Consider the following 72,089-nt stretch of genomic DNA (forward strand, 5'->3'; position numbering starts at 1 on the left):
TATCTATACCTGTGTATGTGTATTTATATATTTGAACACCCATCACTTATCTTTGAATAATAGTAGAGAACAAATGATGTACTATATTGAAGAGCAAATATTGTTGGATTTTTAAATGGAAGAGAATTCTGTCTATAACTTGATCCTGATTTCTCACCTAATTCTAGAACATAATAAAAGGATAATTGGTAAACATGGAAATGGAATAAAAATAAGCAGTTGTCACAAAGAAACAGAGTTTTGTCAAAAATGAGTCATGGCAGACTGACCTCAATTCCTTTCCTTTTTTATAAAGTCACTAAAGTGCTGGGGAGGTAAAAGGCTAAAGTGATAGATTAACTGAACTCATGCAAAATCTTATTAATAGTTTGCTATTCTTCTGGAAAAGATGGAAAATGGTGGATTAGTTGATACAATAACTCTTGAGATTTGGAACATGCTCAAAGACTACACTCGAAGGCTATGCTTATTTGTTTGAAGTATACTTAAAAGCTGAACTCTAGAATAATAACTCAAGGAACTATGCTTGACCTAATATCATTTTAACATTTTTATCAATGACTTGGAATACATATTCTTATTAAATTTGCATACAGAGAAGATACCATGAAATGTGGCTAATGGTTTCATACATACATTTCTGAAAATAAATTATTTTTTAGTTAGAGTTTGCAACTGCCAGCCACAGAGGATGCTTTTTAGATCAAATTTTGCATTTATTTGATTTCTATTTAGATTAGGAAACTGGGAGTCAGGAAATATTATTAAGTACCTTGCCTAAGATTATACAGTTAACCTCTCACTATTTCTGACTCTTACTTCAATACTCTTTTGTCTATGTCATGATTCTTATAAGTATCTGCTTTCCAGTTTTTCCTTATCTGATTTAAGCTATAAATTCCTCTTCCTGATTCAATCAATCAACAAGTATCAATTTATCATCTAGTATGCCAAGAAGAAATACAAAGACAAAAATGAAATAATCCATGTCATGAGGGAACCTATCGCCTACAGGGTGGGATTATGAAATATGCACATACTCATTATAAAAAAGTGAGTGATTTGAGGAGGGAAAGTTACTGGTAGCAGATGGTGAAGCAGGGAGGAATCTGCAAAAACTTCATTTAGATTGTGGCAATTGAGCTTTGAAATGAGCAAAGGATTTCAAAAAGCAAAGGCGATGAGGGAGTGCATTTCAGACTAGGCAGACATATTGTACAAAGGTATGAAGATGGGCAGTACAATGTTGTATGTGAGGACTAGGAAGACCAGTTTGACTGTATAATAGAGCAAAGGTGTCAAATACACAACTAAGCACATGCTGTCTGCAACACTTTCAAGTGAAGACAACAAGATTAAAATGCATTTGGAAAATATTTAGCAAACTAAATGGGAATACAAGGAAACATAGATAACATTATATTTTAAAACCAAATCAATATTCTATTAGGGATACTTCTATATGAATTAATGGCCCCTGTTTCCATTTGAGTTTGACCCAACTGCCATTAAGTGTTTGAAGGGGAATAAGAAGACTTAATTGTCCTCATAGACTATGATCTACATTGAAGAGAATGCTTGCATTAATGAGTTCACGTATCCATTGAACAATATGTATTCGATTGATTTTTAGCAATTTTAGGCTTTGGAAAGGAAGGACTCAGTGTGTTTAACATTCATCTTGTTTGTCATAGTTCTAAGCATCATGACATGCCAAATCAAGAATAGTTTAAAAATACCTAAGAAAACAGAAAATTTGGACCAAATATTTGGACCAAAACACATTGCTGAACTAATACTTCATAGTAATTTCTATATGCAGACTTGAACCCTGGGCCTCATTTCTATCCTTCACATCTTATTCTGTCAGAAAGGGAAGTGCAATTCCATTACATAGAAGAGGAAGATACAATGAAAGAATATGAACAATTTTATTTCCATACCATAGGAATCACAGGAGGCAGACATGAGGTTCTCTCATTTCCATTACTCTCTGTCACCTAACATGTTCTAATTCCCCTTCTTTCCTTTCCCGTGCAAAGCCAAATTAAAGTGTTCTGCTGAAAAGTTCCTCTGATTCTATGATATCCCACTCCACAGAAATCTGCATAATTCACTTGTGGCTATTGCAGGATGATGATCATAATTCACTTTTAACCGTGAGTTATCCTCTGTAACACCTAAAATTCAATATGCTGATAGGGGCCAAACTAATAGAAAAAGGAAAATACTAAAAAAAAAAAAAAACAAAAAAAACACCAAACCTGAAACATTAGCAGAATTTGAAAGGATTTCTAATAGCTGAGATCTCATTAAAAGATAGAGTTTGCATGTAAAGCCAGACAATAATAGTGAGCTCGCCCTCACAAGCTAAATGATTGACAGTGTACCTGCACTCTTCATCCACTAAAGACCTGCACATATACGGTTCGGTGATCAAGGACCTGGTGTCACATAATTTTAGTTTATAGTATTAGAATGCATTGCTAACTTTTTGCTTTCCATGGTTCACAATCACACAGTTTCTATACTTATCACTTTATTTCACGTTGGGAAGAGAGAGAACAATAGAAAATCCAGTTGTAGCTGTAAGGGAACAAATGCTTCCCCACTGTAGCTAGATTGCTGTTGGATGTTGTAATGACTACTTTAAAACTACCGCTGAAGTGAAAACATAGTTGACAAAAGCTTATGAGGCAGGAAACTCCTCTTTAACCCCAATGGGATGGTACTGGGTTTTTTTGGGGGGGTTTGGTGTATGTATAACTTGATAGGGGAGAAAAAGGTATCTCAAATAAAATATTCTTTATATGCCAGATTGACCTCCCTAAAACATTTTTTTATTCTGTTATTTTCTGGGTCAAAAACATTTATATTAAAGTTCAATTTCCTTAGCCTAACATGCAAAAAACTCTCCATAATTTGGCTGTAACCTACTTTTTTAAACTTATGTTGTATAATTCTCCAGGCAGACTGATATATTTACTTGTTGCTTCTGGGATATTGTATAAATAATTCTTCTTGCTACAAGACCTTTCTTCATCCTCCCCAAATATCCAAATCTTGTCTATCCTCAAATCTCATGTTTTCCACTCTATCTACTATAACTTCTATTGTCTTTGACCACTTATTACTTAGCATTAATTGTCAAAAAAAAACAATTTGGCCTAAATCATATGTTTTCCTATATACATATTGAATGTATTTTACATAGCAAGCATAGGGATAGGCTTGTCCCCTAACTTTATTTTTTTTTTACTTTTTTTTTATTTTAAACCCTTAGCTTCTGTGTATTGACTTATAGGTGGAAGAGTGGTAAGGGTAGGCAATGGGGGTCAAGTGACTTGCCCAGGGTCACACAGCTGGGAAGTGTCTGAGGTCGGATTTGAACCTAGGACCTCCTGTCTCTAGGCTTGGCTCTCAATTCACTGAGCTACCCAGCTGCCCCTAACTTTATTTTTTTTTTAATTTTTATTTAATTAAGAAAATTTTTCCATGGTTACATGATTCATGCTCTTTCCCTCCCCACCTTGCAACCGTTCCCATAGCCAACGTGCAATTCCACTAGGTTTTACATGTTTCATTGATCAAGATATATTTACATATTATTATTTGCACTAGGGTGATCATTTAGAGCAGTGATGGGCAAACTACTGCCCACAGGCCAGATGTGGCCCCTTGAAATGTTCTATGCGCCCCATGAATGTTATTCCTAATCTGTTGAATACAATGAGTAGGATTGTAGTAGTAGTAGTACAGTGAAACTTATAAAGAGTTGCCTTAGAAACAGACTGACAGATGAGCATTTCCTTTCCTTTGGCCCCCTCTTTAAAAAGTTTGCCCATCACTAATTCAGAGTCTACATCCCTAATCATATCCCCATCAACCCATATGATCAAGCAGTTGTTTTTCTTCTGTGTTTCTACTCCCACAGTTCTTTCTCTGGTTGTGGATAACAGTTCTTTTCCATAAATCCCTCAGAATTGTCCTGGATCATTGCATTGCTGCTAGTAGAGAAGTCCATTACATTCAAATGTGCCACACTGTATCAGTCTCTGTGTATAAGGTTCTCCTGGTTCTTCTCCTTTCACTCTGCATCAATTCCTGGAGGTTGTTCCAGTTCACATGGAATTCCTCTAGTTCATTATTCCTTTTAGCACAATAGTCTTCCATCAGCAACAGATACCACAATTTGGTTAGCCATTCCCCATTTGAAGGGTATACCCTCATTTTTTCCAATTTTTTGCCACAACAAAGTGTAGTTTGTGCCCTAACTTTAGAAAAAGTCATGACATTTTTTTATCAAGAAAACAGAGCCCATGTAAACCCCTGAATGGCTTCTGTGTGGTTCTCATAATATTACATATTTGGTATGCAATAAGATATATATTTTTAAAGGAATGAATACCCTGGTATTAGGTTTTGTCTTTAAAAATGTATTTCCTTCCCTCAGTTACATTTTCTAAGATGTAATAGTGTTCTTTAAATTATAGTTATCTTATATACAAAACAAGTCTATCTAGTTATTAGGTTCATATCCAAGCTATGAAATTTCAAATTCTAAATCCTAATATCTTCTTTTCTAATTTCTGAATCACTGACTTTGACCTTATTAGAATAAGAGGGAGATGAGTCTTCACCTTTTTGACTACTGATGAGATAGCCTTGCCAATTTTATTAGTGAAAAGGCAATGAGGAAAATCATAATAGTCTTTTGAAGAGAATGGACATAAGAGTTTCTGATAATATAATATTTCATTTGTATTCTGTCCAAACATTTTTTTTTATCTTTTGAGATGTTTGAATGTGTATTTCAAAGTCTCTTTTATTTTATAGCTTTAAAGAGGTTTGTAAAATGACTCAGAATCCTGTGTTTATGTCTTAGGATTTCTTGCCCTTTGGAACATAACAAAATAATAATTTCCATCTTGTGAAATGTATATTAAAATGAAATTTTATGTGGATCTCTAATAATTTTTGTATACTTGATATGTAGTTTCAGTACACTAAAATGTACGTTAAAAAGTACACTTTGTCCCATTCTACTATGCTTTGCATCTTTCCATATCCATATTCCATCACTTTAGTGAAGATTCACTACTAAGCAAAGAAGAAAACAAATGTTTATTAGGCACCTATTATGTGCCAGGCTCTGTATTGTGTTTGGCATATGGTAATAAATACCCCAGGCAGAGGAAGGTGTTATATTACATTTTATACTTAATAAAACTGAGAAAGACAGAGGTTAAGTGACTTGCCTATGGTCACATAGCTAATAAATATCTGAGGGTGAATTTAAACTCAGTTTTTCTTGACTCTAAACTAAGAACATTATTCACTTTTCCCACCATCTACCTCTAGAGAATTTCAAAGAATAATTTTCACATGTGTTCAGACAGATCAATAGTTAGTTTCTTAAGCTAACTCCAATGAGGGTAATGGAGGACAGGGCAAGGATAAAAAAGGAGAGGGGTTGAGGAGAAATAGGTAATGAGAGAAGGGAAAAACCACTGATGATTTTCCTAAGAATATCCTTTATTACAGTGGCAAAAATATCTTCCCCAAAATTTCATGTTGTTTAAAATTAATATCCAGAAGCAACTAAACGAAGTAATTTCTGTGGTGATTGAAAGTTGAATGATAAAGAAAAAAAATGATCATAGCTAGAGAGTCTCTATGGGTACTAATGCACTGTTGGTCAATCTATGAAGAAGATCAACAGTTGTGGGAACTAGGCGTGGTTCACATTTGCAAAAATATTTATAGGAACACTTTTGGGCATGGGAAAGAAATGGAAATAAAGGAGATTCTCTTCATTTGAGAAATGGCTAAATGAACTGTAAAAAAGTGATAGATAATGCACATAACCTTGGAAGATTTATATACCATAGGCAGGGGGTGGAGTGAACAGAAAACAACAAAAAAAAAGTATAAATGACTTTAACATTGTAATGGAAAACAATTTTGACAGGCCTCAAATCTCATATCAATACAATGACAAATCATGACCCGAATACTGATGATGAATCATTTTTCCCACTTCTCAAAAAAGAGGTGATGGAGTAAATGTAGAGGAGGAAATAAATGTTCGGATGTGGACAATATGCTGATTTATTTGGCTTTACTATAGTTGTTACAAGAAAAGTCTTCCTATTTCTTACTTGAGGAAGGAATTATGGGAAGATTGGGGAGTAAGAGTGAAGCCATAAAAAGAAGAAAATAAATATAAAACTATCATTATGTTGATAATATAATGATAAAAGAATGATAAAATTATAGTAAGCATTTCAGACAAGAAAAGAGAAGCATCGTTACAAATATGTGAAATAAACTCATCATTTATTCTTTCCCTTAAGGAGGAAAATAGCAAAAATAATTCATTTTGGAGTTTGGGGGGGGGTGGAGATATGATGGTAGAATAGAGAAAACACTCAGCTGAGCTCTCTCAGTATCCCGATCTTCCAAACAAATTTAAAGTAGCACCTAAAGATCAAATTATAAATTTTGTGGGCAGAACTAATAAAAGATCAAAATGAGACATTCTTTCAATCCAAGACAAATTAGGAATTTGGAAAGAGAGATCTCTTACTCAGGGGTAGAGACTGGTCTAGAACCCATGTGGATGAATCTCCAGTGGTAGGAAAAATGTGTTGCCAATAGAAGTAAAAGCAACAGCAATTTTCAGACTTCTCAAACCAGAGATGGTGTAGGAAGATCTGGTATCTGGTCAGAAAGATATTATGAGGCACTGCACTCAGGACTAGATAACATTCAGAAATTCCATTTCCTGTATCCACTTCTAGGTCATAGTTCAAGGGAAGAGAAGAGCACCTTTGGCCAAAAGCCCTGAAGCACAGGAATACAAAGGTCACAAGATTTTGGTCACAAGGCATCAGAGACTTTGAGTAATAGTATTATTTCCAGTCTAAAGGGATAAGGGATCCCAAAAATAAGTATAAATTGCAATTAAAAGGGATCAGAGATCCTTATTAGGAAAGGACCAGAATGAAGACCAGGAAAGCATTGATCACAGTACTGGCCCAGATCATATTACCTTGGAAACACCAAAAACTTCACTAGAACTATCTCTGAAAACAGCAGTAAAAAAATAAAACTTAAAGCAAAAGATACTGCTTTTCCTAACTCTCCACATTGGGAAAAGAACTCAATTAAAATAAATCAAGAAATGGGGTGGAAATAGGGCGGAAAACAGACCAAAAAAAAGAACCTGACCATAAAAACCCCTATATTAGCAAGGAAGATCAAGTCACAAACTTATAAGATAATGAAGTTAAAAAAGGTACAAGCAAAACTTTAAAGAAAAAAAAATGCCCAACAGGAATTCCTGGAAAAGCTAAAAAATGATTTTCAAAATTAGAGTGGTAGGTGAAAAATTAGATTTTAATTGCTCACGGGTAGGCTAGGTTAATATAAAAAAATTACAATTCTACCTAAGTTAATTTATTTATTCAGTGTCATAACAATCAAAATACCAAAGAACTGTTTTATAAAGCTGGAAAAAATAACACATTTCATCTAGGAGAACAAATGTCAAGAATATCAAAGGAATCAATGAAAAAAATATGAAGGAAAGTAGTCTATCACTAACAGAATTCAAAATATAAAGCAAATAAATGACTGAAAAATAGAATGGTGGATCAGTGGAATACCTTAGGTATACAATAAAAGTAGGAAATGACCGCAGTATTCCAAAGTTTTTGGCATAAGACCTCCATATTTGATTAAAAAAATTGGGAAAACTGGAATACAGTTTGGCAAATACTATGCACAGACAAAAAATCTTATTTCAAGATAAGGTAAAAAAATGGATGAATGATTTAAATATAAAGGGTTATAATACAAATAAATGAGATAAATATGGAAAAATGTACCTGTCAGATTTATAGATAAGAGATAAGTTTATGATCAAACAAATGATAGAAAGGCTCACAAGAAATAAAATAGACAACAGACTACATGAAAAAAATACTTTTGAAAAAATAAAATTAATTCAGACAGAATTAGAAGGAAAAGAGGGAAATAAGGAAAAAAGCTGTAGTGTTCCTCTGAAAAAGGATTCATTTCTCAAATATATGGGGAACTAAGCCAAATTTATCAAAATATGAGCTATTCTCAAACTGATAAATGGCCAGAGGATATGAGCAGGCAGCTTTCAGAAGAAGAAATCTAAGCCATCAATTATCATATGAAAAACACTCTAAATCACAAATGATTAAAGAAATGCAAATTAAAACAACTCTAAAATTCTACCTCACAACTATCAGATTGACTATTATGACAGAAAAGGAAGTTGACAAATGCTGGAGGAGGGGGGAATAGAGATACTAATATTGTTAAAGTTGTAAATTGACCCAAGTATTCTAGTGAACAATTAGGAATTGTGCCCAAAAAGCAATGAAGTGTGCCTACACTTTGACCAACAGTACCACTATTAGATACTATCCCAGAAAGATCAAAGACAAAAGGAAAATCATATCTATACAAAAAATTTAAAGCAGGTCTTTTTTTTTTTTTGTGGTAGCAAAGAATTTGAAATTGAGAGGATACCCTTCAACTAGAAAATGGCTGAACAAGCCATTATAGCATATGATTATGATGGAATGCCAATTTGCTATAAGAAATGATCAGCAAAATTGTTTCAGACAAACCTAGAAAGCTTTATGTGCACTCATGTAACATGAAGTAAGGAGAACCAGGAGGATACTCTACATAGTAACAATCATTAAAGTTGATCAACTGTGAATGACTTAGCTAATGTTCAAGACAATGCTCCAAGATAATCCCAGAAGACTCATGAAAAATACTGTCTACCATCAGAAAGAAAAGTGATAAATTCTCGGCAAATAGAAACATACTATTTAAACCTTATTTTGTTTGTTTTATTTTTATCTGTATTTTCTTTAACAACATGGCTAATATAGCAATGTATTTTGCAAGATTTGTTTGCTTTGGGTTGAAGAAAGATGAGAGGAAGGAAGATAATTTGGAACTCAAAATTTTATAAACAATTGTTAAATTGTTTGCATGTATTTTAACAAAATAAATAAAATATATATTTTAAAAGTAGGAAAGTCACTCATTTCATTTACCACCACTACATACATACATACATACATACTATTGTAAGGGGGGAAAAGGGGCTTTTTTGTTGGGTGAATATTAAAAGGTATGGTGGCCAAGAAATTGAATAAATATCAATTCCTAATGAAGAAAACCTCAAGTCAAAATGACATTTATGGTAGTTTATTTACAAATGAGAAGAGAGAGAGGAAGTAAGAAAATTAGAGAGAGGATAAGATAAAATAAGTAACCTAGCACACTAAATAATTTGCTTCAGCGCCTGGCTCAACCCAGGCAGGACTAACAAGTCCTCAGTCAGAGAAGGCTCAGCCTTGAGCCCAGGGCCGAGGGCCAAAGGCCAAAGTCTGGGGATGAATGAAGCAAAAGCTTTGGTCAGGAAGCCTCTCTTAAAAGGAGAGTTCCTTCAAAGAAGTCCAAGAAAAGCCAGTTTTTGCACTCACCATGTGTAGTTGTAAGAAAGAGATTTAAGAGGAGTTTCACCATGTCCAAAGTCCCATCCAGAAAGCCAAAGCTCCTTCAGGTCCAAGACAAGAACAAGAAGAGAGTTACAGGAAGTTGTCACTCCCTTTTAAAGGTGATTTTTTTTGCATCACTTCCTGTGTATTCCTTCTAGTTTACATGTGCAATCACAACAGACCCTTTGCTTAGGACTGCCCAGGGGGCAGTCAGGCAATTCTGATTTGTCACTCACTTTCGCACATGTGGGTTACAGACTTCCCCACTTGTTAATTAAGTGGTGGTGTTTACATCTTTGGTGATTAAATCTAAGAATGAGCAGGGTAGATTTAATTTCATTATCACACTATCTAACTGCTAGATGTGGATTAAAAAGAACAAGTTTTTCTTCACATAATATCTGTTTATAAGGGGGAGATAAGCATAGGGAACATAATCTGAAGAAATTCTCAAAGGCTTTGAGAAAAATCATTAGAGTATAGATTTTAATACCTATAATTTGAAATAAAGTTGATATAGATCACAGAAGAGATATTACTATTAAAACATTGCAGAACTGCAAAATGTCAGGAAAATTATTATTGAAAATTGTTATCAACATGCTCTCTGGAAAAAAAATGAAAACATAAGAAAAAAATCTAGCCTCACACATAGCTGTGTGACCTTAGGTAAGTCTCTTAACCCTGTTTATCATAATTTTCTCATGTATAAAATGAGCTCCAGCAGGAAATGACAAACCACTATAGAATCTTTGCCAAGAAAAACCCAAAATGGGATCAGGAAGAGTAGGACATGACAGAAAACCACTGACCAGCTACAAAGGTCTGATTTTATTCTGTCATCCTATTCAGCCAATTGCTTCCAGACATTTTTGATATATGAAGAAAAAGAAAACCAAGCGAGCTCCCTCTGGTGTTGGTACTTCATTTTGGGTGCTAAAGTCTTTCTGAGACTTCCTAAAGTTGCAGGCCCCACTTCTACTCTGAAATTTGATGAGCTTGAGTGGAAGGCCTAAAAGAGAGACAGATCTAAAGAGAATTCCATATTCTCCCTAGGTTTCCGAGACCTATAATGGTCACAGATAATATTCTTCAATAAAACTCAGTAGGATTTCTAAAAACAATTGTAGAAAAATATATTATAAATATGTTTGCAAATCTATAAAAAGGCAACTGTTTGTCTTAAGCAAAATAAAAGCAGTTCTTTGAGTAACCCTTAAAAGCAAAACCTTATTTTTCCAACAAAATGTTTTAAATAATAATAATAAAAGTATTTTGAGGGTTCTTTTGAATGACAAGAAAGCAAGAGCTTCTGCTGAATCTCATACTGTTATGCAATAAAGATGATAAAACATGCTAGTATACAATGCTTCAGAATTTTAGAGTTGGCTCAAAATTCAAATCCCAGAGAGCTTAAGTGACTTGACCAGAGTCAAGAAGTTATTAGTCCCTGAAGGAACCAGAATTAGAATATCTTCTTGCTGTCACCTAATTCAGTGACATCTTCATCTATGTGTAGTTCTCCTAATGGGTTTATGGAGCCTCAGAAGTCCTCCTTTGTGAAATATAATAGCTATCAATGGCCATACAAAACTAAAGTTATAGGAAATAGGATGTTCAGATACATGACATCCATTCACCGAAAGGTCTGAAAAAATTCAAAACATTATTTCTTGCCTGGCTTTATATGTACCCTCTGCCCCTTTGAATTCATCCTATAATTGGAAGGCATGTCCATAGACGCTAGGGCCTCTTTTTAAAGAGTTTTTATCTCCATTTCCTAGCAATTTCACTGCTTTTGGACTTTTCTTGGGTACCTTCCCCACTCTGTCTGTACATAGACTTCAGCTTCCTCATGTGGTTTGTCTTCCCCCATTAGATTGCAAACTCCTCCTGGATGGGTACAGTCTTTGTTCTTATTTATATCCCTTGCATTTAGCACAGTGCCCTACAGTGCTTAGCAAATGTTTATTGACTCTCTCTCTCTCTAGTTCCTCTCCCTCTTCCTCCACATTTGTTTGTGTTTATATGTGCATATACATATATACCATAACTCTCTATATTATATATGACATAATGTTAACACATATTAACATAAAGGAGATACATCATTAAACACTACTTGTATGTCTATTCAAATGTTTCCTTTGATGTCTGTATCACAATCAATTAGAACCAATTATAAATGCCCACAGGTAGTCACACAAATTAACCACACAGATGCACTGTGACTGAATTGTTAGAATGCAAATGCTGTTAAAAAGTCAATTGGTGTTGCTTCTAATTCAGTCCTAATGTTTTCTGTTATTTTCTCAAATATGTATCATAAACATTATCTTATTTAAGACAAAGGGCTCTAAAAATCACTATGGATAAGTGTAATACTATGGTGCTAGGAAAAATATTTCTAAGCTGATGTCGTAGATCATTGTTGGTGAAGTATTGACACGTGTGCCAGGGCTGCAGGGGTGGAGGTGTGGGGGGGCTGACTTTTCCATACCTCCTCTCCACAGTCCCTGAGGACATTTTTGAATGCCCCACCCCTCTATCCAGCTGCCCAAAGTGAGCACTTCCTCCCTCTGCTCTCTGGAATAAAGTAGGGAGCTCACAGGTAACTTGAAGTTGAAGGTTTTGGAGCACAAAAACTCGAAATGTTTGCCAGTGCTGTCCTAGATCATCCTTGAAAGGAACCTCTCATTAATAGAATGAACATTACAAATACACCTATATATATATATATATTTTAAACCCTTGTACTTCGGTGTATTGTCTCATAGATGGAAGATTGGTAAGGGTGGGCAATGGGGGTCAAGTGACTTGCCCAGGGTCACACAGCTGGGAAGTGGCTAAGGCCGGGTTTGAACCTAGGACCTCCTGTCTCTAGGCCTGACTCTCACTCCACTGAGCTACCCAGCTGCCCCCTCCACCTATATTTTTATTAGTGCTTTGTTTGTTTGTTTTTTAAATTAACAACCATTTATTCACTTTCTTTCCTGTCTCTCCCCTCAACTGAAAAGAGAAAAAAGCTGTACTATATCTACATATCTCTATGTATTGAACCCATCATTTCTTTGTCATTAAATAGGTAGTATGTTGTATCATAAATCCTTTGGAATCATGTTGTTTAGAATTTATAAAGGATATTCTTATATTTACCTCACTCTTCACAACAATGTTGTGAAACAGACAAAATGGTCATTCCATTGCCATTGTATGCATGTAGGCAATATGACAAGATTAGGAGAATTACATTCACGGTAAAAGAACCCAATTTTCTTATTCCTCATCTGTTATATCACCTATTGTTTAGCACTACCTTTAATTATAGAATTTCATAAACACAATCACCACCACTTGAATAAACAATATAATGTATATATGTGTGTATATATGTGTGTATGTGTGTGTATATATATATGTATATATATATATATAAATATATAAACTGTTCATCATTAAGAACCACACAGAGGCTCATAAAGAACAAGCCATGACTAACACCATTTCCTTTTTTTGATAGAGAAGTTAGCTAGATTAAAGAACGCTGTATATTTGCCAAAATATCTCAAATTATTATCATGAACAAGACAGAGACCTGCATGTAAGCTGAATAACAACATGCATATGTGTTTTTTTGAAGTGGTTAAATTATCAGATCTAAAGAAGAGTAATTAATGAGTTGGGTCAACCTGTTGTGCAGTGGATCTCTATACTATCACCTAAAGCTTTGAGATATTAGGTAATTATTTCCCATTACATTTTACCTTGGCTGACCCAAATCAAATTAAATGGAATTAGTGATATGATTTCTAGAAGTCATAATAAGAAGGAGAACACTCAAAATCTCCGATTCTTTTTAGTCCTAACTATAAAAGAAATTGTTTTGTCTTCTCTCCTTTCCTTATTTCCCACTTTTCTCAAGACTTATCAAGCAAAATCTGTCAACATACCACAGAATCCCTCTCCAATAAGCAAAAAGCTCTTGGAAAATGAAACAACTTTGAAAGTGACCCTGAGAGGTTGTTATTTATGTGCAAACTTAAATCTTTCCTGAAGTAAAAAGATAACAGAGGACAACATCCATAACAATTGAGATGCCTTCCTCTTAAACATTTGATGGACAATACCAAATTTACCACCTAACAATTCATTCTGTCTATAAGATAAAAATACCTTGAAGCAAGACAAATGTATTTGATCAAAAGAATGGTTATTTTTTCTGGATGCAGGATTTTCTTGTAGGGGGTTCTCTCTCTCTCTTTCTTTCTCTCTCTCTCTCTCTCTCTCTCTCTCTCTCTCTCTCTCTCTCTCTCTCTCTATTTAAGGAAAAAGTAGTTTAATTCATTTATAGTATCAGTTTCACAATTCTTTTTCACATATTCTGTTCCTGCACCTGTGTCTTTGAACTATAAACTACAGGGACATTTTAATGATCCCCTAAGCTGTTTCTCTATCTTCAGAGAACACTTGTAAACATTCAAAGAATGTTTTTCCTCAGGAACTGCCCAATTAGAGTAACCCCATGAATGAGGTCAGTCTCTACACCTGTGGCCTTCAAAAGCTGCTCCAACAAGATTATCCCAGGAATTCTAAATAATATGACAATCACAGGCTCCTTTGTGAGTTGCCTCTGAGAAGAATCATGTTAACTACCAGCCTCTGGAATCCACTTGGTGACTTCTCACACCTCTGCCTTTGCAAATCAGTCTGTGCCTGGAAACATGTGTGGAGATTATCTCAATGTACATCAGGGGCTAATTAAAATGTTAGCCTCCCTATCAACAACTAGCATAAGAAAATAAATCTCGGGGCTTCATTACGGACTCCTACCTGCTTGTCCCATACATCAGTTCCTAAAACCTCTGTTTATTGCACTTGGTCCTCTGCACTCATCCTTGTCTCACCTAATACAATTTGATTTTCACCAGGCCCTCTTCTGTAGTACTCAAAATCATCTTTTCAGTAACCCATTTTAGTTTATTCCTCACCTCCCTTTTTTTTTCACCCCCCTGGAGACTCCAAGCTAGGTCTTTACAATTTAGGTGATAGTTCTGCTCTCTGAGCCTTGCATTCCATTTATCATCTATAAAATGAAAGGGTTGGACTAGACAATCTCTGAGGACCCTCCTATCTCTAAATGTAGGATTTTACCAAAGGCTGTCTTCTTAATAGTTTCTTAGTTACATCGCCACATTAACCTTCTTGCTTCCCCCTGTATATTGCTGGTAGAGGCACTTACAGAATCATGAAATGTTAGCTCTAGAAAAAGCCGTGAAGAGGATCTGCTCCAGTCCTTTTATTATATGAAAGGAGGCAACAACTTTTATATCTTTGCACTTGCCTTTTGCCACCGCTTCAGTCCTGTTCCTTTGCAGTTCACTTCAGCTCAAAAGTAGAAGTCATCTTACATAATTAACTTATTTGATAATGCGTGTTAACCTGACCATAGAAGACATTCAGTGGCAGGTTCTTCGCAATATGATAGAACAGATTATATAGAAGAGAGATTTACAGGGTTAGAAATGTCTGTTGAAGGATACATGAAATCAATGGGAAATCAGAAGTCAGCCATAGGGTTCACTCCTACTTGCTCTAAAACTCTAGTCAAAATTATCCAAGAAAGCTGGTCAGTGCTTCGAGGTGCGCTGCAGACTTTGTGAATAGTGTCTCCTGTATGCCAGGGTTTGTGGTAGGTGCTGGAGATTGACATACTAAAATGAAGCAGCCCTTGTCTTCAAGAAATTTCTATTCTAATGGTAGGATACCTAAGGGTTTTGTGAGGCTTTACTAAGATCATGGATGTAAAAGTACATTGCAAACCTTAAAGGGCTATACAAATCCTAGTAATTATCATTACTTCTAGTCTTATAGTCACCAGGTCTAAAGCCTATTGATGACTTTATTACCATATCCTTATATTATTCTCCTGAAGAGCTCAGGCAAATTTATTGAGCAATACTGGGGTGTGCTGGAAAATATTTAATAGCTTAGCTAGGGGATGAGGAGGAGGTGAAGGTATGCATACATTCATAAGTTGAATCTACATTAGTTACAAATTCTTAAGTCTAGACAATCAATAAAACAATAAATCAAAACCAGATTTACAATGATAATTAGAGCTGGTTCCTGAACACTACTGAGGATACTGGAAAACATAGAGGATTAGTGGCCAGAGAAGGGAATTTTCTCCAGAAGGGGTATCAAAGATCAAGAGTATAGCCATAGAGTATTTGATTGCCACATTGTCACCAGGAGCAAAGGGAACATTGATATTCCCAGAAGAATAGGAAAAAGAAGTAGAAAATAAAGGGCAATAGAGAGGGTATGCCCAAGCAGCAAGATATTCTCCTGCTTAGTCCAAGTGTCCTAATGGAAACTATATTTTAATAAAATGTAAGCCATTTGAGTACCTCATTGATTTCATTTGTACCTTTATATCTTTAGTGGTACTTAAAATACAATCATTGATCGAAGGAAAAGAAGAATGGATGGATGGAAGAGATGTGAAATATGTTCCAGAACCATCCAGATATAGTAGATTAAGTGCACTCTCACTAATCAAGATAATTCATCCCCAGGGGTCAAGTAGCAAAGTTGAGTGGACATGATGCAGATGCCTCCCACTGAGAAGGTTAAAAAGGACCAAGTTAGAATTTCCTCACTTTTAAGAAAATTCCCAGGACTTCCCTAAGTTAACCCATCCATTTGTACTGTATAAATTTTGTAAGTACATTATTTTCTATGTTTTCTCCCCTATTCAAATGTAAGCTCCCTGAGGGCAAGTGTCATTTTATTTTGCATTTTTAAAAATATATTTCTTTCTATCTTCAGCACTTAGTACAGTGCCTGGCACATGGTAAGTACTTAATAAATGCTTATTGATTGATTGACAGCCCAATAAAACAAAAATGAACTCCACATTATGCCCACATCTTCACTTAACACCCTCTCATCATTTATTCATTCAGTGGAGATAACTTAAATATGCACTCATGAATACTTTCCTTCCTGAAAGCATTATTTCCATCTGCAGTGATATTTCCTTGATCAAGCTAGTCCTTGGTAACATACCAGAAAAAGTTACTAAAATTATTATAAAGCACTCTGCAAATAGAAGAGATGATGAAAATGTACAATAAAGGCCAAATATATTAAAGGTAAAATTAATTTTTTCCCTAAACATATTAGATATGAAATTTGATTTGATTTATTCAGAATGACAGGCAAGAATATGTGGAAATATGGCATTGCTTTATTAATGTCTCTTGGAAAGGCCCCTGCTAGTAATACTTACTCATTAACTTTCCTTTCCCTTTGCTTGATCAGATTATATGAAGTTTCTTGCAGAACTGGTAGGATGCTTAAGTCATTTTAAAAAGTCAATATAGGGGAATGAGATGGGAGGAGGCAAAAACTGCAATCAGCAGAGCGGGAATGGGTTCTGCCCACCAATATGATTATCTACTTTTAGGAAGGAAACAAAATAGCAAGTTCATGAAAGAGCTAGAATTGGGGCATTGCTGAGGAATGCTCTCATCCAACCAAAGTCATGTTTCAGACAGAGGATTGTATATGGCCAGAATTTCAATAGGCCTTTACTTCATTGCTTTATGTTTGAAGAACTGTAATATTCCTGAACATTAGATAGAAAAATCTATTTTGCTCTCTACCTTAAACAAATGAGTGAGAGAAAAGGAACCAAATCTGAACTTAAAGGAATCCTGAATATCATGGTTCTAAGGGGAAATGGTCATTGGTACCTTCAATCATAAGTCATTTTTATGATAATTTATTAGACTGAAAATGACGGAAAACTGTATATGACCAAGAAGAAATTATGCCAAAACCAGATAAGAAAGTCGATAAACCACTTCACTTTACACATAACATCCTATATGGACAACAAGGCTTGTGAGCTGCTCCCTGCTTTTTAATACATAGAATTTCACCATGTTTTCTTTGTGAACTGATTCATAGCCTTTAGTATTAGTAATGACTAAACACTCTCATTTTTGGTATTTCACTGCAAGCAGGACCTCTGTTCTCTCAATGGAAATAAAATATTCACACAGATTTTGCTTCTAAAGTTGTTTGAAAACCTTTTAAGTTAGGAAAAAAAAGTGGAGAAAATAAAACATTAGCATACATATTACTGGTCCAAAAGAAATTATCTTGTTACCCTCACAATTCAAACATATTCAATTATAAAAAATGCTTCTTGCTTCTCAATACAGCAGGTCTCATTAATAGCAGGATGGACAGTAGATGCTGAAATTTTGTCTCTTCAAACACCATTCCTCAATATATGATGGTCAAAGTATAGAAACAATTCATGGCAGAATTAATATTAGTTATGATATTAAATAATTATATAAATCATTAATTAAAAAAGAGAAATGCAGATCAAAAAAAAAAAACTGAGTCTTTACCCAACCACCTATTCAAATTAGCAAAGATGAAAAAAGTTAGGGATAATATTGTTGTAACAGTTGTTGGAAGATAGGTATACTAGTGGAACTATGAATTTGCATAACCATTTTTTAGAGCAATTTGGAATTAAAGTGCCTAAAATGTCTATATTTTTGACCTGGAGGTTTCACTTCATAGCTTGTATACCTTCAGAGAAGTCATGGATAAAAAGACAATTCTCATATATTGCCCTCTAGGAGCAAACGTAAAATGCTCTATTTGGCATCCAAAGTCCTTCAAAACTTAGTCCCCTCCCACCTTTCCAATTTTCTTACACATTATTCCCCAATACATATTCTTCCACGCAGGGACATTGGCCTCCTGGCTGTTTCACAAACAAGACACTCTAACTCTTGACTCCAGGAATTTTCTCTGGTTGTCCCCCATGTCTGGTGCATTCCCCTTCATCTGCTCTGACTTTTGACTGAACTCCCTGACTTCTTTTAAGTCCCAATTAAAATCCACTTTCTAGGGAAAGTCTTCCCTAATCCCTCTTAAGAGTGTTTTCCTTTTTTAAATCATTTCCTATTTTTCCTGTATATATTTCTTTGCATGCTGTGTCTCATTAAATTGATAGTTCCTTGAGGAAAAGGACTATCTTTTACCTCTTTTTTTTTTATCTCCAGTGCTTAGTCCCATGCGTAGCACACAACAGACGTTTAATATTTTTAACTGAGTTGATTTAAATATATACCTCAGTAAAGCAGCGCTTTTAAAAATAATATCAAAGAACTGAAAACAAAGTAGATACCAACTGAGTTGGGAAAATCAATAAATGAACTATGGTACATTCAAAACAATTCAATTCAATAAATATTTTATTAAGTCCCTAAAATGTGTCCATTTTAAGTGCTAGGTGCTAGAGATACAAATAAGAAGAAAAAAGGCATTGTCAGCCCTTACAGAATTTATAATCTAATTGAAGACAACACACAAAAGGAAGCTAGAAAGGGATGGGAAGTTTTTGTTTCAATCAATTGAAAAGCATCCAGATGTAGAGTGGAGAGAGCTGCCCTACTGTATAAAGAAAAGCTTTGGGGGAAATTTAGTATTCTACACTCTAGGCCTCCAATCAGAAAGGAAAAGAGGCTGAGTGATGTGGGATCCAAAGCTTGAGTTAGCTGCATGGTAATGAGATTAGAAGTGATGAGCTTATCCTGGGAGGGGTATCTTGAAACCAGGAAGAGTTGCAGATGGAAAGTGGAATAAATAAATATAATGCAATATTTCTGTGTCATAAGAAATGACAAGCATGAAGAATAAAGAGAACCATGGAAAGATGTGTAGGAAATGCTGTAGAGTGAAACAAGCAAAGCCAAGAAAACAATATACATATGGACTGTAATGATTTGAATGGAAAGTACAAGAACCACAAAACAATGGAAAGTAAATATTGCAGATTACAAAGAGCAAGCATGGCTCCCAAAGGAGTGTTAGGAGGAGGTATCTTCCTGAACTTCTTTGCAATGGTAAGATGTCTTCAAGTGTGGAACTCTACCTACCTATATTTTCACATTTTCATTGTACTCTTTCTTTCTTTTTTTTTTTTCTGCATACATATGGGAGGGCTCACTGGAAAGAGGAATGGGTCGGAATGCTGGGGAAAATATGTGACAAAGACAATTATAAAAGAGAGTTGTTATAAAAAGAACAAAATAAATATTTCACAATAGAAATTCATGAACTAAAGAAAAATATAAAATAGCTATCAGTAACCTTAGTTACTGTGTTCAAGCAGCAGTGATGTGGTCGGTCACAAAGTTGTTACATAATTAATGATAGTTTAAATGTGAGATAATTTTCCAATGAATGAATTGACCAGTAGGGAGACTTACAATTGAGGGAACTGAAGCACATCACTGATGATTTCTCACAACAAATAAAACCAGCAGACCCAGCAGACAGTAGAAGTTGCAGTAAATGGAAGAACAGTTTTTAAAACCTCCTTAATTTGAAAGAATACCTTCATTAATAGGATAATAGACTGAATCAAAGAGGTTATAGTCCAATTGCACTCTCCTCTGAATAGACCACATCTAAAGTATAACATTCAATTTTAAATACTATCATTTAGAAAGTAGAAGTTCTACCAAATTCAGGAGAGGATGATTTCTATTCTAATGGGACTAAAAGTCACACTATATGAGAATACATTAAAGAAGCTGTAAGTTACTGGGAGCGGGGTATAGCTAGAAAGAGCGCTGGATTTGTAGTCATACAACCTGAGTTTGAATCCCAACTCTGTGGTTTACCAGATGTTTGTGCGAACCAGTCACTTTATCTCTCTTTGCTTTAGTTCATCTGCAAAAGGCTAGAGGGTTGGGAGGAGCACTCTAATATATAACTTTTATATTCCTATAAAATTGTAAATCTATAATCATCTGATCCTATGTATGCTTTAGAAAGAAAATTCTAAGATGCATCGATTAAAAATGAAAGAAGTTAATCATAAAAGTTTTAGTCCAAGTTCTGACTCTATCACATACCAACTTTGTGACCATGGACAAGTCATATAACCACCAATACTTAAGGCTCAATTATTAATAACAAATACATCTCTGTAATAGTGGAATGAGTGAAGATAGAGTTTTCAGAAAAATAAGAGACATTGGGAATTAAAATTCCAGGGGATTAAAATTAGGAATGGATAAGTGAGTATAAAAGATAAATGAATAGTTGCAAGTCCTGCAGAAGTATTACTGTGAATTTATCGTATAATTAATATGATTTTTTGATTTGTCTTTTAAAAAAACCTATAGTCACATAGTTTACTTGCTTAAATTTATTTATTAAAAACATGTGCTTTTCCATTCATTGAATTTTCTCATATACCCCTCTCCCTCATGAAACAAAATAATTATCCTTTATTACAAATATATTTTTTTAATTTAAGTAGGGAAAATAGTTTGACTAGGCAAATCAGCATACTGAAAAAATATTTAATATTATATACAATGTGCAATGTCTGTAGAAGTCTATCTCTTCAAAGGAGCAAAGAAAGTTTCTTCTCATAATTCTTTTTGGGGGATCAGCTCATTCTTTACAATGCCACAATATTTATATCTTGTGGTTGTTCTTTCAAATTATATTGTTACAGTTATGGCGTTTTTAATGCTTCTGTTTTCTTCACTTTGCATCCGTTCTGATAAGTTTGGCCATGTTTCTCTTTATTTTTACAGTTATCATTGCTTATATTAGAGTAATATTTCATTCATTTATGCCTCACAATTACTTTAGTAATTTCCCTATTGATGAGCACCCCCTTTCTTATAATTTCTTTACTACTGCTACTACTACTATTGCTACCACTACTATAACTACTACCTGTACTACTACTACTTCTACTGCTTTTACTATTACAGAGAATTAGTGATATACAGAGAGAGACAGAGAGAGACAGAGAGAGACAAAGAGAGACAGAGACAGAGACAGAGAGAGACAAAGAGAGAGAAACTGATGGAACCTTTCCTTTTACCAATTAACTCCTAGGAGTATATATTTGGAGTAGTAGGATTCCTCACTTTCCACAACAAACTTTTACAGTCTGATGTCCTGAGCAGAGAAAGCAGAAGGGTAAAATAAATCTAATACTGTGTTGGGTTGAGGGATTATAAATTACATTGGCATTGTTTCAAAAGCTAACAATGGAGTAGCTGCTGCTTTGGGAGGACAAAGGGAGAAAGGAAGGAAAGGAAAGGGAAAAGGAAAGGAAAAAGGAAAAGGAAAAGAAAAAGAAAAGGAAAGGAGAGGAGAGGAGAGGAGAGGATGGAGGGAGGAACCTCAGAGTTGGAAGGAAACTTAGAGGTCAACTAATTCAAGATATACATGACCAGCTATTAGAAGATTTTAGTAAAACAGAATCCATTGCCTCTTAAAGCAACCCATTCCGCATTTAGCCAGTTTTATTAGGGAGGTTTGTGGAGTTTTGTTGGTTTGTTGGTTTGTTTGTTTTTCTTATGTTAAGCTTAATGAATTAATAGAATAGATGAATAGAAAGACAACAGTTCTAGCAGTAATCTTTAAAAATATGTTGAGTATTAGTAAGGAAGTGGTATGGTTATAAGGATTGAATCTTGTGAGCTACCTGAATAAAGTACAAGGTTAAAAATGTACACAAGCAAAGGAGATTGGAGGAAGAGGTCAGATATGTTTTGAAAAATAATGAAGAATCTATATTCTCTTACTACAATGACATACTAAAAAGAATTAATTCTCTGTGTCAAAGCAGGCACTTTGTACTTTCACGGTTCAGGAGCAAGTCTCAGGGCATAGCTAACTCTCTCCCCCTACTGATTTCCTTATAACGTTACCAGTTTTATTCCACAGCATTTCTCAAAGTCTAGAAGATGTATCTGCAAACTGGTATGCAGGCTACCCTTCTTTCTCTGCCTTTCTTCCCTGAAGAGAGCACACACTTCACTGGCTTAGCTTTGTTGTTTTTCTTCTTCTTGTGGGACTTCAAAGGGACAGTGTAGTACTGTGGAAACACCAGATTTGGAATCTGACATTATGGATTCAAATTACATCTCTGTTACTTACTACTCATGTGACTATGGGAAAGTAAGTCATTTTTTTCCCTCCTCCATGCCTCAGTTTCCTCATCTCTAAAACAGTTGTACTAGAAAATTGCTAAAGCAATTTCCAGCTCTAGATCTTCAGTCCTATAATCTTGTTAAATACTACAAGGAAGTTAGTGGAGAGAGTAGAAAAGGAGGGAAAATGTATATGAAAATGAAAATGATTGTAAAGACAAAAATTGGGGATAGACATAAGGCTCAGGGAGGGATATGTGATTATACTGACACAGGGAACTCCTGGATTAAAAAAAAAATTATCAAAAGGAGTGTAGGTCAGTATCTTCTCTGCAGCTCAGTTTTACAGAGCTCTCAAGGGTGCTGAGTTTATGAGAATTAATAGTATTGTCATTTTCAAATATATGCCTCCATTTGTATGCCCTTCCCCAATAAGCCACCCGTTGTAAAAATAATAAAAATGAGGAAACAAAATGAATGTATGAGGCCAAGGAAGTCATTTAACTTCTCATTCTAGGCAAATTTCTAAATGAATTGCAATGTGCATTGGTAGAAGGAGTTTCATCCCCTAGGAATACTCTTTACTAATGAAATTACATAATCACTCTCCTATTCTTATGAAATGATACTCAGTGACTTCAACACAGAGATAAGAATAGATGAACCAGTGAAAAATATTTTGGAAGACATGGATTAACAAGGAAAAGTGATTTTAAAGTCTTTATAAGTTTCTCTACTTCCTCAACTACTGCGACAGATAATAACTTTTAAGTTACAAATAACTTAATGATTTATTTTTATCATGAGCATCACAATTCTAAAAGAGTGAGCAACCAAGAAGTAATCTTTCACTCTGCCAACTTCTTTATTTACCTCTTTGCACATGGCCGTGTCATTATGTGACACAAGTATGTTGTAAGACACAAAAGGGTTGTGCGATACAAGCTTGTTGGGTGTTGCTATATAACACAGGTTCCCACTGCATGCCATTGTGTGGCACAGTTGTGCTATTGTGTGTCACTGAATGATGCAGGTGTATCATTTTGTGTCATGTGGTGGAGGCGTAGCATTGTGTGTCATGTGAAACAAGTATGACCTTGAGTGCCACAAATGTGTCATTGTATGATACAAGAATGTCATTTTCTGGCATTCATAGTAAGGCACGTCATTCAATATTTTGGTGTGCATGTGTTATTGTGCAACACAAGAATATCATTATGTGACACAGGTGTGACACTGTATAACCCAAACATGGCATGTCATGGTACGGATCGTCTTTTATTACAGCATGTGTGGCATTCCATGATATTAACATGTCCATGCATGATACATTGCGACACAAATGTTCCATTGTGTGATGTGGGTATGGTATATGATCATTTGCCATCCTATGACTTTGTATGATATAGACATGTTGTTATTGTAAGTAGGTGTGCCATTACATGATTCAAGAATGATACAGCTGCCTTTTCATGATGCAATTGTGTCATTGCAAGCCATTATGTGATTAAAGTGTGCCATTTTGTGTTGTTGCATGATACAGATTTGTCATTTCTCTTGCAGCCTTCAGGGTATTTGCTCACAGGAGAGTAGGGAGCTTGATCATAATTCCAAGTCAAAGCAGAGCCCTCACACTTGAGGTTGTAGGAGAATGGGATGTTTGGTCACAGTTTTGGACTAAAGAAATCACCATTTGACAAAAATTGCTGGGAAAACTGGAAAGCAGCACTGCAGAAATGGGCATAGGCTAATATCTCATGCTATTATATACAAAGATGAGGTAAAATTTAAAAATGGTTTAGACATAGACAATGCTATCATAAGCAAATTAGAAGAGCATAGAGTATTTTACTTGTCAGATTTATGCATAAGGAAAGAATTTATGACCAAACAGGAGGTAATGAGCATTATAGGAAGTAAAATATACAATTTTGATTACATGAAATTAAAACATTTTTGCATAAACAAAACCAATGCAGCCAAGATTAGAAGGAAACTAGAAGAAAAATTATAAGAAGTTTCTTTGATAAGGCCTCATTTCTCAAATATACAAAGAACAGAGTCAAATTTATAGGATTACAAGTCATTCTCCAATGAAGAAATGGTTAAAGGATATTTATTTTTTTAAAAAATTTATAGAGTAGCAATGGAATAGGCCAAAAATGCTACAAAGGAGAGGGGACATGAATATATGAAGATATGTCACTTCTTAAGACCTCCAACTTTGCAAAAAAGGAATTAATAGCTATAAAGAGTATTATGACAGCAGAACTTCTCAAACATTTGGCACATTATTTGTCCAAAACCACAAAATGATGTGTAAGCAGCTCAAGAAGATCTCAGGAGAAATAATTGGTTTCTACTTGCTGGAAAAGAATCTCACAATTTGTCATATTGGAAAGCTTCCATTCCTTTTTTACTGAAATTCATTTTACAAGTGTGAAATGTGGAAAGCTCCCTGCTATTCTGCAATGTTATATATAAACTGTGTATTCCTTAGACACAAGATAATTCAGAAAATGAAGGAAGTGTTGCATACTATGTATTATTTTCCCAAATATCTTATACATATTACATACTGAATAATTTCAAAGTGATTTGTATTTATTTCTTTCCTGCAATAGTGAGTGATGCTAAATTTATATTTATATAACACCTTTCATCTATCTAATAAGAGAGAAAAATAAAAATATTAAAAATACTCCTTTTCTTTTTATTAGTTAAAAATAGTAGCAGTTATCTCAAAGTGATACCAATTTCCTGATACTTGGAAATATCTAGGTAATTGACTATTCTTCCCTTCTGTGAACTCATATTTCTGCCTATATACTACATATTTTAACATTTGATTAAATATTTTATTAGTATTTAATTATTTCAAATGTGTCAGTCTTTCTCCCTAAATAGATAAGAAAATTCATTAAGAGTTATAGTCAGGCCTTATCCATATTTTGCATCAGTATTTGGAACAAAGTATTTATTTAAGAAACACTTGGAGGGGGCAGCTGGGTAGCTCAGTGGATTGAGAGCCAGGCCTAGAGACTGGAGGTCCTAGGTTCAAATCAGGCCTCAGACACTTTCCAGCTGTGTGACCCTGGGCAAGTCACTTGACCCCTATTGCCTACTCTTACCACTCTTCCAACCTATAAGTCAATACACAGAAGTTAAGGGTTTAAAAAAAAAAGAAACACTTGGGGATTCAATTAATTTTTTTCTTTTAATATTTGAATTGTATAGAAACATCCATACCATGAAGCTGTGAAAATTAACATGATCTAGTTGAAGGATTTTTGGATCTTAGTGTTTCAGTCCCCAAACTGCCACCAAATAAGTTACCTTGACAAGTCATTTTGTATGTATCTAATTTCTTAATACTTCTATCTCTGCCCAGCCCTTAATATTTGTTAAATGAAATCAGGTAGCCTTTCTAAACTTAGATTTTCTTCGACATAAAATAAATTAGTGCTACCTTTATTTTAGAGTTTCTGGGATTCAAATTTATTTGTGTAAAATGCTTTACAACCCTAAGAATGTCATATATAATCTTTCATCAGTGGAGAAAAAATGATTCTACTTCCTTGAGTTTGGAGCAAAATTGCTAGTTGCTATTTATTGTTGTTATTGTGAATATCTGATAGTCTTTCTTCTATGTGTTTCATTGTTCTAGCCTCCAAAATTACTAATAGAAGTTTAAGTACCCCTTTCCCTTTTGGTACTGAAAGGAATATATATACATCATGTTTGCATATATATATATATGTGTATATATATATATATATATATATATATATATCTCACACTCTCACACTCTAAATCATAGTAAAATTCTCATTGCTTTCCATCTTTGTTTTAACAAGTCCCCTTATCTAATCATTGTAACTAACTGCTATGATAAACTGTGTGCTTGCACTGCGTTTTCACTTTCCATTGCTTTTGTTCAGTTGTTTCAGCCATGCCCAGCTCTTCATGACCCATTTGGGGCTTCTCTGGGCAAAGATAATGGACTGGTTTGTCATTTCCTTCTACAACACATTTTGCAGTTGAGGGTTACACAGACAGGATCTGCAACTGGATTTGAACTCATAGAAATGAGCCTTCCTGATTTCTCCATCCACTGTGTCACTTTGCTGCCCCTTTTTCACTGTACTGAAAATTTAGTGGATATTTTATCAGTCAATACACATTTGTTAAGCTTCTATTATATGCCAGGTATTGTGCTAAACACTGAGAATGCAAAGAAAGGTAAAGGACATGCCCTGTTCTCATGGAGCTCACTCAAATGAATGGTTGGATTTAGACTGAATTTAAATTCTGACTCTGCCATTTATGTGACCTGGGGCAAGGAATTTGATCTTTCTTTTCCTTCATTTTCCATAGCTATAAAAAAGAGGATGAAGCTAGATGTCCTCTATGGCCTCATTTAGATCTAAATCTATGGGCTAGCAATCTGAATCTGTTTTTATGATTTCTTGAGATGTTTTCTAAAGAGACTTTTAAACAAAATAATGTAGTTTTCATACTTGTTTTGTTCTTTTTTCCCCCTTTCATTCCAGATAACTGAAATTATCTAATCCTGTACACTGCCATCATCCCACTCCATTGTTGCTAAAGCTTAAGATATCATTGATAAGATTCTTCCCAATAGAAACTTCCAATAACACTGACAGAAAGATATGATGAAGACACTAAAATTTCACTTAGAAACTATTTCATTTTCATTTAATTTTTGGAATGTTAAAAAAAATTGAGCTCTTTAAAAAATCCTGACAAACATGTTAACAAAAATGCTGCTAGGATTTAAAGATTATTTTTGGTTTTATCAAATATTTTATCAAAATATTGCTTGCACCAAAGCCCAGTAAATGAGTCAGGGAAGGGAAGAGAATTATCTGATTATCAAGAGAACTCCTTTAAATTTAAGAGGGATATAAGTACTCACAGAGTTTAGAGCAGAACAAAATTACATAACTCATTTTTGGTTTATATATAAGAAAAGGGAGATAATGTCTCCTACCCAATTGCCTTAGCAAAATCCTAAAGAAAATCTAAAGTAGTTTATTCAAATATGCTTAGATAAAAGAGCCATTCTTATGCCACAAAGTTGACTCTTCATATGAGAGGAGTCAGAACCTGTAAGACAGACTTAATTGATTGGTTTGCTCACTGTTCAAAGAATGCAGAAGAAACCAACTCAGTTTTAGATTATTTAGCTGTGTATGAGGGTGAGTATTGATGGTAGGGGGGTGTATCTAGACTCCCCCCTTGTTAGCTTTCAGTGGATCAGATCAACTGTCTCTCACCCCCACCCTAGGGAAGACCTATGAGGGAATAAACTCAAAGAGGTTCCCAAACTGGCCAAACTATAGTGGAGATGTTGAAGGAAGGTGTTGGGGTTCAATTGTGACCCTAATGGGTTGGATCCCACCCTCAGAGCCAGCCCTGTTGAGACAAGCCTCCCCACTCCTAAGTTCAAGTTAGCTTTTGCCCATCAAGATGGAGTCAGGTAATGGTCTGCCCCCTCAGCCCCAAGATCAGTTACCTCCCCAACATCAGTGTAACTGCTCCAGACTCTAAGTATCAAACTCTCAGGGGTTATTAAATAGTGAATTAAATTCAGGGTACAGGGGAAAAAGGTATAGAGGGATCAAGGAAGGAGGGAAAGGATGAACTTCACTGTCAGAGATATGTCTTCCCCATAAGAGAGCAGCTCTGGACTTCTTCTGAGGCTTGGCCACAGTAGCTAACTCTCTCTTCCCCCACAGTCTCCTATCAAATATTTCTAAACTAATATAAGAGGGCAATAACAAGATAAACTGATTCAAGCAGGATCTGGGAAGGGACTCCCCTCATTCAAGCCCACTCTCCCAGGAGTTCGAGCTCTCGGGCCAAATTGGAGAATTGCTGTTCAATGTCTTCTTTGTTGGTAATTGAAGATAGTAGTTGTCATCTCCCAATAATCACTAATAAAAGAACAGAGGAGCCCAATTTACTCAGCATCCACCCCAAAATCAAAACCTCCCAAGCAAAGAACCAACCCCCCAGGGTCCCAGTCCCTTCAGGAGTGAAGTGACAGTTGAGAAAACTCCTCCTCCTCTGTGGCCCCTCCTTTACGGAATTCTCTCAGGGTTCCATTGGGTGGGCTTCCAGTTCCCTTCCAAGATGAGTGGTTAGTGATCCTTCATTTACCCAAATTCCACACTTACAGCAGTCAGAAAAAGAACTATGGCTACGGTAAAATAAGTTCATAGATACTCTTAAGTAGATCATCCTTAAAGTGACAAACTCTAGGTAGCAACACTCACCTTATGATTGACACCAAAATCACAGAAATATCCCCCAAGAGAAAATCATTTGCCCTTTGGCAGCTAGTCACAAAAACTCTAAACCTGTGAAGTTACAACAGAAATAACTGATATCCTTTTCCAACTATCCTTAAGTTATCCTTCCTTAACAAAATAGTTTGAGGTGTACAGTTGGTCCTGGACTTCCTACTCAAATGCCAAAGAAGGGCAAAGTTTCTTAATATGCATAAAGAACTAATTTACTCATTCAATAGACATTAAAAGCCTACTGAGAGTAAGGAGGAGCACTAGACACTGGGGATAAAAAGGAAAAAATGAAATAGTCTCTGCCCTCAGGAAGTTTAAAATCTACAGATATGCCAAAAACCAATCTAAGAACCCTTTAATAATCTACCTTCTCTATAAATAGGGTGGTGAAGAGGAGGTAGCATCTCACTCAGGACATACTGTACTATAGATTCACTGTATGCAGTCAGTGTTATTCATAGCATTCTGCTTGTAGGTTGTGAATGCCAATAATAGCTCCCACAACTCAGCTCTGTTTTGTGCTTCAGGGATTTTTATTAAGTTTTATAATTACTGTCATGGTGTAAAAACTATTCAAAAATGCAGATTGTAAGGAATCCATTAGCATGATAACAGCTCAAGGCATACACAAAACTCTAACCTGTCACTGAGAACTTTTCTCTTAATACATTTTTTCCATTTTTAGTCTTATACTCCTCCATAATATACTCAAAAATCTAGGTTCAAGAATTATAAAACGCCTGATCAAAATGTAAAGAAGTCACAGAACAGAACTGAATCTCCCTTGTTGAAGTTATCCTGCATATTTAAATTGTGAGTGTATAGACACAACGGAAACAGTTCTATGATCCTTTATTTAACTGATAAATTACATTAACAAGGAATTTATTTAATGTATATGAGACATATTTCTAATCATTGAGAAACATACAAGAAAAAGATAAGACGGGGCCTCAAATTTCTTTTGGTTTAAACTCTTTCCTTCTGCCTTAGTATCAATGCTACTTATCAGTTCCAAGATGAAAGAAGTGCAATAAAGGCTAGGCAATTGGAATGAAGTGACTTTCCCAGAATCACACAACTAGGAAGTATCTGAGGCCAAATTTGAACCCAGAATCTCCAGCCTCCAGGCCTGGCTTTCTATTCACGGAGCTATCTAGCTGCCCCAGGCCCCTACTTTCATGGAATTCACTATCTGGAAGAAGTGATGTCTTATTAAAAAAAAGTATATATATCTATATTTGAGAAAAAATATATTTGGGAATGTAGACAACATGCTAGGGAGCAAAAGGGAAGAGGTGCTTTCTAGGAGATGAGAAAAAAGCTCCCAACTGAATGAATGAAGACGGCTTCCTGAAGGAGATAATACTTGAGCTGGCTTCCCAATCTATCTTTCATACAGTTACCAAAGGAATTTTAGTAAAGTGAAGCATAGGTCCGGCCATGTCAATTCCCTACTAAATAAAATGCAATGATTCCCTCTCTAATATATAATGTTTGACACTTAACCTCCTCATATCCAGGCTCCACCCTGATTACATATTATTTCCTGCCTTTCACCCATATTACAGTTTTGCCAAACAAGGCTTCTTATTGTTCTCTATGTTCCACGCTCCATTTCTCCATTTCTGGCTCCCCCTTAATCCTGAGGCCTTCACTTCAGCAGCAAAATCCTCCCTTTCCTTTGAGTCTCAGCTTAAGAACTGTCTTCATCCCCACACCTTGGTGTCTTCCTCTGCCCCCATAAAATGCTGCTTATTATTTCATTTTCTATATCGATATCAGTATCTACATCAAGATTACATTCACACATCTATACACTATGAGCTCAGTCAAAAAAGAATCTGTGACATTATTATTATTTACATCCTCAGAAGAAGTAGTGACAATATGTAAGAACATGCAGTAACATTCAAGGGATATGATCCTTTTAATTTTCCAAAAAGCTCTCTGCCTAGCTGTGTTACACACAGAATCTATCTTTCCTGTTCTTTTATACCCCAGTATGGTCTGAGTAAAATGAAACATTAAAGATTCTTTAAGAGAGAAAGGCAAAATCTTGGGATTAAAGTCTTTAAAAATCACAGTTTTAAAGTTAGATCAGGTCCAAAAATAAGTAGAGGGAGATCATGATTATGAGCTTCTTGAAGGGAAGAATTTGCCTTTATTTTTCTGAATTTGTATCCCCACTGAGTAGCACAGCGCTTAATGATAATAAAAGCTAATGTTTATATACACTTACCTTGTGCCAGGCATTATACTAAATACTCTATAATATTATATACTAAGCGCTCTATAATATTATTTCATTCACTTCTCCTAATAACCATGGGAGGGATAGAACGCTATTATCCCCAAATTACAGATGAGACGGAGGCAAACAGAAGTTAAGTGACTAGCCCGGGCTCACAGTGTCAGATTTGTGCTCAAGTCTTCCTGACTCCAGTCCTAGTGCTCCATGCATTGTGCCACCAGGTATCCTAAGCCCCTAAATACCTGCCACTTATTAAGTGCTTAATAAATGTTCACTAACTATTGAGAAGCAACCTACTGGGATTGGAGGAAGCATCTGTAATTCCTTACACAAACACACACTCCAGGGAACAAAGTAGCCCAGGACTTGATGCTACACTAAAACTGAGGTGGGAGGAATGAAACAGAATAGGTGATCCAGAAAAGATCTGCTGATCCCCACTCCCACGGACCCAGACCCTCACCCTATCCCTACATATTTATTTCAATACTGGGATTAGAATATTTTTCAACCTGGTTTTATGACTTTCATCAAGTAATCAAGTAAATTCTCACTACCTTTGCAACACTGTAGTGAGTTCCCATACTTACCTCTAACTCCCTATTATAGTCTTTCTCAACAATTATTGTCGTTTACATTTTTATGTCTCATAATCAATGAAAATTCAATTTTACCAAATTAGAATTTATTATTTTATTCCCACATCCTCCAAATCTATCCCTCCTTAAAAGTCTATCTCTGCCAAAGATTCTTCCAAGAACCCAAGTTTGCAATGTTGGAGTTATCTTTGTCCCTTTCCTTTGCCCATTCTTCTATGTCTAATAAGTTGTTAGGTCTTTCTTAAATCTACCTGTACGTGTCCATTAGTCCCTCTATATCAAGTCCCTGTTATCTCTTACTACTTGAGGCTTTCTCTTTTTTTATCTCACTGCTTTCTAACCAATATTCTCCACAGCTGCTAAACTAATCTTCTTCAGATATGTTGCTGAACATGATGACAAAGGAAGTGATTCTTGGGAGTAGGCATACACCTCACCCTAGCCTAGTACTTTTTGGGTTATATGAGTGTGGCCATTAACAAGTAATTAGTTTTGTATCCTCTTCTCATGACTTGGAGTCCTGTGGATTTCTTGAGATTTGGTATTATGAATTATTTTTAATTGAATCATAATAAATGCATTTATTATTGTAATTCTGCTATCTTCCCCACCTACTACCATCACTTTATATGCTTTTTAATATTTATTTATTCATCACGTGGAAATAGAATATAAACTCCTTGAAGGCAGGTGAAGTTTCATTTTTATCTTTATATTCCTAGGGCCTAGTACAGTGTTTTGTATATAGTAAGTGATTAATAAAAATGTATTGAGTCAACTAATTGTTATCAAATTCATATTCATAATTTATGACAGCATTCTATTATAATGATATTTTAATAGTATTTTATTGGGATTTTATTTAGTAATTCTCTTATTATTTGAATTAAAGTGTTTTTAAACCAGTTTTACTATTTCAAATAAAAAATTATGAACAATTTTGTAAAAATAAATAAATAAAATAATCTTCTTAAAACTTATCAGTTTTAATTCCCTGCTTAGGAAATTGCAGTGGCTCCCTATTACCTATAGAATAAAAAGAAATACTGCAGCTTGACATGGAAAGCCCTTTATTGTTTGGTTCCAGTCTACATTTTCAGGCTTCACACAGTCTGTCTCAGATAAATTGACCCATTTGCTATTTCCCAAACATGACATTCCATCTCCCATCTCCATGCTTTGGAAAAGTTATTTACTATTTCTCTTCTGAATTTCTTCCTTATCTTTCTCTCCCTTGGAATTACTAATTTACTTCAGTTAGTCTGCCAGTGAATAAACAGTAAGTACAATACTGGCTCCTTGAGGGCAGGGATTATTTTTCATTTTGTTTTTGTATCTCCAGTACCTAGAATCTGTGATTCATAATGTGGGTCCTTAATTGGTACATATTGGATTATATTTGATCATATTGTGTTGAATTAGATTTGAGTGCATCAGTTTACAATGGATTGGGAAATAATAGGTGATGTGCAGAAATGAGCCCCTCACTCCCAACTCCATGATAGTTTTTCAGTGTCTTTCTTTTTAGTGCATTTATTTCACCCAAAACTGAGGTCCCACTACCTACAGTTTGCAAAAAGAAAAACATGGTTGCAGCTTTGCTACAACTTAACAATTTAGAGTTTTTCAAGCGACCCAAAGGGTTTATTCCAGTATGCCATACTGCTGTATTTGCCTTCACCTCCAATATGTAAAGCAAAATTATTTTAACAACATTAAATTATTATTCATACTTCAAGAGCAAATAGTTATTTGCTCTTAGATTTTCTTTGAACAGAACAATTGCCTGAACAATGTATGTGCACATACTTATATGCTCAGGAAATCTAGTAAAAAGAAATTTACTACTGACAATTCAGCTATTTTAAGAAATAATGAAATATAAGAAATCTTTAATCCTCAGAGTTTGCCAAGTTCAAATAACACTATCCATTATGACAAAGTATAACACTTAAAAAAAGAGAAAACAAAAAGTAATCATTCAATTTGCTGTCTGGTGTGGTCTGTAAAAATTTTCCTATGAAGTACAAATGTATTCTAATTCTGTATTCCATATATTCTTTTGCATAGTTCCAGGTCTCTTTAAATTAACCTGAAGAAGATAAAACAATAAGCCTAATTTTCTCTTGTGATTTACTGGTAATGCATGCAGGGTATATTACCCACTCCTCAAAAACAAAATAGTTCCAGAGACATTTCCAGCATTAAAAATATCTTTGGAATAAGTGTATTATTTCTTAAAATGAGTACTTTGAATGGATCAACACTTATTCAGAGATAGATATTCTGACATATTTATTTTAAATCACATATAACTTTTCTGTAATATATATCTCATATACATGCATATATAGTTCTAGTATTACATAATGTAAAATAATTTTAATAGAATTACACATTGAAAAGGTAGTATTCCAATGAATATTTCAGTTCACCATTCAGAAAACAAATGGCAGAACTGGGGCTGATATGGAATGATTTCAGGATTTATGCATTCAGGATCAAATCCAAATCTAAAGGCTTTGTTTTTGGGATACTAGTCCAATCAATCTTGGGTGTGTATTTTTGGCTTTCTGTTTTTGTTTTGTTTTGACACTGTGAGACACAGGGAGAGATCCCAAAATAAAATGTTGAGTGCAAATAAGGGTTGATTCATGTAACTTAATGAAAGATATGCCTTGCATACCACTGATATAGAGACAAAAGTTCTAGTGCTGATGAAATGGCTGCTCAGGAAAGCAGAAAATCTTTTTTCTTTGGAAAGTAGAAGACTCCATAAGGACTTGATTTCCATAGCCTATGCTTGCTATAGGGAAATTTTCAAAGAAGACAGCAAAATGGACATCCTTGAGTTAGCTTCTCAAAAAGCGAGTCTAACAACACTGAGCATGCAGCCAAAGTTTCCTCAAAGATAACTATTAAATATCTCCCCAAAGAAGTTACTCAGACTAATATAATCTTAATGAAAGTGTCTCCTTACCTTCTAAGGTGACACAGTAAACATAAGGTAGGGACTATGGAGAGCTTGAATTGAAATGAAATATAATTTTATATAATAGTTTACTTTGTTATCCCTCTGAATCAGTGTACATACTCTTTAAAAAACCTTATGATATACAAGCATATCACCCACAGCTAGTTAAATATCATTATGATTATTTTTATAAAATACTGGACAATCAGGTTGTTGGTTAGATAGTTAACCCTCTATTTATTATAACATGTTTTCAATGAGAGAATCAAATGAGACTTAAATCAAGTCTAAAATGCTTCTCAGAGGGAATGAAACCAGTCATAAGAAAGCAGCCTGCCATGTACCAATTTTTTCAGATGTATTAAAGTGGACCAGACATTATGTGGCCTTGGCCAAAAATAACAATCATCAGCAAAGGATGAAAATGATGAGTTGCTGAAAAATAAAGAGCAGGGTGCCCTGGAAGATTATTTCCCAGCTCCTAATCTTTTTTGTGTTCTAAGAGAAGGAATTGGGCCTCACTAGGAGCATTCAGCAGTGCCACAACTGGTTACATAAATCTCCAAGGGCAAGATGTCTTAAAAGGAGCCTGTCACTGCCATATACTCCTTATAAGCAGTTCAACCACTTTCAACCCTTTTTTACCCCTAAGTGAAGAGCTCACTAAGTAGACTTTTTTTTGTGTGTCATACATCTTCCTTGTTAACCTTTCTCTGAAAAGACATGTCAGACATTATTTTCAGACAATTGTTCTGTTCAGAAAAACACTAAGAGCAAATAAACATTTGCACTTGAAGCGCGAGGAACGTTTTAATGGTGTTAGAAATACTTTTGCTTGGCATACAGCAGTGGTGACAAAAATAGCTTTAAAAAAAGCAGCAGCCTCAAAGTCTGGTGGAAAGATATTTAGGTTTATCACTAAACTTCATCTGCCACTTCTCAGACCTTTCTTTTTTGCCGGCAGATAATAAATGTCATGTATCCTTCATATTCATGTCAAAAATGAAAAAAAAATGTATCTCTGCAGTGAGATTTAAGATTTTTCATCTTTTCAAAAATGATAGACATACCCTGTAGAAGATTATAAGACTAAGATGCTAATCCTTCTGACAAATAAAAATCTCTCAACACTTGGGTAATTTCTCATGAATGACAAAGTCTATGAAAGTCCCCAAATGGATAAGCTATATCTTAGTATCTTTACTAAAGAATCAAGGTCTCTGGGATAAACTTTTGAGTCATTTGATTTAGGGAAGGAGATGCATTCAGTGCAATTCATCCATCATTTATGAAATGAAATATTAGCACCAGATGAGGCACTATAAGGAATATAGATGGAGTGTGAGATTTAGCTTTATACCATCAGGGGGCATAAATGTAGACAAAAAGGTTATAGGAGGTCAAAGGTATAAGTACCCAAATCAATGATATATGCATTAAATACTATTGGAATTCTGAGTATATAACACTGCTTGGACAGATGTAAGAATTTTAAATGGCTTAATCTCCCAGACATGCAATATTCAGTGTATATATTTTGGTTTTGTGAGAGCAGCAACCTCCCAATATCCTTTCAAACCAAATATGTCAGTGAGAGGAGATTATTTGTTCATGGCATTCAGCCTATGGAGATAGTCGCTTGCCATCTTTTATCTCCTAAGAGCATGGGAATTCATTTTCAGACATGAAAGGTGGAGAAAACGAGAAAAAATATCTGGTTTTCCTTAATAACTTCTGGCCTGATTCAAGATGGCAGTCAACTTCCTATAGTACTCTAATTGCATATAAGTAATCAAAATAGTAAATACAAGACCTTAGAAATAAAAAGCAAAAGTCCAAGTTATAATCATAGTAAAAAAATAAAGTCTTGGGATGAAATAGAAATAGTTTTTTAATGCTCCCACTATACACTAAATATTTACCAACCTGCAAACTGTATGTACATATTTTCAGTTCAAAACTAGATTGACAAATCCTTGAGGTGGTGTTGACCCTAAAAAATCTCCAAGTTGTCATTTTTGTTTTTAATCTTTCTAGTCATTCATTTTGGTTTCATATCCCCTTTTTTCTTATAATACTAATTACTGACTTTCATATAACTCTTTAAGTCTTGTGAAATACTTTATATATGTTGTTTTCTTTGATGCACACAAGGTATTTTTTGATGTTCAGGCATTTTTGGTCATGTTCAACTCTTTGTGACTCCATTTGGGGCTTTCTTGGAAATTTCTTGGAATTAGTCACTGTTTTCTTTTTCCAGTTCATTTTACACATGAGGAAACTGAGGCAATCAAGCTTATGTGACTTGCCCTAGGTCATAGAACATAGTAAGTGTTTGAGGCCAGATTTTGACTTGGGTCTTCCTGACTTCAGGACAAGTGCTCTATCCACTAGATCACCTAGTTGTCCTAGATAGTATGATATAGGTTATCAATATTCCCATTTTACACATGTGGAAACTAGGGGTTAGAGGTTAAATGCCTTGCCTAGTTTCTCATAATTATTATTTTGAACCAAGCCCTTTCCAATCTCAAATCTAGAAATTTATCCTCTATGACACTTTCTTTCCTTGATGACAGCTGCTCTTATACTATCATGGCTATTTTGGAGTTTATTACGGCACTCCTACTGCATTTGGGGGAGTGGTTTTGCTCTTGTTCATTCACTACTGCCTCCTTTTATGCATCATTCCTCATCCCTCAAAGTGCTTGCTCTTTGTCCAATTTTCTCGGGGTCCACTGTTAACTCTTCTGGATGCATATTCTATTTAAATTAATCTATTCTGCTGTATTTTTTAACAAAGTCCACAGAATTGTAGATTTAGAGCTAGTAGGAACCTCAGAGGCTATCTTGTCCAACTGTTTCATGTTATGGATGATAAAACTGAGGCCTGAATAGATTAAATGATTGCCCAACATCATACAGATAATAAGTGACAGATCTGGGACTTTAATGCAGGTCCTCTCACTCCAGATCAAATGCTTTCTCTACCATACCACATTAAGGTAGTGTCTTAATTCAGTGACATTTAAATGCCACCAGAGAAATTTAAGATGTCCTACTGATCATGAGGATTTCAAGAACCATGGCAAGACATCAGGAAAAGGGGTTTGAGTCCGCCAGTTCTTAATGCACCTTACAGATTCATTTTATCTAAAGAAGTATTTAAAACCTACACTCACTCAAGCCAACTTTGCCTTTGAGGTTAGAGCTATATCTTTCTTTTTTATTTGCTATCGTGGGACTTCCTAAGTGTTTTGCAGACAGTTGCTATCAATAAATATTACTTGAAAGACTCCCCAGGTGGTACCCAGGTATCCAAAAGAGATATAGCTTTTGATTCACTAGTACAAACCATTACTATTAGGGAAGTGTGGACAAAGGACTAAAAACTACAAAATTGTACAAGATTTTATCAGAATAAAAAAGTCAGGAAAAAATGGGGGAATTGGTGTTATTTTAATAATTGAGGGAACAAATATTTTTTAAATAAACATATAAAATAAATATTGCAAGTATATAACTATGCTAACCATCTCCCAATTGGTCCTCCCCACTCTACTCTCTACTTACTTCAAGTTATCTTCACCTAGATGCTAGAATAATTTTCTTCCAACACCATTTATGTAGTGATTCTCTGATGTAATAGGTGAATTTGGGGATGTAATAAGGGGATTAGGTAGGATGTAATAGGGAAATCTTCAGGATGTAATATGAGGCTGAAGCTAGGGGTAATAACTGGTAATATCAGGGAATAAGACAAGGCAGGGGACCCAAGGATGGAGGTAATCAAGGGAATAGACTAGGTAGTAGGGAAGTTAAGGCAATATAATGGATGAGGAAGGTTCAATGATGAAGGATGGTAGTTGAGGTGGTAGGAGAAATAAGGGAATGTCTGAGTTTAGGGAGTACTGAGTTTAGGGTGTACACTGAGGTAACAAGGGTTGCCAGGGAGAGGATGAATTAGGCAAACAGCAGCAGGGAAATACAGATTGGGACTTAGGTTAAAGACAAAACACTGAAGGGAAATAGACTGATCCTTTCAAGTAAAAAACACTTTACAGAGCCAAGTTAGAGTCAGCCATGACAGCTTGAAATTGACTTCAGGCTTTAGTCAGTTTCACAGGAAGGGACTAGTATTGAAGTTACACTTCCTTCAAAATGGATACCCTCAGCTTCTCTCAATCTGCCGAGAGTATGTTTTTCCTCTCTCTCTTCCTCCCTCTCTTACAAATTAACTAATGAAGTAGCCAAAAGGTCTTATTTAAACACAAAAGGGTTCATTGTCTTCTAGGATAGATTGGCAGGGTAGAGGATTGAGGAATCCCTAACAGCCGCTTAGAGAAGCCTCAGGTGGGGGAAGGGAAGCAGGAATGTGAGACCTCTCAAGGTGATTTGAAATCAAAAGGGATTAGGAAGTTGGATATAAAGACTCAATAGACAATTTGTTGCAAGACTAAAACTATCACAGATTTGAACTAACTATTCACTCTTCTCAGACATTCAGGTAGGGGAAATGAAGGTAGTAATGTGGTAGGGTAGGGAGATTCAAAGGATTTAGCTAAATTAACAAATCTCAAAAGAAACTGCAAATCTAGGCCAGGTTTCAATCTCCAGAAGGAGCTCAGCTGGACCCTGGTTCCCTGCATGAGTTCCCAGGACCAACTGAAACTTTTCCCAAGAATCTAAAACCTCTTAACTGACATAAGAACTCTGCAAAAGCCTGAAAAACTGTTATGCTCTCCTCTCTATATCACTCTTCTTCCATGATATTTAGTTTTCTGTATGGCATAGGTATCAGGCCCTGCATTAATTACCTCGATCTCTTCAAAAACAGTTTTCGTACTGATCTGAAGTAAACTTTACCTCTTTTCAATCTTTTTTAAAATCAGTTTAGAAATCAAGCTACTCCACAAAATTAGGTTTAATGCTTTCAAATCCTAAATGAAAAAAATGTATTTGAAAGTATTTTATCAATTTTAAGGAACCATAACAATTTTAGTTAAAGCTACCTTTTTAAGCATACCATTCTTCTTACTTCTTCCATGAATTTTTCTGTAGTGTAAGAAATATGTGTCTTGTTTCACAATATGATGAACATGGTAATATGTATTGTATGATAGCATACAACCTATACCATATTACCTGTCTTTTTGGGGAATGGATTGGGAGGGAGAAAACATGGATTGCAGCGTCAGAAAATAATTATTAAAATGTGTATTGACAAGTAATCTAGAAATAAATGATTAAATTATCAAGTATTAAAAAATAAAACTAACTTTGTTAGTATTCAGAGCAGTAATATATGGTAATACCAGAAATGCTGAAAGTAATGGAGTCAGGATGGTATAAGATTTAGAATCAGAAAGAAGTGAGTTCTAATCCTCCTCAGATATTCTCTCATTACATTACCCTAAACAAGAAACTTAACTTCTCTGTACCTCAATTTCTTTATCTTTAAAATGAGGGAAATACCAGCACTTAACTCAACAAGAATGATTTAATATAAATAAAGTGCTTTGCCAGTTTTAAGGTAGTAGAGTAATGCTGCTGCTGCTGCTGCTAATGCTGCCACTTGATGGATTCTTCTTCATCCTTTCTTCTTTTTATGAAAACACATCTGTAGTGCTTAAATTTAAAACTATCAAAATAAGAGAAAAGCAAGTACATAAAGGGGTGTTTTAGATACAGGTGACTTTAAAATTACATTCTTAGAAGCAGGAAAAACCATCTCTCTGGAGAAAGCCTCCTTATGTTTATGCTACTGAGTTTCTTCAACTTTCACGTTATCTATTTGTGTAGTTGTGATCTATAGGGACATGCCATGATCAAAGGGTATGTCTTAAAGGGTAAAAATACCTGCCTAGAGGTGACAGTGATGTGTAGGAAAATGGAGTGTGGCAAATTCCTCTGAAAAGTAAATGAAAACACCCTGATCTCTGCCAATTTTGATGTAGATACAAAATATGTAGAGTAAAAGGATTTGGGCATACTTTTAAGCTTTATATCTGACTTAAGTGCAGCCTTGAATATCTTCACTGTGTACCATAGCCTAGATCTCCTTCAGGATTCAAGAAGCATAAATTCTCCATCTGGATTATATTGTAGATGTGAAAGTTGGTAGTTGAAAGACATGTACTTGGCAAAAACTTAAAATTACAGGAAGCTTTTTGAGTAAGTGAAAGGTGAGAAATTACTATAGTCAGAAAATCTGAATATCTGATTTCTTCATTTTGATTTTTACAGTTTTCTTTACAGCAGTTGGGAACTTAAATGAGCCTAAAGTTACCATCATTTGATGTTTTCTTTGCAGGAAAAAATACTCCTTTAGAAATATTTTACCCAGAAATGCTAACGATTATTTCTTTTTTGAAATCTTTATTTATTTTCAATCTGCTGAGACTCATTTTGCTACCTGTAATACACTGAATTCCATTGAAAGATCAAGAAAAAAGAGAAGAGGGCATGACAAAGATAAGCATGTCAGGCTGTAGTCTTTAGAAGGTTAAGTTCCAAGTGAATATAAATTGGACAGAGATATCTTTGACTTAAATTGTTTTTTGTTTGTTTGTTTTAATTCTCCATAGGTACTACACTGAGGCTATATATGATTAAAATGCCTTGGTGAAAGATTTTTCTTTCTCCAAAGTCTTTTTGATCAAGAATTTCATTAGCAATCATTTTTTAATCTTCTACTATGCCTGGACATTGTTCTAAAGCACATGGAATAAAAAGACAGAAATGAAACCATTCCTTCTGTGAAGGAGCATACAATATACAATATACAATGATGGTGGAAAAGAGGAAAGAACATGAATAAAGACAAAATCAATATAGGGTTATTAGGAGGGGATAAACTGGAGACATTGCAATAAGTGGTAGCTTTGGAGATGAGATTTTGTTCTTGTTGTTCTTGTTCTTTTTTTTAAAACCCTTACCTTTTGTCTTTGAATTGAAACAAATTTCAGTTCCAATATAAAAGAATGGCAAGGGTTAGGCAATTGAAATTAAGGGACTTGTCCAAGGTCATACAACTGGATCGTGTCTGAAGCCAAATTTGAACCCAAGTCCTCCTGATTCCAGACCTGGCATTTTTTCCATCTAGCTGCCCCCTTGGAGCTGAGTTTTGAAGGATACAAGTCATACTGAGAGGAGAAATGCATATCCCTATTGCATTCCAGGCATAGGTGACAACCATTGCAAATGGAAGGTATTAAAAGATGACGTGTCATGTGTGAAAAACATCAAGAAGGCATGTAGGAAGCAAAGCAATGTATATCAAAGTTAGAAAGGTAAGTCAGGACCAGGTTGTTAAAGACTTAAAAAAGAGCTTCTATTTGACATAAACATAAGATCTATTGAGTTTATAACAGGCATTAATAGGACTAATAAGACATAAAGGAGAGTGGACTTAATAGAGTGATGAAATTATTACCTCATGTTCATTACATAGTATCATTATTATCATTAATATTATTATCAAGCTATAATTTTACATGGTCAGATCTGGCCTTTAGAGGGAAAAAAACACTTTATGAGCTATATGGAGAGAATTTGATTTAGAAACAGATAACCCAAGTCTGTACTCTTTCCCTGTTTTGCTGTGCTCTTGGTCACCACCAATCTAGCAGATACTACAATAGCTAAAGAAATTCCAAGAGAAACCAAGAAATCTAAGATCTTCTCTAAGGCAATTTTGAGTTGTATCATTTTACCAGGTCAAAATCATTACTGGTTTCTTTAATTTGGACCTGCCTCAACTCAAGGACATATCAGTCTCTAAGATACTATTTTATTTGTGACAAAATTAGAAAAGAATTACTATGTCCTACCTACTTTGGTGCTCTCACCTTATACCAGGTAAGCTAGGGTCATTTTTTTCCCATAATGCTGTACAGAACCCCTAAAAATGGGAAATTTTTCTCACACTCATACTCTGAAAATGACTTCCTTGTGAGTTATTTCCACTATTGCTCTCACACATGTGCTTTTTGATAAAGGACTAAAATCTGCTGTAAGGAAGGATAATGGAGGGATATATCCTCTTTATGGCTAAGGGGGTAAAAGTTTTGCATGAAATTTGGGTTAAAAGAATAACCTTGCATTTGCCCTGTCTAATCCCAAAGTCACTTTCTGGAAGTACTGTTTCTCAATTCCGTCATAACTCAACCTTCGGCAGTCAGGTTATTTGAAACTTACTATTTTGTAAAACAATTTCCTCATGCATTTCTGGCTTCTGATAAAAGGGGTTTTGTTTGCTTATTTTGTTTTGTTTTTGTTATGATATTATGACCCTAATTATAGAAAAAGAACCAATAAATGATAGAATGTTAGAGTTAGAAAGATACCTTACAGATCATCTTTTAAATCCAACATCAATACAGGCCTGGTTTATATACCCTTAATATTGATCTGAGTAATTGGAATTAACTCCTTACTTGACATCCTCTTCCCCGTCCTTGTCATTATATACACAACCTTATGAATTAATTTGGTGAAAACAGGGGAATTTTAGAGAACTACATATTTAGAGAAACTTATGAAATACTTCAAGAAAAAATATAAACCTTAATAATTCCTTTTCTTAGAATTTAGCTTTTAAGTACAATCTAATTATAATATTAATGAAGTTCATAATTTCCATGTCACTCTCCTTCCAGAATTGTATTTTAATAAAAGAAGCTTAAAATCTTTATTCATAGAGTCAACAAATATTTATTCAATACTGCCTTCATGCTAGGCCTCAGAAATATACTAAGATAAGGTATGACCTCTGCTCTCACAGAGCTTATAGTTCAGAAGGGAAGATAAGACCTGCTTACAGATATCTATAACACAGGAGATAAGTGCTTGAGATCTAAGAACAAGGTGTTCTAAGAGAACAGAGGTGGAAATTTCTTTTTGAAAAGTTAACATCATACAGACAAAAGCTATAGACTTAGCTGTGATAGCTATTTAGGGACAATGTTTTTGACCAAAAGAAATAAATGTTCTTTTGTTTTCATTGAGATGTGTAACTCTAGATGACTCTCTGTGATAACAGTCTTGCACAATTATACTATAACCATCTTAATTTGACAATCGATTAAAATAGCCAAAAATTAGATCTTGTATTTCAAATAGATTAAATGAATGTTCATACATCAGTATTCGCATACATCCTAACCTGAAACATCCCCATTGGATAGGTTAAAAACATTCATTTGAGTTGCCAGGAGAGTTCAATGTTAAGACTTCTAAAAATATTCAAAATGAACTTCTTAATATAGCAAACACTTAGAACTGGGAGAATTAAACATGGAAAAATATTTAAAAAAACAGATCTCATTAGAAATTTCTAGCTGAGGGTCTAGATTTGTTTCTTTTTTATTTTACCTTGAGGTCTTTAAAGAATGAGAAAGTTAATATATGAATGACAGAATAATAATGCTCATATTTTTATATCTTCTATCTCCCAGGAACTCAATGATATCATTAAACCTCACAGCATTCCTGCAAGGTAGGTAGGTGGCAAGGATTAGAATAGCCTTTTTATAAATGAGATAAATGAATCTACTGAGAAATACAACAGTATCACAGAAGAAAGGGATGGAGCCAAGAACAGGGTTTAGGATTTCTGATTTTAACTATAATGACTGTCATTATTCCACTTTTTAATATATTTTGAATTTAGTTTCTTTTTCCTTAAAATGAGAAGTTTTAGATGAAATAATACAGACCTGTGAAACATGGGGCCCAATGGCCATATGCTACCTACAACATGCCCACCTGTGACCCAGGCCAGATTTAAGTGTAATTGGGAAATATCTAACAAAAATAAAACAGAAAATATTGATATGTGGTTTTCCAAGTCTTACATTCAGTTTATTGGCCTCTTTTCTATTTGAGTTTGACTCTACTGATATAGTATATAACTACTCTTAGCTGGCCTTAAAGGTAGAGAAATATGAGTTCAACCCTCCCTTCTGACTCATACAGGCTTGTGTGACCCCAGGCAAATCATTTAATTGCTCAATACTCTTGCAAACTCTCTAAGACTATTAGCGGAGAAGATGCTGACTTTTATGGCTGGAGGGATTTTCCTTCTATGTGATTTCTCTACACCAAAGACATTTCAAGTCTATCCCCTATACCTATTCATTTTTTAAAAAGAATTAATCTCTATCAGGGTCCTATGTATTAAAAATGAATTACATAGAAGGACAAATAACATAATTTGTATAAAGTACTTTGTACATGTTAAATGACTATTAAAATGTCTGTTTATATCAGTGGTAATTTTTCTACAGCTTAGATTCTTAGAGAGTTGAATGGATTACTAAAAGGTTAGTAATGAACACAGAAATAAAATGTCAGAATCAAGAGCTTTGAACCAAGGACTTTTTGATTCTAAATGTAACCATACATTGTTGTTTTGTTTTGCTTTTTTCTGTGGTTGTGGTTGTTGTCATTGTTTTGTCTCTTTGTTTCTCTTTGTTTTTCATTTTTTTTCCCAATAGAACTGAGCTGGAAACAGTCCTGGGCAAGATGAAATGAAATTCAGATAAATCTAAAGTCTTAATATTGGGGTTGAGGCGGGGAAGAAAATCAACTTTGCAATTGTAAGCTGGATATGGATGGCTAGACAGCAATTTATATGAAAGAGTTCTTAGTGGAATGTAAGTGTCTTATGAGTTAATACTGAAATATGGCTGCCAAGAAAGTGAATGAGATCTAAAGCTATGTAAAAAGAGGTACATAGATGTCTAAGAAGGTGATAATCTTTCTGCATTCTGCCCTGATTAAATCATATTTTAGTGAGTTCTAAACCCTTAATTTTAAGAATAAAAAGTTAAACTGGAGAATGTCCAAATGTCAGTGACTGTGATAGTGAATTTCCTGAAATACATGCCATGTGATGAATGGCCTAAGTGAACAGAGATAGTCTGAAGAAGTCAGACTAAGCTTGATAGCAGTCATCAAGTATTTGAAAGGCTTTTAAATACTAAGAAGAGGGATTAGACTTTTTTTATTTCTGGCCTCAAAGAACAGAACTAAAAAGAATGGATAAAGTTTTAAAGAGGATAATTTAGGCCCATTATTAGGATAAAAATTCTAACAATTATGCTACTTTAAATTTAACAATTCTACTACATGGATTGCTTCATAATGGAAGGCTACCTAATACTTGTTTGGTAAAATATGGCTAGAATTCTTATTCACATATTTGGTTGTACTGAGTTATATGCTGTTCAACATCTCTTCCAACTCTGAATCTATGATTCTCTTATTTTGCATTAATTTAAGTATATACTTTTTAACAATATTAGAGTTTTTCAACAATGGAATAGGCTGCCTTGAGAGGTAGTGAGCATATTATTACTAAAAATGTACAAGCAAAGAATTACTTTTTAAGTATGGTAGGATAATGGATTAACTAACTTCTAAAGCCTCTTTGGATTCTAATGCTCTGTACAATAAATTGTATATGATTCAGAAGATACAGGTTCACAGGTTTTTTATTTTTTTTATTTGCTAAATTTTCTAGAATGTTGCCTAATATTTAGCCTGAGTAGAAAAGAGACTTTAACACTCTTTTAGTGAAGAAGAAAAATAATGGTTGGAAGAGATTTCTTTGAAGAAAATGAGCATTTTTCAAACATCTTTTCAAAAATCTATGATTGGATTTGTATTAAAGTTAAAGGAATGGTCACCCAAGTCATAGTTGATGCATTTATGATGAATTAAAATAAAGAAATTTCCTCAATGGGTGGTAAGATCTTCAAGGTCCTGTCAGTACATCAAACCATAAAATGCCAGAGAATTAAGAATCACTGACATCTTAAAAAACCCTGGCCTGAGAATTCATATAGGAAAAACTAAAAGTATTTTTAAATGCCTATTTCCCATAATATAAAATATAGTCAGACAAAGTCTATTGAATTTGTCTATCAATCCTTATATCATTTTAAGTTTTGAAAACAAAGAACTGGGTATAGTTGTTGTAAAAAACAACCCTTGTGATGGTAAAAAACAATTAATCATAAAACACCACTCAGAAGAACTAAAGTTGTGGATGACCCAAAGAGTGATAGAGAGACAAATAGGGTGGGGGGGTTAAGTAGGCTGAAATAGATTAAGGATTATGACTTGCATGAAAAAGTAGTAAAAAAAAACACAACATATCGATCCAGGAAGGTATGGTCAGAACCAGATGGATAAGTAACCCATGCTGTTCGTATATAAAATAAAATCTTCAGGTTGTTGGATATTCTGTGGAACATGTAGGAGAAGATGTGGATGGAAATTATACAAGAGGAAATGATATGAATAGAATAAAGTCTATAGAAATATCTCCTTAGAGAATATCCCAGTAGTTGAGACCAGAAATTTATTGAAGAATTAAAGCAAAGTGATAGAAAATATTGCCACAAAAAGGATAGAAATAGGGATTTAAAGAAAAATATTAGAATAAGAATATCCATGTGTGCAGACTTGTAGTTTTTGTTTTGTATTTAATGAAATCACCCTCTGAATTTTCATAGCCATTCCTTCCAAATCATTCTTTCTAAATAAATTAAATAAGTTAATCCTTTAATGATTCAAAATCTCCATTTTCCAAACCATAAGATGAGAGAATGTTTTTACTACCTACATTCTTTCTTCTAGGAAGTATATGTTAAAGATATGTTATGTGAAGAATGGGGAGGAAAGCAAAGAAGTTACCAAAAGCCAAATTTAGGTCTGATATCAAAAAGTTTTTGCTAACAATTATAGCTATTTTAAAAGTGAATGGGCTTTGGCAAGAGGTAGTGATTTTCCCCTCCTTGGAGGTCTTCAAGCAGAACCTGAACCAAAACTTGTTGGATATGTTATTGAGGCAATTCATTTTTTATATACAACACACTGGATAGGCATTGACCTCTCTCTCTATTTCGAAGAGTCTGTGAACTACAAAAGCTTGATCAAATCTGTTTTCCTTTGATAAATCTTGACCATGGGGTCCTGAATATTTCATCTTGACATAGCTTTCTATTTACACTTAATTCCTTTGCACATGAAAGTTTGAAAGAGGGATTTCAGTTAATTAAATAACTCCCCATTGCCTACTCATTTAAGAATCAGCTCAATATTCAAGGCCCCCACAATCTGATTCCAGCTTGATCTCAAACTCCCCTTTACATATTCCTGCCAAACAATGGTACTCTTTGTCTGCTATTCTGTTTTCTTTTGTTTCTGCCATCTACTGTCTCTATACTTTTGTTTTAGCCACCTCCTAACCTTGACTGGTACAGACTGTCTCCTCATCTACCATCAATCTACAGTCCTTGCTTCTTTCAAGACCCATCTCATGTGTGGTACTTCTGCTCTTCTAACACTTACCTAATTGTTTCAACTAAAATAGACCTAACGGTCCTCAAAATTCACTTGAGACCTTAGCACTTTTCACAATTTCTCATATATTTATTTTAAATCATTCAATGTTTCAATGCCTCCATTTTCCAAACCATGAGATGAATAGAATGTTTTTACAGCCTACATCACAAGATGAGGAAAGTACACTGGACAACTTAACAAGCAATATAATTGGGAATTATTACTAACTGGATCATAATGTCATATATTACATATATTTAAATATAAAAAAACAAAAGGAGTAAATTGAAAAGCAGAGAATTGATCCCAGATACTCCGATTCCAAATTCTCAGCTCTTGCATCTACACCATATTACCCTATAAAGAAATGTCAATTGTGAGCTCTACTTTAAGTGCTACAGAATAAAAAGTAGCATTGTATATTGAGTAGAAAATTGCCTTCGTGTATCATAAAGACCTTGGTTCTAGTCCTGCCTCAGAAACATCCTACCTGGGTGACCTTGATTAAGTCCATTGACTTCCCAATGCCCAACTGATTCTCTAAGACTAAGGTATAAAGGTGTTGATAGCCATTGCCAAAGGAAATTTATCCCTGGTGTACCTTTATGTGTAAAGATGCATCACAGGGCTATTTTTTAAAAAAAAAATCATCTATGAAGAGAGTTGAAAACAAGTTAATAGATCTTGAGTTGGAAGGCAGCTCAGAATCCAATATCTTCATTTTTCAAATGAAGAAACTCAGAACAAGAGAAGTTAAATGACTTGCCCATGGTCATATACAGATTTGATGTTAGAAGTAGTATTTGAAACAAAGTTGTCTGAATTCATGCCATGTGCCCCCTTCATTTCGCTACTTAGTCAGAAGAGTTTAAGTTGGAAAGGACAAATCTAGCCTAAATTTTCTACCTCCTCCAATTTCAGAATATGTTGGCAGTTTCAGATCCAGAATTTTCACTCTTACATTCTGTCTCCAAAGCTAATGCAATCCTACTATAACTATACTGCCTTTATTGTTTGTTATCTTCGCTGTTGTTATTATCATTCATAATAATTGCATTTCAATCTGTATCTTCAGTGGCTAATGCGGTACTTCACACATTAGAACATTAGAAAACAAAATGTTTATTGAAATGAATTTTATTATCACTCAGTCATTAGCCTCAGGGAAAAATGAAACGGTGCCATCTTCCATTCTGTGAACTCTATCACACCCAAATTTAGCCAAAGACTTTATGTTATCATGAATTATGGAATGGCAATTGCTCCAGATGTACATCGTATCTAATATTTAGCCAGATGTCCTTGCATGCCCCTGCCATTGCCTATGCAGACTACAGCTCAGTCCAAACCTGGCTTCTCCAGGTAGTCCATGGCTGCCATCCAAGAACGATCTCATGTGTCTAATGCTGCCCTCTGGGGAGAGGAGGAACCTTGCTCTAGGGAAACATTAATGATTTCATTAAAGAATGAATCACTGGAAGACAATAGGTGCCTGCTAATTGGCATCCTAAGTAATAACTTCATTTTAACTGCCACTGAATTCTATTTTCCTATTCCTTAAGCATCTGAAGAAGTTATATATGTCCTTGTAACTTTCAGATTAAACCTGAGCCTATAAAGTTCTTTTGTGTCAATTGGACTTTCAATTTATCAAAGAAATATTGTTCTACCCTAGATTTTCTTAAACTAGTTTTAAACAATGATCATATCTCATTGGAGCTTTATTTCATTTTGTGTGGCTTCTTTTAAAACTGCACCCATCATAATAATGCCTTTATTATCATTATACTGTCACTTGAAGGTTCTAGAATTACGAGCATTTCACAAAGATGCGAGAGCCAATTTGCACATTACAACTCCAAATTACCCAAAGAAATCACTCTGGTCTTTTTTTTTTCCTAATGGGGGTTGGGGAAAGGAGTGGAACTTAAAACAAAACATTATTTAAATAGTGCTTTAGAGTTTACAAGAGATTTTATATATGTTATTCCATTCACTCCACTAAATAGCCCTATTCTGCAGCTATAAGAATTATTATTCTAATTTTAAAAATGAAGAAACTGAAGTCAGGAAGTTTAAGTGATCTTTCCAAAGTTACATCCTAATAGTAGAGATAAGATTTGAATCCAAGTCTAATGCTCTTTCTACTATTAGTGTTCTTTGTACTTAAAATAGGTTATATTTACATATAATATATAACATGATATAATAATGATTCCATTGGACTAAATTTCTTTTCAAAATATACATAATTTATACAAAATCAATTATTACTACTATTTAAGAAAATATATTAAAAGTCTCCTTTCACTTTCTTAATTGTACTTTTCAGTCTCTAATGATAATTCTACTTCCTATTTAGACAAAGCTCAGAAAACATATTGCTCTAACTTATCTTCCTTTCCTACATTATAAAACCTTCTATTTCCAAACATTCAACCTATCTATTGGCTAATTAGGATTCCCTAACACTGGAAATTTTTCATACTTGATTAAAATTCCTAAAGTCAAACCTCTTCTTACCATGTTAATAGATAGCATCTAATGGTTGTAAAAATTATCACAAGGAAGGAGTTGGGACCCCTGAAAATAATGTGCTGAAGTATTTATGTTATTGTATCATCACACTTATCCCTATGTATTAAGTGGGAATTTAGAGATCAAACATTTTTTCTATGAATGCTTCTAATTATTCTGTGAATTAACAAGCATAATAAGACTTTTATCAGTATAAAATGATGTTCTTAATCTTTTTTAAGTTCATGAGGAATAACCAAACTTTAAGTTATTAAAGTAGCAAAAAAAAAACCCACATAATGCATGCATAACAAACTAGGCATAAAATCTCTCAAAGAATGATTCAGGAAGGATGAAATTAAATCAACATGGTATATACTTCATTAAATGGCAGACCAGGATACTTCCAAGGCAAGGTTCCAAATTACCAACCCTACAGGCTAAAACTTCCTAAGTAATGAAGATAGATGATCATTTTTCAGGCTAAATGTCATGATTTTTTCCTCCAAAATTTAATTGATTCATGAAATTAAGCTGTCACATACTGGATAAATATTAGGAAAAGTAGACTTTGAACTTCCATGATTGCAATTTATTGTTCCTTTTTTTTCATTCTCCATAGACTAGAGGTATTGACTTTTGGACTTGTTCCATTTTGTTAAAAGTGATGATTTCTCAGTTAACTCTCATGGTTCATTGAATTTAGCCCTTAATTTTACTATTATTGTTCAGCATGTTTTTTCTATTTAGTCCATTTGGGCAGAATATTTAGAGAATACAAGGTTCTATTTAATTAGAATCAGAGTTTCATAGAATTCTTCCTTCTCCAAGGAAAATGTGAGTTAGTGATTAATGCCAATTAACATAACCCAAAAAGAAAGAACCATAATGATGTGTGTGGGAGACAACAATTGGGCCTATAATTGAGTTCATAACTAGGTAAAAATACTGTTCCAAAGATGAAATCAAGCTATTGGCTTAGGTCAGATTTGGATAAACAAATTGAACAAATTAGGTCAGAGATCTAGAAGATGTTGTAATGGTCCAATACCAAAGATAGGGGAAAAGATCAGCATCTTAGTTATTATAAGTATATATGAGCTTAGATTAATGTCTATGTGCTTATATATGTGTGTATGAATACCTTTATAAAATGCATGTGTATTATTTATATGTGTATATAAAATATATGTTATACATGAAAAGATTATATAAGTAATGCATATAAGTGGCTTTGTATACTTAAATATTTACAAATATCTTTTTGTTGTAAATGGATTATTATATTTAAAGTAATTAAAATATAATGAAATGCAAAAAACAGAAAGTACTCTTAATGGTATGTTTCTTTTATGATTCTGAAATTACATTATACCTTAAAACCATACTTTTTTATTATTAAGTGCAAAGATAGGATTTTATTGACTTCATGAACAAACATTAGAAAATTATTTTACAAGTGAATCTTATTGATATATTTTGTTTTACATCACCTATATTTGTCCTATTATGAATCCTTTTTTATCATTGCTCCTAAACAGCACGTTAAAGAAACAGAAAAGGGAAAAATCAACACAAAATGACAAGTACATCTGAAAAGTAGGAAAATATATGAAACATTCTGATCTGTGAAACTCCTATTATTTGTAGTTCTTTGTCTAAAATCTTCCACTGAACTGCTTCTCTGTTTTTAAATTAATACAAAATCATTTTGATGACTTTTGCTTAATACAATATTTTGAGATCTGGAAGCATTACTCCCCCTTTAACTTCATGCTTATCATTATGTCCCATGATATTCTTGGCCTTTTGTTTCTCCCAATGACATTTGTTACTATTTTGTCTAGTTATATGAAGTGTCACTTTGACAGTTTATGGACGAATTAAAATTTAAAATTAATGTTGGTAGTGCCATTTTTCTTGTTTGGTACAGCCCAGCCATGAGCACTGAATACACACACAGATGTATATAAATGTATATGTATTTATGTATATTATATAAGTATGATTACAAATAGGTCTAACTATTAAAGTTATTCTATATTTCCTTAAGTAGTATTTCATAATGATATCAGTACAAGGATTTTTTCATTTTTTTAGAGAGATCCCAAAAACGCTATACAATTTTGTAGTTATTTTGAATAAAATTTCCCTTTCTATTATGACTAACATTCTAGTCTCATGTAAAAATGTTGTTGGTTTTGTGGGTATATTTTTTAGACTACAATTTTGTTGAAATTATTGACTCAATCTCTTTGCTGATTTCTATAGGATTTCTAAGCACATCATCATATCAAAAACCCATAGGAGTAGTTTTATTTCCTATTTATCTTTACACCTTTAATTTAATTCTCTCCACTTATTTATATTGTGAGCATTTCTAGAAATTTATCAAGTGGCAGCAGGGAGAATGAGATTTCTTACATTATCCCCTATAAATCTCTGGAGATAGTTGATAAGCTTTTTTATACTGAGCTCAAGTTGGAATTTTGGAATATTGGAATATTGAAGAGGTACAGCTCTGTAGACATGTTCCTACGTTGTCCTTTCTATGCAAATAGTAAAAATAAACATAAACAAGATATTACAAACATTTATTTTACAATCTCCTAACATATGATTATAAGTTTAACCCATCTAATCCTTTAAACCGAACATTCAAATGTGATCAGGCACAGTAAGATAAGAATCAACTTATGAATCATTAACGAAATATAATAGTAAGAACATTTAGGTGCATTTTTGCATTTAATTACATTAAATTGAATAACCCATAAATAGTTTTCATATGCATATATATGTGTGTATAGGTATTGATACATTTACATGTATTAATATATATGTATACACATATGCAAATATTGCAAGAGAGAAAGAAAAATAACTACCATTTTCCATCTGTGGATTTTTACATTTAAAGCAACTAAGATGACATAGAGGTCTACATAAAGAACCCCTGAATGTTAATTAAAAAGTAATTAAAATAATTGATAACTTGTTAAATATAATATGGGATAAAATATCATCATCTTTTCTACATAGTATCTACAAATGCTAACATAGAATGAAATAAATAGAAATTTCATTCAAAATAATATTTAAGAGTCTACCTAGGAGCAGCTGGGTAACTCAGTGGATTGAGAGTCAGGCCTAGAAATGGGAGGTCCTAGGTTCAAATCTGGCCTCAGACACTTCCCAGCTGTGTGACCCTGGGCAAGTCACTTGACCCCCATTGCCCACCCTTACCACTCTTCCACCCATGAGCCAATACACCGAAGTTAAGGGTTTAAAAAAAAAAGAAGAGTCTACCTATCAAGGGATACACAGGAACTCTATGAATACAACAACAAAACACTGCTTACACAAATAAAGACAAATAAGAATAAGTGGAGAAGCATCAGTCACTAGAAACTGAGTCATGTTAACATAATAAAAATAACAATACTTCTTAAATCAACTTGCTCAGTCCTATATCAATCAAACTTGCAAAGAATTACTTTAGGAAACACTATAGTTTAATCACAAAATTCTATTGTAGAAACAAACATTCAAGATTATCAAGGTAAATAATGAAAGAGAATGTGAAAAATGAGAAATGAGTATAAGGTTAGATCGCCAAACTATACTAGAAAGCAGAAATCATCAAAAATGTTTTCTGATTAAGTCTTTAAATAAAATTTTGAGTAATTTTTACTAATTTTTTTTAATATAACATTTAGTAAAATAATTAAGCAATTTAAAAAATTAAATAATCAGTAGAACAGATTAGGAACCTAGTGTAGAGGAGTAAATGACATAGTAACAAAGCATTTGTTAAAAAAAAAAAGACTTCTATTTCTATTATAAGGACCATCATTCAACAAAAATGTATGGGAAAATTGGAAATAGTTTAATAGAACATAGAATTAGATCAAGAACTCCACCAAATTAGATACATTTTATATCTATACATAAATAATTATATGTATCCAACTGGACACAAACTCAATCCTCATTCTCTCTTTCTGAAGACTTTGACACTATTTATGACCTCTCTCTGATACTCTCTTGTTTCTACTGTCTTGGGATACCACTCTTTCCAGTTCTCCTTCTACCTAGCAGTCCACTCTCTCTACATCTCCTTTACTAGAATCTTCTCTGGCTGTAACCAAAGAAGTCTCAATCGCTTCTGTTTTGGGCCCTCTTCTCTTTTCCTATACTATTTATCATGGTGATTTCAGCAGATCTAATGGATTTATTTACTATCTTTATTCTGCCAATTTTCAAATATACCTATATTGCCTAAATCTGTCTGCTTACTTCTAATCTCACATTTCCATCTTACTTTCAGACATCTCCAAATGAATATCAGCCAATATAGGAAACTCAAAATACCCAAAATCAAACTTTTTTATTTCCTGTTAAACCCCTCACACCTACGTTCCCTATTTCTCTACAGGAAAGCACTATTATTGTAGTCCCTCAGGTTCAAAATCTTAAATGATATCCTCAGCTTCCAAGATCTATTTATTTCACCTTCTTGAAGTCTCTCAAATATGCCCCTTTATCTCCTCTAACTGCTACCTTAAGCTTAGGCTGTTGCAATCTCCTGGTGGGTCTCTCTGCTTCAAATTTCTAGGAATTCCAATCTAGCCTCCATTCAGGTGCCAAAGTGATTTTCCTAAAATGTAGGTCTGAATACATCTATTCCCTACTCAATAAACTCCACTGATTCTTAATGGAAATCAAATACAACCCTACATAACCTAGTCCAGCAATGGTAAACCTTTTAGAGACCAAGTTCCCAAACTGTACTGTCACATGGCATACAAGCCACCCCATTACCCCAAACAGGAGAAGGAGAAAATGCTCCCACTGGGCTGTTGGGCAGAGAAATGTCCTCAGGCACCATGGAGAGAGGAAAGCAAGCAGCCCCCTCCAGTACATATGCTATAGGTCTGCCAACACAGAACTAGTCACTTTCTATTTTTTCCAGTGTTCTTACCTTATTCTCTGCTATGTATTTGTTTTAAACTCTTAACTTCTGTCTTAGTATCAAATCTAAGACGGAAAAGCAGCAAGCACTGGGCAATTAGTATAAACTGATTTGCCTCTGGTCATACAAATAGGAAATGTCCAAGGCCAGATTTGAACCCATATCTTCCCAACTCCAGATCTGGTTATCTATCCATCAAGCTACCTAGCTGTCCCCTGATATATATTCTTCAATCCAGTGGTGCTGGCCTCCTTGCAGTTACACAAGCAAGATATTCTCATTCCTAAATACTAGGCATTTTCTCTGGCTATCCCTTTTACCAGGAATGTTCTACTTTCTTATTCCTACCTCCTGGCTTCCGTAACTCCCTTTAAGTATCAACTAAAATTCCATATTCTATAAGAAACCTTTACTAGGCACATTTAATTCAATTACCTTCTCTCTGTTAATCGTTTCCTCTTTAGTCTGTATACAGCTGAAATTAATATAAAAATGTAACCCATTATCCACACATGTGCATTAAGTAAGGACACCAACAAGTCATTTGAATAAAATACTACATGGCCACCCGGAGTCCTGAGTTCTGGAAAGGGTTGGCAGAAGTCCCTAAGTGGCAGGTCATATATCTGGGAGTCAGGATTCATGACCCAGATGGTACAGTTAGAAAACCTTAGTAGGAATGATGTCACTAGCCTTATAAAGAGAGGGGTCCTGGCAGTGGGGTCTTGGGCTAAGAATTCTTTCTGAACACAGGCTCTCTCCCTTCTCTGGAGGGTTTAATATTCTGCTTGAACCTCAGCTGGGTATTGGATCTGTAGCATGTGATTTTCTTTCCATATTTCTTTCTCTCACTTTTACTAATAATTATAATTTAATATATAATCTCCAATATTCATTTTAATCATTATAAGCTTATTGTTACAAATTTGTTTGCTTATTGTCTCTCCCATTGGATTGTAAGCTTCTTGAGGGCAGAGATAGTATTTTGTCTTTTTTTATACCCCAAGTATTTAGCACAATATCTGGCATATAGTGGATGTTTAATGTGGTTTTTGTGGTTATTGTTGTTCCTTCTTCATTTTCAAAGAGGTTCAACGACATCCCAAGGTGATGTCTTGACTTGCACCTAAATTGGATTTAAGTGAAGCACAAAGTCATTAGACTTGCTCTCTCCTCCAGAGACACAAAGTTTAGTGATAGGACAAAAGTCCAGATGACCGGGAACAGGGTTGATGGCAATGGATGACATTGGTGTTTTCGAGGCTGACCAAGGTCTAAGGATTCCACCTCACCTGCTTCAGCTCCTTTCATGACTGCTGGGACAAATTATTCTCATCAGCCTTATCTATTGGGGAAAGTTTTCACATGCTTGGGGAAGATATGCCCTTAATTCACCAACAGGTTTGTGGCCTGTTCATTATACTCAAATTGGATTAGCCCATCTGCCAAGACTATTTTAGCAAGGTATAGCTTCTTGGTAATATCTGGGGTTTCTCAGAAGTACTAACAGCTTGGTTTGAGTGCTTGCCAAGCTCTTTTCAGGGCTACTCATTCATCTTTGGTGTCCAGCTTTCACCAAACTCCCACCCATGGCTCCAAGATGCTTAATGAATAATTATTGCCTAACTGATATAACCAAAAATTAAAAGGTCACTTAAAAAGAAAAGTTAAGGGCAGAAGAAAATACTTGATGTAACTTTGGAAGATCAGACAAGAGACAGAGGAAAATAGAAGAGAAGATTCATAATTTTGACTATAAAGTTTTTATTCAAGCAAAATCAGTATTTACATTTAATGAAAAAACAGTTCATTGGTAAAATATTTACACTCTGGCAAACTGTGATTCTCGTAGATTATATAGGCATGTACATTTATACATATGTGTATGCATGTGCTTATACACATAGAGTACACTGACTCAAATACATAAGAAATTTAGTCATCTTTCAATATATAAATGGTCAAATTATGAGTAAGCAGTTCTTAAAGGAAGAAAGCCAAATTATCAACAGCTTCGTGAAAAACACTACAAATTATTAATAACTAAAGAAATACAAATTAAACCTCTCATATTCTACCAAAAACCTATGGCATTGGAAAATATGAGGATAAAAAAATGTCAATGAATTGTTGGAAGGTCAGCACAAAGATAGGCACGCATACTGGTGAAGTGTTGGTTGAGATATGAAATGCTTCGACCATTGTGGACAGTAATTTGAATCTGTGCCCAGAAAGCAACTAAACTGTTGCTTAATATTAGTGATCTAGTAATATCACTACTAAGGCTATAACACAAAGAGATCAAAGAAAGAGGACAAATACTCACATGCACAAAAATGTTTACAAAGTCCTTTTTATTGTAGCAAAGTATTGGAAACAAAAATGGTAATGACTGATCTTTATTAACATAATGGAATTTTGTTGCACTGCAAGGAATGAGAAAAGCAATGACTTCAGGGAAACCGGAAAAGACTTGTACCAATTAAGGAAGAAAAAAGTGAGCACAACAAAGAGAACAATTTATACAGTAACAACAAAATTATAAAGAATAATAATTTTAGGAGGCAGCTAGGTGGCTCAGTGGATTGAGAGTCAGGCCCAGAGACAGAAGATCCTAGGTTCAAATCTGACCTCAGACACTAGCTGTGTGACCCTGGAAAAAGTCACTTAACCCTGATTGCCTAGCTCTTACTTCTCTTCTGTCTTAGAACCAATATACAGTATTCATTCTAAGACGGAAAGTAAGAGTTTTTTTTTTAAAGAGTAATTTTTAAAGAATTAAGACCTCTAGTCAAATAAACATCAAATCATGGTTCCAAAGGACAAATGATAAACATGGTTAATTCATACATGTCTTCCTATAGGTTTTCCCCAAATCATCATTTTTGTCATTTCTTAAATAGGTTTTTGAACATGAAAGTCTGACAGACAAGATTGCCATTTGTTAAAATGGGGAAGTTAGAGAAAAGACCAATCTGGCAACAAAGACTCAGTGTTAATTTTAAATCTCTTCCCATTTATTTGTTCCTTCCCCAATTGTCTAGAAACATACTAAAGTATCTCTCACCTTATAAAACCTAGATCTTTTCATCCCCTCTGTCTATTAATCTGTATATCACCCCTTTTCCAGCCAGATTTCTAGAACAAGTCTACTATGACAGACATATATAGACTATATAGGCACTTATATACCTCCATATGTATATGATATATGACGTATATGTATATTTACAAAAGAATATAGTGACAAGTAAAAGAGATATTATAAAATCAAATAGGTCTTTTAAGTAAAAGCTGACTTACATGCACATTCATTAGATATGATCTTATTGAGGTTTCCATGTTGCCCAGAACCTAATAGAATCTCCCAGGAACAGTGTTCAGGAAGGACTAGCACCTCTGCTGTGATGACTTGCAGAGCCTTTTTCAGGGCTTCTCATCTACTTTTGGGGCCATCTTTCACCTAACTCTCACGTATGGCTGCAAAAAGCTATAGCACACACAGTGGCCATACCATAGTAAAACCATCTTAGCAGATGAACTAAAACAGGATGAGGGTGAATGACAGGTCTCAAACCTATAAATGACTCAGGATGATGTTTACCCCAAGCATGTGAAGTATTCCCTCAGAAGAATGGGCAGGTGAGAACAATAAAGGTGGCTAAAGCAAGCACTGTAGAATAATTAGAGCTTGGTCAGGCATCAGACACAGAGGTCATCCACTGTATCCCAGGCCAGTTGTCTTGCCACTGGACTTTGATGATTCTTGAAGAAAGAATGAGGCTGATAATAGAGTGAAACCATGCCTCACTTAAATTCAATTCAAATGAAAATCAAGACCTAATTCTGTGATGTCATTTAACTTCTTCAAAAAACAAAGAATAAACAATGATAATAAAATCTCACTTCCCCTGCTCCCTGGAAATAAGACATCATCTTTATATTGGGTATTCAAATAGCTTATTATTAGGTATCATAGAGATGAATACAGAGTACAATCACTAATAAAGTGGATATTGCAAATTTATAGAAGTGTTTTGATGTCGATTTTAATTGGTCTCCATCCACACAAGGAAATGTCTTATTGATCTTCGCATCTCCCCTAGAACCTAACCATGTCAAAGTAGCCACTTAGTAATTTTTTTTTTGATAAATGAATCAATGAATGAATTAGGAATGACATGATAATTTAAATTTGAAAAAGTTATCATGTAGAAATGCCACTAGGTTTGCTAAGTGAGACACCACCCTCCCACCCCAGGGATGGAATTGGCAAAGAAACAGATTTAGTTTTCATGTAAGAAAAACTTAACAAACAACTAAAATTGTCAAAAAGTGGAATGAGTTGCCTTGTGAAGTAGTGTTTTTCCTATCACAGGATAAAATCAAGTGGAGGCTGGGAAACTTATCAAGAATGCTTCAAAAGCCATTCATATCCAGATATGGGTAGAACTAAAAGTGTTCAAGCTTCCTTAAAACTTAGATTTTCTGTGATTCTGTGAATGAACTAAACTTAAATGTTGTACGGACTTTCTATTTTCTTAGTTCCCCAGGTTTTGCATTGTCTTTCTTTGAGTTTCAGAGTCAGAAAACTCACTAGCAGATCTTATCTTAGGGAAGGGGATGCATGACAACATTATAGTTTCTAGACTCAAAACCAGAGGTCCAGGAAGTAGATTCCAAAAGGACTATGACATTTACAATTTTGCTAAATGTAATCTAGTGGGTAGAGACTGAGAACCGAAGTAATATATAACCCAGGGAACTGAGTTTTGGCATTAAGTCCTTCCCTGGGGAAAATAAATGGGGAAAAATGTTTTGTATTTTTCCTAGGTGACAATTTCACAATATGCAACTTAGAAAGTTTTAAAGTCCCTTTCAACTCTTTAGCTATAATCCTGAATTGGGCTAGTAGAAGAGGGAGCTTTGGCATAATCCCTGAACATGAAGATACATTAGGAATTATTTTTAAAAAGAATGTAGATAGGTACAGTAGGACTTAACTAGAGTAAGCTATTTTTAATTATTCTCCAGAATTAGTCATTAGGAGTGTTTAAGGCAACAACAAATCTAGACTTGATGCTAATGCTTATTAGGCTGATTCATTGATTCCTTAAATAAGTCAGAGCAATCAAACATGTCTCAGAAGATTGGGAGACTTTGGTGGTAGCTTTGAAGTTGCATTCACTCACAAGCCCACTCCCTACTTTGTAACTCTAATAGCCATATGTAAGGTACAAAAGGACAATATTGTCTTTGCCAAGATTAGGAAGACTCATTGGGAGAACAAAGACTCCATTTCTAATAGGATTACATATATCTATGACGGAAACTGAATGTGTTGGGCAACTAGAGGAGAGATGACAAGAAGAGTAGTAATAAAGGTCTTCTGGGTTTTAGGACTATAAGGAGGGAGAGATGACCTAAGACCATATCACAGATGACCACAAAATAAATGATATGTCAGAGACACGACAAACTCTAATCTGCATCAAATACTGGAATCATCTGAGGAATAATGAAAAATAGAGAGCTGATTCCAGCAAGAGCAATGTTATTATTTCTTTTAGGCAGAGGCACCATGTCTGTTTTCACCAAAGGTCATCATAGCCTCCTTTTTATTTTCAGAGGGAGAAGTGAGCCTCTTACACATCTGAGCTTGTAGTTGGTGCTGGTAAGAGTGGATAGAGGAATGAAATTGCACTTATTCAGAAATTTGGCTGAGATTGTTTTTTATTACTTGGCAATCCACTTTTGTCCTGATTAAATGTTTTCCTATTTCAATGCTATGCATTATCTAGGTTTATTATCATGCTAGGTCACTAAATTCCAAAAGGTTCCAGAATTGGTAGGATCACAAAGCCTAAATAAATCTCTGGGATTTCTATTCACATGGTTCAGAGACAAGTGAGCTGTACTTTGTAAGTGTGTAATGAAAATACTTTAAGAGTTCCTATTCTCTATCTGCCTGAGAGCTTGGTAGTAAGATGGACCATCTGGGAAAATAAAAGGAATCAAGCCATGGCATGACAAATAGATACATGTTCTACTGATTAGGGTTTGCTCAGAAATACCAAGATGTTATATACCCTGCTGTTATGGAAGAAAGAAATATTGTCCCATAAATTCAGGCTGTGGCAGAGATCATTAAGAAAAAGAATAAAAAAATAAATAGAAACTATCCAGGAATCCTAAGGAAACTATATTAAAGGATTAAATGGAGAAAAAGAAGTTAGAGCGAGACAAAAAATGGGGAGGGAATAGTAGAAAAACAAAAGAATATGGTAATATGGAAGTCAATTATGAATAAATTAATAAAAAACAGGGAATAGCCCGAATGCTGCAACTAGTTCAAGGACAACTTAGATAAAGAAAACATCATTTTATTCAACTAGGAAGAGGTCACTGTTGAGCTTTGAGAACTTTAGAGGTAGGAAAACAGAAGCGAAATTATAAGGCATTATGATGATGTCACTCCTGGAATAATTCAATCAAGATATGTATAATCTTAAATTCTTGAAGTTTTGTAGTGTAATGGCAGGATGGGGGAGAGACAAACATACAGATGAATGGAAATGGGATAAAAGAATAAGAATTTAAGAGGAACAAAAATTATATTTTTAAATAGAGGATACCTGATCATTTATAGTGAGAAGGAAAAAACTCAGGAAAGGAGACATTGAAAGATAAAGAGATTGAAAAAATAATTTATGATCAAGTTCACAGATATAATGTGGAGAGCAGGAGTAAAAGGTAAATTACTTCCTCTTCTTATGAAAAACAAGAGGAGACAATGGGAGAATAGAGAAGAAAGTCTAAAGCAATGTAGGAAAATAATTAAGAGGCCTTAGGATGAGTAGTTTCAGATCTTTTAGTAAAATCCAAGTCTAATCAGTAAGCATTTATTAGATGTCTACCACAAGTCAAGCACTGTGATAAAAGTAGGGCTATTAAAAATGCAAAAAATAGTCTTTACCCACAATGAACACATAGTTTAATGGGAAAGACAGGATGTAGACAACTGTAAAAACAAAATAGGCATATATATATATGTATATATATATGTACATATAGGATGAATTAAAGACAATCTTAGAGGGAAAATATTCTCATTAAGGAGTATCAGATAAGGCTTCTTACAGAAGGTGAGATTTTAGCTGGGACCTAAAGGAAGCAAAGGAAGCTAAGAAACTAAACTGAAGAGGGAGGGTACTCTAGGTACAGGAGAGGGGAAGAGAAAACACATAATCAGCAGATAGTGTCTTGTTCAAGGAACATTAAGGAAATCATTATTACTGAATCAAAGAGTATGTAGAATGGTGTATAAGAAAACTGGAAAGAGATACATTGATAAGGCCAAATAAAAAGTTTTACATTTGATCTTAGAAGTATTTAAATTCAGATAAAAAGTGTTAACCTCAGAGGTGGGGTGAGCAAAGTGGTAGTCAACAGCTCTATATCCTGGAGGCTCTCTATATCTCAAACTCTACTTGTCCTAAAAGAACTCATCACTTTATCCCTGAATCCATTTAGTTTACAAACTTCTGTTTGCTTGTTGAGGACACCAACATTATATCAGCCACAGTATCATCTCTAACTCTTCCCTCTCCCTCAATACTCCCTCCCATTTCCAAACACTCACCAGGTCTTAATTTTTATATTCAAATTATATCTTCACCATCACCTTATCTCCATTCACACAGTTACCATCGTGATCTAAACACTTCTCTTCTGGATTCATAAATGACTATTGTAATAACACTTCCCTGCTGCTGTCTCTCTTTTATAATCCATCTTTTTCTAGTCCCCTCATGTGGCCTTTTATTATCTCTCCCCTGGACTACAGGAATAGCTCCTTCTCGGTGTCCATGCTGCTTATGCCTCTTCCCACTACAATATCCCCAAAGCTGTCTGAATAATATTCTTAAAACACAAGATGGACAAAAAAGGCTATCCACCACTGCAGAGAGAACTAATGGAGTCTGAATGAAGACTGAAGCATAGCATTCTTCACTTTATTTCCTGCATGGTTGTTTTCTCTGGTATGTGTCTTCATTCACAACATGACAAACATGGAAATATGTATCACATTATACCACACATATAACCTATATCATAATGCCTGCTGTCTGAATCGGGGGGGATTAGGGAGGAAGGGAAAGCACATAGATTGCAAAATGTCAGAAAACAGTTAGGGAAATTGTGCCTACACGTAATCTGAAAAAAATTAAATTAAAAAAAAAAACAAAGCAACAAAAAACACAATCTGCCTTTTTCATGCCTCTATTTAAAACTTTCAGTGGCTCCCTATTTCCTCAAGGGATTTCCTATGGAAAGTCTTTCCTGCTTCTAATCATAGTTGGGTTCTCTTCTGCTTAAGTTGCATAAATTTATCTTTTTATATGCCATTTCTCATTAGTACAAAATAAGTTTCCTTTTGGTATTTTGTTTTGTTTGGGGATTTTCAGTAACTAATGCAGTGTTCCATATATTAGGGACTTAATAAAACTTTATTGGATCAAATTGGATTGAGGAGAAAGGTTCAGAACTGCTTAAACAGTCAATAAAAGATGAATAAAAAAGAAAACCAAAGAGAAATGAGTATTTAACTAAAGTTAAGTAGCATGAATTCATAATGTTCCAAATTTTCAGGTTCATGATTTCTCCAGCAGTCCTTAGCACCCTGGAAGCAAGAGTTGAGAAAATAGCCTGGGGATTAGGAGAATAGAGACAGTAGGTCAAGCAAGCAAGGGATATTAGAGTAATGATGAGCACCTTGTAGAAAACAAGGATAGTTAATACAGATTCCTTAATTAAACACTTCACCTAGTGAAACCAATAGATGGGTTGATTTGTAAAACTTTGATTCAAATTTTGCAGGACTTTAATCAAAACATTTTAACTGGCCTAGCATAATGACTGGCACATAGTTTGTGCTCAGAAATGTTTGTAGATTGATTGCTAACAGTATTACTGTGTAAAGGGAGGGGTACTGTCATCTGGGAATCAAAGCCCCTTTGAGGAGAAGAGTGATCTGGGCTGGATGCCACTCTTGATGGAAAGTGATATTCTTGGTGCCCACTCCTCCACAAGCTGTTTCAGAATTAAGCTTTAATAAATTCAAGGGCCAGTTTTCTACACATTGAAACCCAAACAAAGAGAAACACTTTGGCTGCATCTGTTAAGTTATGCCTCTACTTCCTTCCTGACAGCTTTTGTTGGTACGTTTTCCTACAATAACATGCCTAAATTCTCCTGTGACATTGAACTTCAGAACATTAGAGACCCAAAGTTATAAATCTTTTCTACTTTTTATAAGCCTTATTTCCAAAGGAGGAATTTTCATTTTGGCTTTGAAGAGTTTTAATTTCTTCCTGAACTCATGTCAACTTTAGACAAGGCACAGTGGGGACAACCTTCATTATCAATGACATTGATATGTTCAGGAGCCCAGTTGTTTAAGGAGAGTTCCTGAGAGAAAACAATCCTACTCATATTTCAGCAAGTTTTTATTACCATATCTCTTCTTTTTTCATCAAGAGAACACATAGGGTTCTGTATTTGCCCACAAGAAGCAGCTCAATAAATATTTGTTGATTTGATTTGTTTTTAGGGTTAAAGAGCAATTCCAATATTACGTTTTCAACACTACTCTGCTGAGGTGATTTTTGACATTCTGAAAGCCAAGGATTATACTTTTAGAGTTTCCAGATTTCCTGTTACTACAACATATAGCCTTAATGAGTTTTACATTTTAATAAACTATTTAATAGAAAGAGGATCAGGGAATTCTAGATTTAGGGATGGAGGAGACCCTACAGATCATTTCATCCTTCCAACCTCCACATTTCACAAAAGAAGAACTGGGGTCTATAGATGGAAAGTGGCCCACAAGTAGTAGAATTGAGATTTGAACCCAGATCATATCAAATTCAACACTTTTTAAAAATTGTATTATGCTTGCATAACTAAAGCCAGAGAAGTCTTGCTTTTAAACCCTTCTTGGTAAGCCTATGATCTTCTCTCTTAGAATTGATATTAAATGTTGGTTCCAAGGCAAAAGAGAGCAAAAGTCTAAGAAATGAGAGTTAAGTAATTTGTCTAGGGTCACACAGCTAAGAAATGTCTGAGGCCAGATTTGAATTCAGGACCTTCCATCTCCAGGTCTGGTACTCTATCCACTAAGCAACCTAATTAACCCCCTCAAACCCTGCTCATTATACATACCATTCTTGAACAAATTATTTCTCCTCTCAGTGCCGAAGTAAAATTTCCAAAAAATTAGCTTTTATACTTCAAATTACTCAAGAGATGATGGAGTTATAGATTCACAGAAAATAAAACAAGTTTACATATAAAAATCTTGGATGATAGAGAAGAGATAACCCAGGAAGCTGAAGACAAATATACTTAATGAACTCTTGTCTATGCTAATTTAATAATAATTATTATTAGATTAATAACAACTGGCATTTATATAGCACTTACTATATACTAGGTACTTTGCTAAGTACTTTAAAATCATTATTTCATTTGGTCTTCACGATAACCAAGGGATATAGGGTGATCATGCTATTATTATCCCTATTTTATAGATAAGGAAACTGAGGCAAACAGAGGTTAAATAACTTGACCCGGGTCACAGAGCTAGTAAGGCCTGATTTTGTCTCTAGTCTTCCTGACTCCAACCCTGGCTCTTGATCTATGATACCACTTAGCTGCCTAATTTACTAAATAAATTTTCCATATCACATGAAGACACAGGAAAATTATTGCTTAACAAAAGGCAATGACAATAACTGTCAGCTACAGTTGCAATCAAAATCAAGACAGGTATTATAGAAATGATGTGATTTATTGGGGTGTTTTTTGTTATGAGACAAAAAAGTATAATGAAATAAAGAGAACCTCTGGAACTTAGATGAGCATCTGTGTTTCAGATGATTAATTGCCAGGAAGTGACTGATTGCCCAGTAATCAGAATGAAAAAGGCAATCAGGTAAGTTTATAACATAATGTTACCACAGAGGCTGGGATATTTCTTGTTCACAATTGAATCTTAGTGTTGATAATTAGCATTGTGAATACTCAGCATATATTAACAGTCTAACAGTTGCCAATATTCTGGTTGTTCACAAGTTCCTAAAATAACCTAGAGAGATTCCAGAGAGATTTTCCCTTGATAAGAGGTCACTGTACTCAAATTGGGCAAAATTAAAAATACCTTTACGTCCAAAAGGTATCAAGGTTGGGGTGAGAGTGAGAAAAGAGTTCTTAATCTCCTTTTGCCACTGATTGCATAAATATCTCCTCTGACTGGATCTAGGAGATCCACTCAAATTATAACATCCTTGGGAAATCCTACTTGACTAGAGATTTTCTGAAAAATCAACAAGGTTACTCAAGTTCCCCATGTATAGTGTTAGTTTAGAGGTTATTCCTGTAATCAAAGGAGCATAGATTCAGAGAAGGAAGACATCATCTACTCAAATCTATGACTTCAAAACTATTGAAAATATGATCTAGAAAATGTGATAATTGCTTGAAGACATATAGGTAGTAAGGGCCAGATTTAGGATTGGAACTCAGGCCCTCTGATTCCAAATCCAGTGGCCTCTTCATTTCACCATGATGAATTTATAAGATGCTGTGAATAACCAACCAGTCCTTTGTCTCTGTAACCAACTGAAGAAATTCAAAGTTGTTTCCTCTCAAAGATGAGGGTGTGGAAAGAGATTCAAAAAATATCATAGATGAAATGAAAGCTACCATAAAGATCATTGGATTCAACATCCCTCGTTTTATTTGTCCTTTATAATAATATCTTCCCTTCCATTAGGATATTTAGGTTTAGAAGCATTTTCCTCATAATCCTGTCAGACAGGTAGTGCAAATATTATATTCAGATTAGAGATGGAGATACTGAACTGGTGCACTTCATCAAGCGAGTCTGGACTCCCAGAAGTTCAAATTAATGGAACCAAATAATTATTTATTACTGGCCAGAGTAAACCTTCATAAAGAAAGTTGTACCGAACTGAAATTACAATGTACATTTTATAGGGTCCAAGATACAAAGCAAACAATGTTCATTAATGAGACATAATCTTGATGAAGCCAGCAAACTTTATTGTCTAGAAGCTATTTTGGTCAAAAGCATGGGGTACAGGACATTCCATTTGTTAGGGTTCAAAATGGGTGGCCTCCAGAGGAACACACGAGACAATGCAATCAAAGCAGGAGAAAGCTTTATTGCCAGTGCGCGTTGGGGGAACTCAGCAAAGAGAATCCCGAGTGGTGCATTCAGAAGAGGGAATATATATGTTTCTAGGATATAGGTGCCTTTGTTTTAGGGTTAGCTAATAGGTAGACAGAGGGAGTAGGGATGCTTCCAGGTACCACAGGATATGATTCTTAATCTTCAAGGCTTGTTCTTGTCTAGGAATCTTCAAGGCTGTTCAGTCCAGGGGCAGGGGAGGAGTTGGGGCTGTCAGCCAGGAGTTGTGTCCCTGGGACTGTGAGTCAGAGATAACTGCCCTGCTTGAGCCGGGCATGACGTTATCCAAAAACCCCCTGCTTAATTGCCAAGTTTAGCTTTTTGGCTATAATATTCTTATAAGCTAGAATATTTCTATAAGCTATAATATTTCTATAAGCTTTTTTGGCTATAACATTTCTCCCTTTTTTCGTTTTGCTTACTGAGGAATCTTCCTCAGGGCCAAAGAATAAGTCCAACACATTGTCTATCTTATCCTGGACTGGCTGTGTGTAAGGGAGTTGCTTTCTCATGGATCCTGACTGTGTTGTTTTGGTTCTGAGCTGACTGACCTTCACAGGAAAGCTCATTTCTAATTTCTACTTTCCCCAGGGAAAAATGGGTTTTCTGGTCAATGACTTAGTTTACTTCACTTCAATACTGACCAGACTATATTAAGTAGGTTTTTAATTTTAGAGGTAAGATCAACTTATCTTCAAAATCCATCACTCTTTCCATTATACCATTCCTCTAAAGCCGTTATATTTTTGCTACAGAAAAAGCCAATAAAGAGCTTAAGTGATGTTCCCAAGCTAATGAAGAAATCAGTCAGCCCTAGTGGCTTGTTCTCCTTTCATCCAATTGTATACATAGTCAGTCTACCACTCTGCCTTATCAATAAAAGAATATGGAATTTGTCAATGCTGTTGTTTACTGTGCCTTGTCTCCACCCAATTATCTGAACTGCATTTCTCAAAAATGGCCAGACAGTCACATATGTATGGCTGAGAACAAAAGCATGGTCTGGATGCAAGCCTAAGCACTACCTATTTGAGCCATTGACTTGAAGGAAAATATTCTGGCTCTAACTTAACGAACAAATTGAAGCCATTTTTAGATGCCTCTCATTGAGCCTCAGAAATGTCCATACCCTTCAGATGCCCACATCTTTACTAGTGTAGTTCATTTCTTCTTTTTTATTTACATATTAGAAATAAGCTTTTACAATGGCAATATCCTTGCATAGTCATGAAAATGAAAGTAAAACTATCGCCCGATGAAAACATTGAAATTCTGTTAATTTCTGAACACAAAATCTTTACTACTGGTTATAATATGTAAAGATGAAAACACACAGCTTGATACTGATTTTTACAGTCAGAGATGTAACTAGCTCTTTTGTTGTCTTGGCCAAAGAAGACAGTACATGCCTTCAAGCTTTCATGGTGCTGCTTTGTTTGGGGTTTGAAATGGAGGAGTGGAGAGAGATGGGAGCCCTAAGACATTAACTGGTGGTGAGGTCTCACTCAAGGAGCTTCCTGTTTTAATTAATTATTCTTGCTAACAAGATAGTCAAATGAATTATGTCAGATGTTGATACCACCGCTTAAGTTTCAGTGTTTTGGGTCCAGTTTCTGTTAAAAAGTCAGGTTGAGCCGACTAAGCTTACCCTTGGAACTCTAATCTTTGAATTTAATACGCTCAAAATGAAGATCATTGATTCACAGCTGGAAGGGACCTGGAACATGATGTAGTCCTACCTTTTCATTTTAAAGAGGAGAAAACTATAGCCCAGGGGAAACTCAAGGTCATCCACTCCTAAGAAAGGTTCAGGAGAAGGATTTCAGTCCCCATCCTTTTCACTATAAAGCCAGGGCTTACTCCTGATATTTGAACAAGGAATCTGCCATTATTTTCAATTGTGTAACTAAAATCCTTGTTTTGTTTAACCCTTTAATTCTAGGAGGGTCTCTAGAGTAAGGCACTAAGCTCTGAGAGTCAATCATTTTCAGTTATGTTTGACTCTTTGTAGCCCCATTTTAGATTCTCTCAAAGATACAAAAGTGGTTTGTCATTTCCTTCTCTGGCTCATTTGACAGATAAGAAAACTGAGGCAAACAAATTAAGTGACTTGCCCAGGGCCATATAGCTAGTAAGTGCCTGAGACCAAATATCAATTCCCAAAGATGAGTCTTCCTGACTGCAGACCTGGCACTCTATCCACCGTACCACTGATCTCTACAATACTAGTATTATACTAGGTAACATCTATATAGTAAAGATTTACAAAAAGGTTTATAAAAAAAACCTCTCATTTAATCCTCATAACAGCTCTACTGTAAGATAAGTGCTTTATCATTTCCCCTATTTTGCAGATAAAGAAACTGAGGCTATGTGGTTAAGTGACTTTCCCAGGATCACACAATTTGTAAATATCAAAAAGAATATTTGAACTCAGTTCTTTCTGACTCTGCCCCAGCAGGGTCTGTCACCTAGTTGCTCTTTACATTCCTCTTTTCTGGAATATACTGATGATGAAGATAATCATGACAACATTTGGCATTATATAGGTTTTTATATTCATACATAAAACTTATTACACATATTATTTAATTGTCACAATAGCTTTTTAGGGAATCATTGCTATGCAGATTAATAAATGAGGCTTTGGGGTTCCCTGATTTATCTAGGGACACCTGAGAACATCAGAAGGAGGCTTTGAACTCAGGTCTTCCTGACTCCAAACCTACTTACTGTACCCCCTGACTGCCCTGTGCACTATTTTCTTCTGGAATGTGTTATTTAGATGTTGATAACGATGCTAACAATAATTACTATTTATATCATTTTAATGTTTTATGTATATTTGTATATACAGTATTTATATAAGTTAGTAAAAAATTTTTCCCAATTCTCACATGTGATATATTGGAATCCAAATACCATGAAAACATTGAGTACTGTTCAATCTGTGGGCACCATGATTGATTTATTTCTCGGTCTTGGCTATGAGCATCTGGCATCTGGCCCTTGACCTAGAACTCCAGAGTAGGCATTGGCTTGAGGAGAGATGAGGCGATAGCTTTCAGGGAACCAGAAGCAGGAGCAGCAGGGGCATTAACATGAACAGACTGTGTAGAGACAGCTCCCTTGCACCCCAAAGTCATGAAGCCAACCCTTTTTTTTTGTCTCAAATATAGATGGCCTGGTTTAAGAGGAGGTTGTTTCTGCATAAGGATGCCTTCTAAAGTTAGAATGAAACCAAAGGAACATTTTGCAGGAGAAACACTGTTTTACTAAGTACCTTGTTTGGTATTCTACATGTAGCTTAGAAGATGAAAAATAGCACATAGCTTTTGCCCCTTGTCTAAAGTGTGCCTTTGTGTATATGTAGGCCAAACCCTGAGCAGCTGCCGGTTTGTAATCCTACAATTTGAAATTTATTTATGATGAATACTGTGCAGATAGTCTATCCATATGGCCATAAAGGGAAATTGCATGAAAATGAGCATTCACCCACATAAGTTAAAAACTAACATTAAATTTGTATTAAAGGCTTAACTTAAACCAAAACTGCAAGGAAAAAAAATCTTTTTTTTACCCTGATACATTATGTTAAACTTACCTACGGGAATTTTTGACTCTCTAATATTAGTTGAAATATCCTTAGAGAAGCTAAAGTTTCAAGGGCATCGTGTATTTGCTGTATAATTGTCGCCTTCAAATAAGAAATGTCTTTTATGCTGACACAGACTTAGGGCTCAGCTTTATATTAAAGAAAACTGTGCATTTGTTGTTTTATTTTTAAGTGCATTAAATTCCTATAATTCTAATTAGAATTTTTGTGGATTAATGTACATACCTGAAGTTCTAAGGCATGAGATAAGCAGAGGAGAGAAATCCTAAGATTCAGAGAGAATTTTAGAATCAGAAAGGTCCTTAGATGTTATCTATTCCAATTCTCTCAATTTGTGGATGAAAAAATTAAGTCCCAGAAAGAAGAAGCTATTCACACAGGTTTTAAGTGACTGGCAGCAAATCCAGCACACATTCTACTGAACCACATTGCCTCTTCAATACCCTCATTTTATATATAGATGAGAAATGGTAGGAAAATTCCAAAAGACTAAAAGGGAAAGAAAAAATGAGATTGATTAACCCTGGAAAGAAAAAAAAATTAAGGAATAATTTACAGGCCTTCAAATAGAGGGGAAGGGGCACATTATATGAAAGACATCTAATATTCTCTTCCATCCACTCAGATGTCAAAT

The sequence above is a fragment of the Gracilinanus agilis genome, chromosome 3, assembly GCF_016433145.1.
Source record: "Gracilinanus agilis isolate LMUSP501 chromosome 3, AgileGrace, whole genome shotgun sequence".
In the NCBI taxonomy this organism is placed as follows: Eukaryota; Metazoa; Chordata; class Mammalia; order Didelphimorphia; family Didelphidae; genus Gracilinanus; species Gracilinanus agilis.